This window comes from Rattus rattus, chromosome 1, assembly GCF_011064425.1.
Source record: "Rattus rattus isolate New Zealand chromosome 1, Rrattus_CSIRO_v1, whole genome shotgun sequence".
NCBI lineage: Eukaryota > Metazoa > Chordata > Mammalia > Rodentia > Muridae > Rattus > Rattus rattus.
Genome location: NC_046154.1, coordinates 100,166,577 through 100,238,267, shown reverse-complemented (window position 1 = coordinate 100,238,267; position 71,691 = coordinate 100,166,577). Strand labels below are relative to the sequence as shown.

Sequence of the window (71,691 nt, the reverse complement as noted above, 5' to 3'; positions counted from 1 at the left end):
CAACAAAATGAGGGTATCTCCGTGTTCAGATAAAATAAAATAAAATCCTTACTTAGGCTCAGGTTCCCTTCTCCACTCTCACACAGCTCAAAACCCCCCACCTAGAGAATGGGGCTACCCACTGTGGTCAGGTCTTCCTCCTCCAGCTAATGAAGCCCAGATACTCCCTTACAGATGAACCCACAGGTCAGCACAATCCAGACAATCCCTCATAGAGACCCTCTTCCTCGGTGATGATTCTCTAAATAATGTCAAGTAGATATTAAAACAAACCATCACAGACATTAACTGTCCCCCCTTTTAGCCATCAGGAGCTTGTATCAGACCTGACAGTGTAGCAGTGAACAGAAACAGACATGATCCCACACAGCATTGTTGGTCACTTAGGAACTCAAGTGAGCAGACATTCCCAAAGGGGTGGTGAAGCCTGGGGAAATGGAAGGTAAAGACGTGGGAAGGTCTCTTTGTAGCTAGAAGTAAATACAGCATGCGTCCTAGGTACAGCTTCTGAGAAATACAAGAAGGGACAAGCCTCCAAGGTTGCAGAAGGAAGAGAAGAAGGTTATACAAGCATGTGGCCTCCTAGAAAGACTGTCCCCAGGTGCAGTTAGGCCCAGATCAAAAAACTGCAGAGTTCTGTGTGACCCTGCCTGTCCCCGGGAATCCTTGGCCCAGGTGGTCTGTGAGGGCAATGAGAGCAGAGACGATGGATGGGATGTGGGGAGGGGGTTCTGGAAGCCCCGTGAGTGACAACACCAGGACCAGCTCTGGGGAGACGGATCAACTTCACTTGGGGTGATTCAAGGCTTATATAATTTGGGAGACAGGGTTTAGAATATATCGGATGGGCAAAGGTCATTGGCTGAAGGCTTAAGGTATGGAAGTGCCTCATTAGCATTTCAGGAATCTCAGGTGCTGGTTGACCAGGTTCTTATCTACAGAGTAGAAAGGAAGTTGAACCTGTAATCTAACTGAGCCTGTGTGACATCCTGCAGGTATATATGGAGGGGGTAGGGGTTGAACTCCTCAGATAAAGTCAGAGGAGAAGCCGCCCTTCCCTTATGCACTGAAAGTTTCTGAAGGCTGTCTAATGATAGAATGTGACCTTAATTAACAGAGTTTCCCCACATCTCCCCCTGGTTTATTTTATAATGGTGAGGTATCATCGGACCCCTATGCTGGGGAAGGCTTGTACTGAACCAGACCTCAATTAGCAGTGATTTTTTTTGCAATACTGTCTATCTGTAGTTTTAAAAATTGTATGAGGCAGGGTGTCAGGAGGAGCAGGCCAATACAGGGCCAAGAAGGGGCAGGATGAGTCAAGCCACCAAAGGGTTTGAGTAGCAGGGATTTGGAATATTAGGTGAATAGCGTGCTTTGAGATCCCTTTGGGTATCTTTGAGCATACATATATCCTGTTCCACCAGTCCAGATTCGTTAACACAGAAACAACATCCCTCCCCCAACAAAATGAAAGTCTTCCCCTGTTCGGCAGCAGTTAAGCCCAGAACCTTCTGGTTCTGGAGCACAATCCCGCTAAGGAGGTTACCTGCCTTTGAAGAGACTTGAGACTGTTGCTGGTGGAGGCCATCACTTGGTCAAGCTTGTCCTGGAAGTCGCTGGCCAGATGCTATGTTTGGGCCAGGGCTGGACCTGACCCTGTAAGTAGAGGGATGAAGATCTCTCGTTTTCCTTGGTCGCGTCCCAGCTGTAAATCAATTTCCTTAGGCTTATAGAATAAACCTGGGGAACAATTATCAAGGGGGTGCAGCAACCTTGAAAAGGGGGTTTAATGCAAGAACCGGTAATGTTTGCACACCAAAGAAGTGAGGGGGTGGGGTGGGTGAGTAGCACATATTGGCTTAGTGACAATGATGTTACAGAAACATGTAGGGTGGGATCTTGACAAGGACCCTACAAGGCAAAGGGGGAAGGGGAGGTTGAAGAGAGAAATGTTTTTGTAACTTCTGTGTAGGTAATGACCCATGGGGTTCATGAAGAGAGACACTAATGACAATAATGGCTGGGAGCACAGAAGAAGCATTGGAGGAGTTAGGGTGGGTGGTCAGAGAAAGGAGGAGGGCTGGATATCGCTCATCCAGGGATCATTGGTGAAAAGCTGAGAGTGAGTTCTAAGGTTGGCAAACATGGTGCCACCGAGCCTAGTGGATTCAATTCTGCAACTCCGACATCTGCAGCCTCCATAGCGGAGACCTCCTGGAGGCACTCACCTGGTCAGGAAGGAAAGCAGAGGAAAGGACTGGGCTGCAGTGGTGATAGATTCGGAGCGTAGGGGAATTTCGATCCTGGTCTGACATCTTCCCAGTGGGCAGTCCTGGGTTCCTATAATTTTGTTGTGTTCTTTGTAGGTCTCCCTAGCAAAGACTCTCCAGAGGTAGGTACTGGGAGAGGCTGAACAGCAGGAGAGTTAGAATGAAGGATTACAAAGACAGCCATAAGAACAGAGGAAAGAGAAGCCTGTGTGGGGCACACCTCCTGGGCAGCTGCCACTAGGTAATGGACATCCTTCCAGGAGATCTTGTTTGGTCTGGGGTCCGTCTCTTCTGTGTTTTCCTGTCCTTGATCCATTAGCTAATGTCGGGTCATCTTCTTGGTCGGTATGGTGTTTGACATTCCTGACAGGGACCCAAATAGGCCCAGGCTGATCCTGTGGAAAAGTACAGGCAAAGCCCCTTCCCATTGTTAGGAGGGGATCAGGCCCATCCAACACCCATCTAGTGGGATCTTGCACCTGACCAAGATAGGTGGTATATGTGTTAGTCGACTCCAGTGACACACAACGGGAGGTTCATCCTGGGTAGTAGAGACATTTAATATACTGAGTGTGAATTATGCCAGATGTAATTGTGTATTTGGTTATAGGGAGCCTTGTGCTTGTTTGATTAATTGTTTTTTCGAGTGTTCTTTCAATGACGGCTTGACCCTGGGGACTTGGGGAGATACCAATATAGTGGACCATCTTCCAAGTTTCCCAGAAACTTTGGCAACTGGTGCAACTTTTGAAAGCTGGCCCATTATCAGTTTTGATTTGGAGAGGGACCCCCATGATGGTGAAAGTGAAGAGCTTACAGGCAAATGGGGAGGTGGAGCAGCTGTGAACCCAGCTGAGACAGCCATTGGTTGCAAGATGCTTTTAGAGCTGAGGTCAGGGCTCCCTAATGAGGTGGACTCCCCAATGTGGGGACTGAGAGTATCAGCAGCTGACACTGTTGTGACTGGACATGGGGCAAAAGCCAGATAAGGGAACCCTAGAGATGACAGGACACAAGGAGGAGGTGTATCCTAGGACATGACAAAGGAATGGAAGACAGTGGCCGAGCTGTGCAGGGAGCAGAGGCAGGATGGGTATCTATTCAACAGAGGTTTGTGGGGCTTGGAGAACGGACGAGAGGGGAGCAAGTCCAGGTCTCTCTTGGATGTCACAAACAACCCCCTACAGTGACAAGTCTCCCTGAGCAGCTCAAGTGGCCCTGAGATACCCTGCGGTATAGAAATTGGTCAAAATCTGCTCAGATCCACACTGACCAAGAACTGAGAGGTGAAAAAGAACAGAAATGAGCATCACAGCCAGAGGAGGAGTCAACTCAGGGACAGATGGAGAGGCCTGGAGGTCAGGGGTCCAGGACCGCAGACAAGTGGGTGTGTTGAAGCACACTCAGGGTTTAGGACTCACTGGGTTTAGGACTCACTGGTTTACTGGAAGATTGGCGGTGGAGTGGGAGGAAAATGTAGAAGGACTTGGTCTGAGGTCGGATGGAAGGTCATGGGAAGAACCACGCATGTGGAAATGTGCTGCTACGCCACTCTTTTTCTGTCTTGTTGTTTACTGAGATAGGGTCTCATAGCTCAAGTTAGCCTTGAGTTCATTACACAGTCAAGGAAGACCCTGAACCCCTGATCTACTTCTTCCACCTCCCAAGTGGTGGTACTGCAGAAGTGTGCTGTGACCAGCTTCCTTCATATTCAAATTAATAAATGACAGCAAACACAGAGCCAGAGAATGGATCCTGAGCTAAGGACGTGGACTCTCCGGTGACTCACAGGTCTGAGATGGTTCCAATGTTATATGTGCACACAATACATTTTGATAATATCTAATCTACTCTTCCTTCCTCTCTCCTAGCCCCTCCATCCCCCTCCTTCCTCCTGGAACCTGTCTCACACCCTCTGCTCCTACATTCAGGTCTTTCTATTTCAGTTTTAAATAACCTACTGTGTGTAACCAGGGCTGCTTAAGTGGATGAACCTGGGCATGGGTTGTTATTTACTGAATGAGCATGGGCCCCTTACCAGTGGCTACACCCTTAAAGGAGAATGACTCCCCGACCCCGTCAGCCATGAAGCCCCTCACCCAGCCATGCTGGACTGCTCTCTGGCTTGATGCTGTGCAGGGATCCACAGCCTCTGTGGGTTCAGGAGTGCAACAGGCACATCAGGGCCAGCGGCAGTTTCTCAGCATCTCCCTCTCCCCCATCTTCTAATTCCCTGGCTTTCATCCGACAATTAAGAACTCTGGTTTCTATCAGTTTATTTTATTAAAATGTCAGTGGTGCATGGTATTTAGACTAGAACTTACAACCCCATTTTTAGGTGAAGAAACTAAGGCACAGCATCAAGCCAGTGAGCATGGCTGGGTGAGGGGCTTCATGGCTGACGGGGTGGGGGAGTCATTCTCCTTTAAGGGTGTAGCCACTGGTAAGGGGCCCATGTTCATTCAGTAAATAATAACCCATGCCCATGTTCATCCACTCAAGCAGCCCTGATTACACACAGTAGGGTATTTAAAACTGAAATTGAAAGACCTGAATGTAGGAGCAGAGGGTGTGAGACAGGTTCCAGGAGGAAGGAGGGGGAGGGGATAAGAGGGAGGAATGAAGAGTAGATTCGATATTGTCAAAATGTATTATGTGCGCACATAACATTGTCCAATATAGATTATTTATCCTATGAAATGCTTGCATTCTGTCTGAGCCTCTTGTATGGAAAGAGAGAGAGAGAGAGAGAGAGAGAGAGAGAGAGAGAGAGAGAGAGAGAGAGAGAGAGAGATTATTACCACAAGAATCAAGAAGCATGGGAACGGAATGGGGAGGGCCCCTTAGGCATAGCTTCCCAAGGGACCAGTCAAATCCAGACAGGAAGGAAACAGACCCAGAGACACAAATTTAGAGGGCGCCTGTGCTGTGAAACTAATTGCCACCCACAGATGCACTTGCAAGGATCCCAACCATACATTTTTCAAGCAGGACATTTATATTTTTGTCATTAATATGTCCCCATCTTCCCTCCCATCCTTAGTCAGTCTCGACAGTCACCTGGGGCCACTCCACCCCATCAGAGATGGTTTGCAAGAGAAGGGTCCAACAGGGTAGGTGCCCTTGCCTCTCTTCGGCTGAGGTCTCCCGGACAGGTCAGAGCCCAGGGAAGGTGCTCAAAGCAGCAAGCCTGTCACCAAAGAATGAATGCCAAAGGTTCCCCTCACCACCAGACCCAAGATACAGAGAGCAGAACAGACTGTTGGAGGGACCGAACAGGGAGCTGCTATCTGGTGAGTTCAAAGTTTCGATCTTACAAGATTACTACGAGTTCTGGAGATGAAAGTCAATGATGTTGGTACAACCTAGGCATGCCTGGATGCTTAGCGCTGCCCAACTGTCCAATTAGAAGTGATCAAGAATGGATTGAACAGGTAGCTTAGTCAGTGACGTGCTGGCCGTGCAAACACAGGGAGCCAAGTATTCTCCCCAGAACCTATGTAAGGGAACACAGAACAACAGCAACAACAACAATGACAACAACAACAAGAAGAAGAAGAGGCCAGCACTGGCATGTGCTTGTCTCCCAGGGCTGGGGACACAGCGAGGATCAGATCCATGGGACTCACTGGCCAGCCAGCCTCGCCTATTTCGTGGGCTCCAGGCCAATAAGAGACTATCACATAGAATGCAGATGGCTCCTGAAGAACAATACCTAAGGTTGTCTCTGGCCTCCATAGAGCACACTCATGCAGTGCACCAGCACACATGAAAACGCATACACAGACCAGCACACATGAGCACACACACAGAGACCACACACATGAGAGACACACACAGAGACAGAGAAAGTCAAGAAGGCAAATCCTTCATGCGTTTCACATGTTAGTAACAATAAAAACTGCAGCCAGTACTAAGGAGGCTCAACTCAGGGGCTTTAACCTGGTGCCTTGGAAATCCCTCATGGACGGCGTCTGCTATGCACATACACACAGACACACACACACAGACATACAGACACACACACAGAGAGACATACAGACACCAGCCTTCTCCATCAGTTTCCCAAGCATAGCTGAGCCCTGTCATCTGGGCCAATCTGGGGTTTATCCCGGAGCTTTAGATACTCAAAGGCACCTTTGTTTCCCGGCAAAGCCGTTTCTCATTCATTTTGCTGTTACATAAGCCACAGCTTTGGTTCTGATATATAAGGAAAAACCCACTACCCATTTTATTCACTGTGAATAAACTAAAAATGAATAAGATGCTTTCCATTTCATGCAGCCAGTAAAGTCTTCAGGAAGAACAAAGGGAAGAATAGGATGGGAACAGAGCCCTGGGCTGGACACACAGGAGCCTGAGTTCTAGAATGACTGCTTCATTGGCTGTGTGACCTGGGGGGAGTCCCTCCCTCCTGGGGCCTCAGGCACCTCATCCAGTGAAAGAGAGAAGTGTGTCAGAATCCCCTCAGCTCTGACATCCTACTTCCCAGTGACCAGCAAGACAAGGAACTGACAGTCTTATAAATGAATTGGTTTTTATTATTCGGAAAGATTTCCAAATTAATCTTGATGTGATCCCGCTCTGGCAGACACAGCTACCGCCATCCCTCCTCTCAGATGCCTTCAGAAGCACCACTAGACTCGCAGGCACCACCTCCTGCACTCCCGTCCACTCCCCTGCAGCATGGTCTCTTCCCCATATCCAGGCCTTTGAAATGGTTCTGTCAAGGTCACCATAACTTCCCGAGACAGAGAGCAACACACACTTCCGTCCTTCTCTTTCTTGGCCTCTCAAACAGTTCTGCCACGGAGTGTGCTCTTTTGAAGACGCTATTCTAGCCTTCGGGGTGTGAGGTGGAACCTAGGGGAAATGCCTTGAGTGTCTGGAGGGACCTGGACCCCCACAATACTGGCCAGAGCCTCTGTGCACCACACATGCCTTGTGGTGACTCCTCTTCCTGTTGTGATCCTTTTGCTTCCAAATTCTAGATTCCCAGGTGAGACATTCATTTAAAGACTCAACAATTATTTGTTGAGAGCCAACAAATTCCCAAGCTTGGTGCCAGAGAACAGAAATGTGGCCGGGATGAGCAGGGCTTCTGCACTGCTCCCATTCATAGCTCACTGCCTACGTCGGATGTCCGTGAAATGGTGGGCGAACAAGATGCAGATACAAACCAAGGAGCCGGAAGCTGTCCATTCACAGAGCAGCAGGACCCTGATGCTCACAGAGGCCTGGCTATGAAAGTGAGGAGAGCCAGGGGAGGGCTGGGGAGCGTGCTCCTGAGTCGGGGAACTGCCTCTAGGCAGAACTGCAGGATGGGGGACCTCTCCAAAGGGGCGCCCGGTAACCTAGCACCGTCCTTTCTCTAGAGAGAGAACCTGGGCAATCCAGACAGGAATCCTGCCTATACCTCCCACCCCTCCACATCAGCCCTCCTGGGGTAGAGGGTGGAGCTTATGTGTGGGGGGCTGGCCGAGTCCTACAGTGGTGCACACTAGCGGTCACACCAGTCAGTCATCAGTCATGCTCTAGAGGTATTCTGTGACTTCCATAGACTCAGCCAGGGTCTGCTCAGGGCCATGACACAGCAGGTGGTGAGACCTTTGTGCTAACTTAGTTCTTAAATGGATAGATAGATAGATAGATAGATAGATAGATAGATTTAAGGCTGTTTTGTCCCAGGGAAGAAAAGGAGCACCTGGGGAGGACTTGTCTGTATGACTTCAGTGTTCACAGCTCGCCCCTGCAACACCTCAGAGACCCACTGGGGCTGTATTTCAGCAGGTGAAGAGAGGTTCAGAAAGAGGGAGATCCCCAGAGACCCGCTCCCTTTATCAGCTCTATGCTATGCCGTTCCCTGAGTCACGGAAGAGAAAGTGACCCCCCCATCCCCCCCACCCCGAGCAAATAAGTTGGTTGTGCAGCTGCAAACTAATGAGAGTGGGCTGAGACCAGTGTCTCAGGACTGTGTGAGGAAAGCAGCCTCGGCTGGGGCAGCTGCTGGAATACTAAAGCACTTGCTGACCACGCCCTCTGGAAGAACATGACCCTCAGCAGCACTGCAGAGCTGGGCAGGACCCACGGGAACAAGCCCTCACTAGCTCCCTCCCCCACCCGCTGCTGGTCTCCCTCCTGGGGAAGCCCTTCTGAACATCTGTATCCTGCCAAGAGCTGGCATGGGGACGCTGCCGTCACCTAGGGTCAATCAGCATAAGTCCACTGATCCTGAGACTGTCACCTCTGACCTCACAGAGACCCTCCTTCTCTGACCCTGGAAATCTGGAGTGAGTTTGGGGGGAATTTAGACGGATGTTGCTCTTGCCAGTTTTCCTGTGGAAATTAAGTGAAGCCAGGCGGGAGACTCATTCAGAAGAGAGGCAAGAGACTCAAGGACAGCAGGGAACAAGAAGGCAGGAGGTGTGTGTCTGCAAAGTTGTTGGTCCTGCTTTACTGAGTCCTTTTCGGGAGGAAGAAGACCACTAGCAAGGCTTGTCAAGTAAAGCAAGTCCCTGTCCAGCCAGGCTTCCATTCCTCAGCCCCACCCTGGACTCTCCCAGTGCCCATGGCTCTGAGCCCACAGATCTCTGCACTAGCGGCTCTTACAGGCTTCTGAGCCCAACACAAGCTGCTTCCTCTGCTTGGAAGAGCCTTCCTTGCATCTGTGTTTGGAAAACCTCTACGCGACTCTCAGTGTGTCTCCTCTATCCTTGCTAGATCTGTAATCACCTCGATATCCACCATGCCAGAAGCTGGGGAAAACAAGAGGAAGGATCTGGGTTGGACATTATCCTGATGCCCAGTATGAAACTGTCAAAGAACTTTAAAAAAAAAAAAGGCATTCAAAAAGATAAAGGAAGAAATAAAGTCAATAACTGAAAGAAGGGAAGGGAAAAAAACAAAGGAAAGAGGAGGTATGGTGTGTCTGAGAACTCGCAGATACTGCTTGTCACTGTTGATGTACCCCCCTCTCTGAATGGAAGCCTACAGATTGAACTGCTACAGGGGTGAACTGAGCAGCACATATAATTTCAGTGGAAACACCGGAAGCCATACTGAACTAGGAGAGGTTGCCCCAAGTCAGTCAAGAGGCCACCAGCTCCTTCTGGCGTGTTGCTCTGCCATCCAGCAGGGCTATGTTCATCCTGTGCCCCAGTGCGTCATCCATATTGCTGTGTCTATACTGCAGCCACAGGCAGGCACAGGGGAAGAGAGGGAATATTGTTCCCCTCATGGATACAACTGGAACTTGGGATCAGATGGCTTTGTCTTGCTGCCTGGCCACGGCTCCTAGACGAAACGCTGACAAGTGTGCCACCCTTGCCTCTTTCCTGTCTTCTTCCCCATGCCTTGATGACAAGGTACCAGCCCCCTCTACAGCTAAGGGGTCCCAGGACCCAGGGCTGAGCACTTTGTAAGATTTGTGACATAAATAAATATGCATGAGCCCCCTCTTCCTCAGGACAGATGTGTGTAGGCAGAGTGAAAAAGAGCAAGGCCTTGTGCACACATCCTGGATATAGTTGTACTTGAAGCTCTTGGAAGTACTTGAAGATGTACCCTGTTCCTCGTAGGTATGAGCTTGAATTTGAGCGCCTTGAAGAAAGCCACCCACGGGCCTTGTTCCCTGCCTCTCGGGATTGTGGGACTTGAAGCTGAATGCACTTGTTACTGGGTAACACGGTGACAGCTCATCTCAAGTCACACTTGGGATGAGCTAGGACCTAAAGGTCCGAAGAGGGTCCAATGGGATCCTGGGAAATGAGACTGAAGAATAAAGGTAGGATTCCCGTACAACTGATGGGGAGGAAACCTTGGGCAACAGGGTCTCCATGGCAGCTGTGAGGAAAAGGAACTAAAGCAGAGAGGCGACAAAGCCATACAGAGCAACGGGGTGTGGGAACAGGAGGAAGAAAAGTTTTCAAGGGCTCCAGCCAATGAAAGGCCCGTGACCTTGGTGGGAAGGTCGAGTGCAGGGTTGGGGACAGAAGCCAAGCCACACAGTATGATCAAATCCCAGCTTTGTGCAGCTCTCTGAGGGAGGACTGGGACACACATGCTCAGGGAAGGATGACGCAATGCAGAAAGAGCTCTGCAACCAGCTGTGGCCGTGCTCCCTTGCAAGTGCTCCTCCCCACCCCTGGTGAACTTTCAGCTCATCTGGCACAAGGCATGGCCCTGACACAGATGTGGCTTCCTCAGTAGTCTATCCCATGATTCAGAAGCTCACTGTACGTTACGGCCTATCCACAGGCCTTTCCTGGTAGCCCAGTACATCCTAATCTGGCAAGAGCCAGACCATACCTTCCTCCAGTCTCCTCTTTTAACTATGCCGCATCACCCAGTGACCCAATGCCATCCTGTGTCTATACTGCAGTCACAGGGCAAGGGAGGGACACCTCTCGCCTCAAGGAAACAACTGGAACTTGGGATCAGATGGCCTTGACTTGCTCCTCAGCCACGGCTCCTAGACAAAATGCTGCCTCGGTGTGCCACCCTCGCCTGGAATTACGGTCTGGAATCATAATTGGCGGGGTCCCCAGGATGGGATCAGTGTTAGCACTTGTGTTCCCATGGGGCAGAGCTCTGGTACATTTAAGAGTGTCAAAAGCCGTGGTGAGGGGTTGGGGATTTAGCTCAGTGGTAGAGCACTTGCCTAGCAAGCGCAAGGCCCTGGGTTCGGTCCCCAGCTCCGAAAAAAAAAATAAAAAAAAAAGCCGTGGTGAGTTCCTGGGAGACTGCGCGGACCTCTCCTGGGTTCTGCCAGGCCCTTTCGTTCCTCAGAGTTGGCCTCAGATGTTCAGGGAGGAAGCAGAAGGCTGAGTAGCCTGTGGTGCACCATCCCCACCCTGCTTGCTGCAAGGCCTCCCCTGAAGACAGCTGCTCCCTTTCACTCTTTTTTAGAACCAGAAGACACAGTTATGACCAAATTTAGCAAACAGCCGAAAATGAAAATCCAACCCATATTTTAAAGTGTGCTTCTGCAACTCCACCCTCCGGAAGGGAAGTCTCCTCTGAGCCATGTGGGGGAAGAGGCAGAGCCATGCTGTGTCATGATTCTGAGGGCAGTGGGCATGGGAGGGGACTCCTCGCCAACCACAGACAGCTGGCACGAGAAGGGCCAGATGGGGGTCTGAGGGGCCTATAAGAAACCATCTCTTGACTACGGCTGGGGAGAAAAGACACGTACCATGGCAGGATGCCCCCTCAGATGGGCTCTACTTTTAGCACACTGCTCTACAGTGCTTACTGAGCAGCACAGGGAAAGCCAGGCACCCGTGTAGCCTCCCTATACTATCCTAGCAGCCAGGCATTAGGGGCTGCACACAACAGGCACAGTGGACAGGAGGATGAAAACTATTATTTCCAGGAATTCCAAATGAGTCCAGCTGTCTCTGAGAGATTTTTTCATAAGGGGAAGAGGTGCCTGGAAGCTACAATGAGTGAGGCAGGTACGCTGGACACAGGTGCCAAGGCTTGCTCCTCAGAGTACAGCATTCGAGAGCTAGGCCTGACGAGGCTATACCTTGAGAGACACTGTGTCTTCTGGCTAAATTAATAGACCATCGTAGATGAGGCTATGATCTCACTGGACTCAGTACCCCTCAGTCCAGGTGGGACCCAATATCACACAGACTCTGTTTCTCCTCCTAAAATTTACAGCTAGAAAAACACCACAGGACCGGCAAGATGGCTCTGTAGGTAAAGGGTACCAAGCTTGATGGCATGGCTTTCATTCTCAAGACCTGCATGGTAGAAGGAAAGAACTCCTGCAAGTTGTCCTATGGCCTATATACATTTTTCTCTCTCTCTGTCTCTCTCTCTCTCTCTCTCTCTCTCTCTCTCTCTCTCTCTGTGTCTCAAATTAAATGATGAAAGCAGACATCTATAATGTAAAACACTTCTGTTGTGAGGTGGTCATGAAAATTCAACAAGCTCATGTATGAAAATCAGTCATCCTGGTGTCTCACATGCAGTACACACAGTAAACGGTGTTCATCATTCTAATTGTGAGAGCCTTTGGCATGTTGAGCAAATGTTGACAGCCGAGTGTAGTGACACCCCTGTAATCACAACCCTCAGAAGATAGAAGCCAGAGGATCAGGAATTTGTAGCTGGGGTTACTTGAGACCGTATCTCAAGAACAAAACAAAAACAAAGAACAACAACAAAAGCAAAAAAAAAAAAAAAAAAAAGTAAAAAGCAAGCGGGCAAGCAAGAGAGGAATAAGATCAAAGCAAAGTTGAGGGTTTCTCCCAGGAAGGGGCAGGATGACTTGATGCACATAAACCCAGGATCCTAATTCTACATTTCGAGGGATGGACTGTTTACTGGGCAGGAGGGTTTTCTTTGTTTTGCTTGATTTGGGTTTGTTTTTTGTTTGTTTGTTTGTTTGTTTGTTTGTTTGTTTGTTTGTTTTGAGACTGGGTCTTTCTACATAGTCCTCACTCCTAGAACTCACTATGTAGACCAGGCTGGCCTTGAATTCACAGAAATCTACCTACCTCTGCGTCTGGAGTGCTCGGATCACCCAGACGGGCAGCCAAATGAAAGGAGCCGTGGTCAAGAAAAGACTGGTAGGATCCACTCTGATTTGGCCTCAGCACACTTGGGCACACATACCTGAAAGTCTCCGGTCCTCACCACAGATGCTTGCACATCCATGACTACTGCAGCACCATTGACTGCAGTCAAAGTATGGAACCAGTCTAGATTGCCTGCAACAGATACATGTCTAAAGAAACTGTGGACATATTCAGGATGGCATTTTACTCAGCTGTGAAGAAGAATGGCATTTTCATCTGCAGGAAAATGAGTGAGTTGAAGAGTATCAGGTCAAACAAAACCAATCAGAGTCAGAAAGACGAATGTTTCTCTCACATAGAATCTAGATTATGTACACAATCTATCTATCTATCTATCTATCCATAATCTATTATCTATTTAATCTATCATTTATGTATTATTGTATGTATTATCTATCTATAATCTATCATCTATCTGTAATCTACCTATTGTCTATCTATAATCTATTTTATCAATCATCTATTATCTAATCTATCTATCTATCTATCTATCTATCTATGAATATGACATAAAATTAGAAAGGCAGTACTTGAAGGCAAGAAAAAGACCAGTGAGGCATGAGAAGAGAATAAGGGTACTGTTTAAGTTAAGACATATTTATTCTCTCTGTCTCTTTTTCCTTTGTGTCTCTGTCTGTCTGTGTGTGTCTCTGTCTCTCTCTCGTCCATGTATACACGTGTGAGCACAAACACACACACACACACACACACACACTAAATGGAATGGCTTTAGCTCAATGGCTCCTTCAACAATTAAGCAGAAAATAGAAATAAACAGAAGACTAGAGGGAAATATTTCAGTGGTGCTGTCTCTGGTCACAGAATGAGTGGTTTCTTGATAATATGTTTTTGTAGTTTCGTATTTTTCAGCAATGAGCTTACATTTTTTACTCTTATTATTTTTTATTTTATTGTTTAAAAAACTTGGAAATAAAAACATCACACACTAAAATTAACTAAATTCAAAGATTATGCAGCTTAATGAAATTACGTTCTGTTAGAATTGGCTTATTTTTCATAATAATATGGAGAAAATAAAGTGTTAAAGACAGCCTTGTATGAGACTCCATCAGGTGTTGGTTTTAGTTCCCAAGCTCCCAAGCCAAAATCTATTTCTATCAGAGATTCACGGCAAGTGTTCTGACCCCAGTATCAGAGCTGCTCCCTTTGTCCTTGGAAGAGCAACCAGACACCCTGAACGAGAACCCGTGAGGACAGTTCCAGGGGAATGGGGTTACTGAGGGCCTAGGAGCTCACGTGGCATGGTGGAGATGGGGTTGCTTCACTTAGCTCTAGGGACAGCAAGGCTCCAGGTCAACAGCAGGATGGCTCTTTACAACAGGACTAGCCTTCCCTCATCCCCACCCCCATCTGCAATGGTTGGTGTTTATTACCAACGTGACTCAATTTACATCACCCAGGAGCTAAGCCTTGTCTGTGGGGGATGATCTTAAGTTCACTGATGTAGGCACCCATCTTACATGGGGGTGGAGCCACTCCCTGGGCAGGGCCATCTGGATTGTGTAAAACAAAGGAAGACAGAGGACTGATAAACATTCACCCCTGTAGTGACAACTTTGGCATTTTGGTTGGTTCCTTTGAAAGAGACAGAAACATTCTAAGAATGTGTTTTCATTTTCAATACCCAGCTGCTTCAGATGGTCCACAGCAGCTGACTATGATTTGCCTCCTGCTCTAGTAGGGGCGTGATTTTTCGAGCAGCAGGTAGCTTCTGTGATTGTGTGATTCTGTGATTGGAATCCTGGAGACTTTTCAGAGGGCCCCGAGAGATTTGGGGGGGGGGGTTGTTGGTTATTTGCTGTTGGTTGTTGGTGGTCAAGGTTTATGCAGTCATGCACAAAGAAAGAATAAACTAGATATCCTGACGGCAAAGATCAAGCTTGCCCAAGAAACTCAACACCCCTGATCAACAGAACTAGTCTAATGGCAGTGTCACCCCCTTTCCCCTCTATCTAGTGTTGGGGGTTGAAAGGGTGGAAACAAAGGGATGGAACAGGGTGGAAGAAAGAACCCACAAAGTCGCCAAAGACTTGCTGCACGCCCCTCTCCGTTTCTTGGCTGTGCATACTACTTCAGTTTCTTCCCCCTCGACTCCTCCCACAACGGACTGTGCGCTAAAATGAACCCTTTCTCCCTTAAGTTGTTTTTGTCAGAGTATTGTTAACACAGCGACAGGATAAGAACCGATGGTGCCATCAGAGTCAAGCCTGCTCTACTTTTAATCAAAGACAAAATAGAACTGGGACAGACCCTGGGCCGGCATCAGAGAATGAGAGTTCTGGTGCTGCGTGACACTGGCCGGATACCTTCCCTCTCTGGGCCTCTGGTTCTCCATCTGTAGCTGGTGGAGTCGGACAGAGTGAGTTCTCACTGGCTTGCAGGCTTGAAGACAGCGGCTGACAGCATAGACCCCTGCCCACCCTGTCTTCGTGACCCAATAGCTGGAGGACGCCTTTGGGCCCCATTGTTTTAGTCCTGCCTTTAATGAGGCCACATCTGGAGTGTATCTCCGCTGGGCCCTGTTGTGTGCCGTTCCTCACAGCTGGGTCCCCATAAATCAATTTGTTCTATGGACAAGTTCCCAGAACCATCCAGATTCTGACCCAGTTTTTATTTCCCTGCAGTTTCTGGCTCCAGGGGCTGTGAAATGAACCCCACTTACATTGGGACAAGCGCTCAGCTCCTCCGAATTCCAGCCCAGAGGATTTCAGAGGAGCCACGTGTCTTCTGGCAGGAAGCGTGAACCAACCCCTTCCGGTTCCTTTGGGGGGCAGGAGTGGCGTCCCAACTTCACAGTGAAAAGACTGGGCAGAAATGACCCCACCAAATGCCTATGCCTCTCAGGTACTTATTCTCCACAGAGATCTTAGTTATGGAGAAGAGGAGTCAAAAACTTCACCTCTGTGGAGGGAGGGACGCCTGTGCCTCTTAGCTCAGCAAGGCAGTCTCCTGGCTGCTCCCGACACTGTTCTGTGCCCAGCTCTCCCTAGGTCTAAAACTTTGAAGTCGGCCTGTGAAGACTCTGCACCCCGCCCGCAGTGCATGCTCCCTGAACACCACCAAACTGGCCTGGGGGTTGGGAGGAGCAGCATTTTCCCCTAACTCACATAAAACTCTGTGCTCCCTCCTACCCCGGACCCTACTCTTACTATACTTGGGGGTGAGTGGCTCATCAGGAAGGTGGTTTGCCCAGAGTCCAAGCAGCCAAACGAACGTAGCACCAGTCCCAGCCACGGCAACTCCTGACTTTACCTCCTGCTGACCCAAGTCCAACCTTGGTTCTTGGTTGTCTCTCTAGTGATAGGGTTTGGAATCTGACCCCACTTAGAGGTGTTCTTTAAAAAATTGTTTTCTGCCTAGCAAGCGCAAGGCCCTGGGTTTGGTCCCCAGCTCCGAAAAAAAAAAAAAGAAAAAAATTGTATTCTTTGTTTTGTCTATTTGTACATTTGCTTATGTTATTTGTTATTCTTATGTATTGAACTTACTCTACAGACAAGGCTGGCCTCAAACTCGTGGCATCGTGGCAATCCTCCCGCCCCAGCCTCCCAAATGCTTTGATTACAGGTATGCACCGCCACACCTGGCTGAAAGAGTTTTCATCAGCAGGAATCCAAATGTGAAGGCAAAGAGCTCAGGAGGCTTCCGAGAAACAGCAGCCCCCAGTCTGACCACTCCTTGCCCCTGGACTGAAATGACCCCAGACTTCTTGAAACTCTTGGATTCTAGTTTTTTTTTCCCAGAGAACTAAAGTAATTATGGGTGAGAAAAGCTGAAAAATGAAAATCCCCGTGGAGTAGTACAGTTGAGGCTTGGCCAGCTCTGAAGATCTGTGCTTTTGTGTTCTGCCCGTAGTAGACATCACAGGACACCGGTGGAGAGCAACAGGGATTCTCTTCTCTGGCACACCGTCCCTGGCTATCTCTGGGAATAAGCCAGAGCAAGAGTCCCTTTGCTTGCTCTATGCTCCCTGCACACACACACACCACACACACCCGCCCCCAGTGAATGCTCTCACTCCAGACTAAGAACCCACCCTCAATGCTTTCATACTTCTTCCTGGATTTGTGTCCATATGTCAAATAACATACTGCCCAGCTTTTTCATGATGCTTTATTATTATTATTATTATTATTATTATTATTATTGTTGTTGTTGTTGTTGTTGTTGTTGTTGTTGTTGTTATTGACTTTCTGGATCTTTCCACCTTTGTCGGTGCAGTTTCTTGTATAGCCCAGGCTAGCCCTTCATCCTCCCATCTCCACCTCCTGAGTGCTGGGACTCCAGGTAGGTCCCACCGTGACCAGCAGGCCTTTCCTTCTTGTTCCCTGTCCACTCCACAGCCTCGCAACATCACTTGCATCACTTCTGAGGTATCTGAGGTCGGCCTGGCCTAGTCAGCTGTGGATCAGAAGGGAGCCCAAACCGCCAATTAAAATGTAGATTTAATGCTGGTACTTGCTTCTCTCCTTCCTGCAAACCCATGAAAACCACACCCCAGCAGGATGGTGGAGGCACCAGGCTGGCGGGCTATCCTGGGGTTAGAGGAGACTCCAGGACATCTGCTCTCTTAAGGACCTTCCAGGGGCTAAGAGCAAACACACTGGGTGGCCTCTGGGGAGATCTAGAGCAAGAATGGAAGCTCCAGGGAGACCCATGTCAGCACCACCAGGATGTGTCATGTGAGGACTCCTGCTCAGAGGCAGGAGATAGACTAAGGCGGGCCACGTGTGCTGGAGACACAGATGAGCGATTTCTGCAAGGCCGGAGAGGCAAGCATTTGACTCCCGTTGTCCCTGCAGGGCCCACAACAGTCACTTGCTTCCTCAGTTCAGTTGTCTGTGAGAATCCAGTGGTGATCTGCAGTCCTTCTTGATTGACTACACCAGAGCTGTACCAACGGGCACACACATCTGGTAAAACCCTTCTCGGGTGCTAAAATCTCTCTTACGGCTCCCATGAGCAATCTCTCTCGCTGACCCCTGCCTTATAAAAAGTTCAAGATGATTCAGACATTTCATGACTCAGCAGTCGGGGCAGAAGCCTCCGTTCCGCAGGGACTGAGTACTGGAAGGTGGTGAAGGGCAGATGGAGCAATCCCAGCTGATGTGGGCTCTGGCTGTGGCCTCTCCAGCAGGGCAGCAGGGATCTAACGAGGCAAGACTGAGGAAATGCCTCCCCAGCCCCTGCCCTGTGAGGGTGGAGGGTGAAGTCACAGATGGAATTCTACCTGCTAAGTGCATCCCCACAAAGGAGTGGCAGTCTGGCCCCTAAGTGGCTCCACTGTGGGGCACGGTCCCTGGCTTCTTCTTGACTTGGAACTGTCTACGAAAATGTAAATCAGCCACAAATCTCCTGTGCTCTCCAAGGGGACAGACTCATTCATTCAAGCTGTCAGTAGCCATTGTGTAAGTGGGCTAAGAGTTGAAGGGATGGCCCTACATCAGGATGTGGGAGCTGTGAGACCCTTGGGGACCTGTGAGTCACCTCTCCTCCCCTCTGAGAAGCAAGAGAGCAGCAACCGCTGAACTCTGGAGTAAGTCCAGGGTGCGTTGTGACCTAAGACCATCTCTGCCCTCTCCAGTGTTTCTATCTAAAACAGGGCCGGCCAGGGTTTGTGTGGACTAGCACCTTGGCAGGTATTTTGAGAATCCAACGAGCTCACTAGTAGGACGTGCTTAGAGCAGTGCTTTCGTTGAGGTAATTATCACCATCCTGAATAAAAGCTGCACATGGGAAGCCACAGTGCCCCCCCCAGCCCACCTGACAAGATCAGACAGTGTAACCTACGAAGAGAGCAAGTCCCTAGAGCCACTATAAAGATATTGAGGATATAGCTCGTTCTTTTAGTTGTATCTAATGTGTATGAATGTTTTATCTGCATGTATGTCTGTGATGTGTATCTGTGTGTGCTGCATTCATGCCTGGTGGCTGAGGGGTCTAGAAGAAAGAGATGGAGCTCTTGGAACCAGAGTGAGCTGCCATGTAGGTTCTGGGAGTCAAATTCAGGTCCTCCGGAAGAGCAGTTAGTGCTCTTAACCATTGAGCTGTCTCCCCAGCCCACTAGGAAACAGGCCAGTATTCCCAGTCATGCTTACCGAGTAAATACTGCAGCTGTGACATGCCAGCCCCGATGGTAGAGCCTTCAAAACTCTTTCTCGAGACTGGAACTTAATACAGTCTAATGCGGCACAGCCAGTCTGTGAAGGATCAATCTTAAAAAGAGATCCACTGACACTTTGAGAACTTCAGCCAGGCCATATTCAGAAGACAGTTATAAAACAGAGTGTGAAGCACCAACGTGAGAATTCAGCTCTGGTTGCTTTGTCTGCAAACACACCCTTTCCTCGACAGCCCCATTTCCCCCAACAACCACACTTGGCACGGGGTGGCCTCTGGGTGCCTCCCAGGTATCCACCCATCCCAAGGATCTCAGATTAACAGGAGTTTCGAAACCATTGCCTTGTCTACCGCAGAAGCTCTGCCCTATTTCCGAGCTGACACCACCACCTAGTGTGTCACTCAGGAAGGCACGCCTGTCGGGGTGGGGGCTGGCTGGAGCCTCCTTCTGCCTCTTTCTCTTCATGCAGGATCTCACCGAAGCCCTGCTTCCTTCTTCTTACTCTCACTTGTTAAGGTCGTGCCGTTGGATATGCAGCCCATTCACCACACAGTGGCACATACCTGTAAATCCAGCACCTGGGAGACTGAGGCAGCCTGGACTACAGAGAGGATTCATGGCCAGACTGGGGGACATCATGAGATGAAAGAGAGTGGAAGGGGGCAGAGGGGGATTGCTGGTTGTGAGGAAAAGGGAAAGAGATGAGGAAACTGGGAAGAATGAAGAAAAAGAAATGCAAGAAGAAAATGGGAGGTGCCGGAAACTTACACCCCAGAAGTAACGGCATCCCCTAAGACTTAGTAAGGCACACAGACCCTCGGCCCCGCCCTAGAACTGCTAAGCACAAATGCAGCCGTTCTCTAAGTGGCAGGGGACTCCCTCAGTGCAGGGGAACGTGTGAAGAGCTGTTCTAACAGGAGGGGAGAGGGAAGCTGCTAGGACAGAACACTTCAGCCAAGCAAACACCTCAGTCCGTAAACAATACACACGATATTATATATAATTATATATAAAATAGAACACAGTAAAATCTTATAAGTAAAACAAATCTTTCCTGAGCAATAAGATATTTGTCACGTGAGGACATTTTATTTCGTGAGAATTTTTAATCAGTCTAAAACAATGGAACCTTCTAGAATGACCCGTAGGAGTAATAGGCAGAGGGTCCCTGGTACTCCAATCCTACTGTACATACAGTATCTGTGTTCCTATGGATCGACGAAAACCACTGATGCGTCTCTGATCCTAGACACTCAATCTGAACTTGGCTCCTAAAGGCCATCTTGGGATCTAGCCACACTACAACATGGCGGCTTGCTTCTTCAAAGCCAGCAGCAGGTTCTCAGCAGTGACCTCCAAGAGCTGAGCTTCGGTCCAACCACTGCAGAGTCTGATTCCTGCTACCAGTGAGCTGGGGTGCACAGCTCATGTCTCAGAGAACGCAGCAGTAGGACACAGCTCCCTTCCATTCGAGACCCAGAGCTGAAAGGCAAGTAAAGGTGAGCACACCCTGCCCTTTGACCTACAAGGGACGATGAGGAAGGGGGTGATTGCTAACTTTGCCTGCTAACTTCTCGGCTGCAGTAGGAAAACCCACGGACACCCTGAACAAAGCACGGAGGAAATCTTGAGAAGCCTAATAGAGAACGTCTGTGGTTCCTTAAATAGATGCTCGGCGAGGACAAGTATGCTGGAGCTGCTGGCGGCAAGAGCACAGAAGGGAGGGCTGCAGAGTGGAAACCGGAGAACGCGCAGCTTCCTCAGAGCAGAAAGTTCTGCAAAACTGATTGTGAAGTTATGCAGGCCTCAGTCCCGGAATAAACAACCAGACACGCTAAGGACAGTCCTATACCCAGCTGAACTACCTCACGAATATGGAAGGAAAGCTTGAAAAATTCCCAAATAAGTGAAACCATCCTGATGCAAATGAATCCACCCTTCAGAGAAGCACCAATGTCCTTACAATTCAGCAAACACTATGTGGAACCTCAAAGCATAAAGTACAGGAAACTGAAGGACCATGTGAGTGTGTGTGTGTGTGTGTGTGAGGGTGTGTGTGTGTGTGTGTGTGTGTGTGTGTGTGTGTGTGTGTGTGTACAGTCTTCTTTTACTGTTTAAAGCAACCACTATGCTATTCCACCGTTGGGTCTATAAGGTATGGCATGCCTATAACAGAAAAGGGAGGTGAAACAGGACTGGATTGATACAGCTAAAATTTTACTAGAAGTAACTCAGCAATAAGCTGAAGGCTGTGAAAAATGTATGAAGTCTATTGTAATCTCTGAGACACATGCTAGACAGGTGACTAAAGAACAGGGCTGAAAAGGCTCGGGGGGCCTTGTGGTAGAGTATGTGCCTAGCAAGTTCAAGACAAGTGGGCTTGATCTTCAACACGGAGAAACTGTGTGTGTGTGTGTGTGTGTGTGTGTGTGTGTGTGTGTGTGTGTGTGTGTGTGTGTGAGAGAGAGAGAGAGAGAGAGAGAGAGAGAGAGAGAGAGAGAGAGAGAGATCACCAGAAGACATACTGAGGCCATCATGAAGATGGGCGATAGATCCATAGTGGATCTCATCATTTCTTGAGAACCATTATTCAAGTTAGGCGATGACTTATGTGCACTGTCAGTCTCCAGTGGCCATAGGGCTCACTTGCTCACAGCAGAGATAGGTGAGGACGTCCTTAGCATCACTTCCAGCTCTCCTCCCCATCTCTAGTTCCTCAGTGTGAATTATACACCCATCTCCTGGTGACCACTCTCCTACAAGTCTCACCCCACTGATCCCCACACCCAGTGTAGACAGAGGATCTGCCTTGAGGACCATCTGTCTCACTGTGGACCACCTGTCTCGGTGTGGCTTTGCAGGAGAGGCTCAACTCTGAACATACCTGTTCAAACCCTGCAGGGATAGTGCTAAGATAGCACCCTGAGCAAAGGGTTTGGTCACCTGTGCCCCAACACCACAATTGTTTTCTTGGTTGACTGTTCATATCCCAGAGAGCTCACTCTTCCTGCTGGTCTCTTGGGGCCTATGGTGGCTGAGAGACCAGATCCACCCCATCGTGGCTTCAGGTTCTGTCTTAGGAGAACCTGACCTAAGGTTGACCCACCAAGCCTGCACCTAGCACTAGTCTCAGGTCACTCCCTAACAACCGCCAATCACGAGGAAAGCAGAAGTTAAGAGTTGTACCTAAAGATATTTACCTATAAGAGTTTATGGTATGGCTCCCAGCACCAGCCAATCCTTCTAAAGGGCAACAAATTCCATAAATAGCCCCCCATCCAGATGTGTGCCAAGCTGGATGCCCCCTTGCTTGTTTGCTTGGCGCTATAAATGCTTGCTTGAAACTGGGTCAGGGGTTCACACTCCCACCCTGCTGTATCAGTGACAATGGTACAGCCAGGGCTCGAGCTTGAATAAAGACCCTAGTGCGACTGCATCGAATCAGCTCCTTGGTAGCCCTTTGGGATTCGCAAAATGGGCACAGCAGTGGCTATTCTTAGTTGTCACCTGATTACATCTGGAAGTAACAAGTACCTGGGCACACCTGTGAGGGGGTTTTGCTTAATTTAATAATTTGAAGGTGGAAGACCCACTTTTAATCCAGATCTTTTGTGGAAAGATCCATCCTTACCCTGGGCCATGGTGTTGGCTGATGGTCTATCTAAGGACATGGAAGACATGAGTCTGCTCTCTCTGCCCGCTCTCACTCTCACTGGCAGGCCAACCCCTTCACTTGCACTAGAGCCCACTTCTTAGAGATCCCAGTGCATAATGAAACCCAGTGGAGACATCCACCCTCATGGACTGAGCAGCTGCTGTGTTCTTGGACCTTCCAGTTGTGCACAGCCATTGTTGGACTAGCTGGACCACAGCCTGTAAGCCATTCTTATAGATCCCCTTTCCGTATCTACCTACCTATCTATCTATCTATCTATCTATCTATCTATCTATCTATCTATCTATCTATCTATCTATCTATTATCCATCCACCTATCATAAATCCCTTCTCTCTATATCCATCTATCTACCCATCATTTATTTATCTATCATCTGTCCATCATCTATCACCTATCTATGTAAGCCATTCTAATATATCCCCCTTCTCTTTCTGTCTGTCTTTCTGTCTGTCTATCTATCTACCTATCATCTATCCATCATTAATTTATCTATCATCTATCTGCCCATCATCTACCTATCACCTATAATCTATGTAATTCTAATAAATCCCCATTCTCTATCATCTATCCATCCATCCATCCATCCATCCATCCATCCATCACTTATTCACTTATCAGTTCTGTTCCCCTAACATAAGCCTTGTCTCACTCTTCTCTGGATCTGTGATACACTGCTTCTTGCTTTCATGTGATTTTCTTTCCCATGGCATACTTGCTAACACTCCTAATCCTAACTTGTTTCTTTCCAGGTCAGGGCTCTCCAGAGAATGGTGATCCTGACAGGTTCTATTAGACCTAAGGAAGAGCGACAGCCACCTGCCAGTATAAACAAATCCTGTGAGAGGAACACATATCTACAAGTCGGACACTTGGGTCTCAGGCTCTCCAGGATATAGAAGTCAACCATGTAAAACATACAATAACATCTACCATCAAACACCCAGGTCCCCTGCATGGCAGACTAGGACGGATGCTCTCCTGAGAGCCCCAACAGTAAAGCAGAACGGAACCCTGGGAACCAAAGCCATCTGCCTCAGGCACTTTGCACACGAGCGCTGCATCCACACCCTGGAGACAGGGGAACACACAGGCCGGACAGCTGGAGGCACCTTCTCACACCCATGTGGCCCTTTTACACCCTTCACCCATCACGGAAGGGAAAGCCGCCTCAAATATAACATTTCCAATACTAAAAGAATATTGTTTTCATGATCTTCCCACACCCTGAAGTTTACTGCGCCTGGTGGAAGAAATCAGTGAAGAGTTCTCGAGCTGAGCCAATTGGCTGCCACGCCTCTGAGGCGCACAGACACAGGTGCAGCCTCCCACACTCCGGGTGCAGTCTGGGACATCGACTGCATGTCTGGCCCACCCAGGCTGTTTTCCTCTGTTTGGGGAGGGGCTCTCTGCCACACCAGGCCCACCTAACCCTGCAGTACAGAAGGCAGGGGGAAGCAGAACAGCGGTCCTTCCCCTGACCCACAAGTCTCCCCAGCAGGACAAGGGGAAGGGCCAGATCCATCCTGCCTCAGCAAGAGAGCGGAGTCTGGCAGAAACTGCCCCACCCCTCAGTCCCACCTCCTGAAGAGCAGCCTAATTTCAGCGTGAGAGCTGAGCTGTGCAGAAGCTGCCCCACCCCACCACACACTGACCTGAGGAGGGGCTGCCTATTTCACAGAGAGAAATGCATTATTTTGTATTTGCTTCTGGATAAACACCTGCTGACATTCATCGTGCTATGCACTTTACACAGGGGTTTTATGAGAATGTAAACGGGTGGGATGGCTCAGTGGATAAGGTGCTTGCCTTCAATGAGTAAGGATCGGAGGATGGGTTCCCAGCACCCATGGAAAACCTGGCAGACATGGAGGTCTGCAGAGAAGGATCAAGGAAGACATCTTAATTAACACTCTCACCTCAACACACATGTGCTTCAGATATGTAAGCAGGTATACACACGCTACATACACATAAAAGAAAGGTGGCAGGAGATGATATCAAAGGTAACAACTCATTCCTCACATGCCCCAAACCAGGCTAAGCCCTACCTGCTCCTGCCCTCAAACTCGGTTTCACCGTCTCCGTCTCATGCACACAAACTACAGTACCAGCCTGTGGATCCAGGCAGAGCAGACCTGTTTCTGAGGAGCTGTTCGCATCACTCCAGAGGGACAGATGCCCTCAGGATACAGTGTCGGAGAGAAGAGCTGGAGAAATGCAGTGACGCTTTTAATCAATCACTTGTGTTTTCACAATTGACCGGGACAAAAGTAAGATCCGCAGTCTACCTTCTGACTGATGTCTTCCCGAGACAGGGTCTCATGTAGCCCAGCCTAACCTCAAACTCTCTGTGTAGCCAGTGATAACCCAGTGATTCTCGTGCCTCCACTTCCCCAGTGCAGGCAGGGATTAGGGGTGTGCCGACAAGTTGATTTTTGTAAATGGGGTTCTGGGAACTTAACCAGGGCTCCATGCGTGGTGGGCAGGCACTCTAGCCACGGACCCACGGCCTCAGTTCACTGTAGCTCTTGGAGCTGATCTGGAGCCACTCAGACATCAGGATTATCCAGCAATGTCCACAGCGGCTGCTTCATCACAAACTCTCAATAATCAAACACTATTATAAATAATAATATTAAATAATCAAACACTATTATAAATAGTAATATTAAATAATCAAATACTATTTAAGGAAAAACTTAAAAGTTGAGTTTCATATAGAACATTCCATTTCTCCCTGGAACTGTCCTGTGATAAAAACTAGAAGGGATATAAATGCGTTTTACAGTCACAGTAGTCAAGTCCTCCTAAGTCACCAGACACCCTCCCACTAGACACTGCTGGAAATGCACACTCTCAAGTCTGTAGGACCTTGGCAAACCATATTTTTTCTTTGAGCTTTCAGATTTGGTTAGCCTGTTTGGGTCAGTATGAACATTATGATAGAGTTTTGATGATCGGCACATAAGCAAAAAGCATTCTTTATTGTATAAATCTAGACTATCCCACCCACTCACACCAAATGAAATCAAGACAGGATTTCTAGTGTCCGTCTCACCCCCCTGAGAGAACTCTAACTTGATGACATTGAGGTATTACCAGTCGACATCTGAGGTATTACCAGTTTGTGTAAAGTATACTAAACACCTGGGAAGCTTTGTAAGTAACAAAATAAAATATTTACCCTTTCTGCGAATGAGAGTAAAAGGCACCATGGGTAAAATGCACATCGTGCATTAAGTTTCCCAAATACCAAAGGCAGCATCTTAGGATTGCCCTTAGAAAACGGGACACTGGGAGACATTTTTAAAGTTTTCCAAATCTGTACAAAGATGATTCACATTGCTGTGGAGTCCAACACATTCACAGGTGACAACCACGTGCTTTGTCCATCTCGCTGGGCACACAGCCCATGGCCGCGGTGGGCTCCTTCCCTGGCGAGGCGGTGTGCTATGACAGGCGCTCCTTGAAGAGCCACCTCTGCTTGTCTGAGCTGCTACAATCCCGCAAGTGCGGAGCAAAGGAAGTGTCGAGCTCCTTCTCTGTGGCCTCCACACATTTCCCGCTCTGCTTGTGGACTAACGTGCCATCCTACAAATGACAACAGACACTGTGTGTTCAAGACGATTTCAGTGACTTCTCAGAAAAGCCCAGTTCCCTTCAGGCAGGTTCTGAAGACCCCAGGGAGGGACTGTTAGCATTTCAGAAATGGGAGCTGTGCAAAACAGCGCCACCTGCTGGCTACTCAAGAGGACGGGTCAGAGCCTCTAGCTCTCTGTTCTCTCTAGCCACGCTGTTCTCCTTCAGGGAAGTCACAGCCAAGATCCTTTATTTACCTTCCCCTCATGTCTCTTCATCATCTAACTCCAACCCTATGACTTCCTCCTCCTGAGCAGTTTAACAGAGTCACGTGACCTGGCCATACTCCTAAATGTGGCAGCAGCACACCCAGGTGAGGGACCTGAGTTCCCAGGTCACCTGTTCTCAGCCTGGATGAAAGCCCACTACTGGGGTCTCTGGTTCCAGTCTCAGACCCCAGGGTATGGTAATCTTTAACGGGGCCCGCTTGCTTCCCCAACACTTGCTGAGGGCATGGAGAGTCTCTCTTTGCTGTGTATCTTGTCCCTCTCTCCTCTGTTAGCTGTACTTATTCTGAGGAACTTATCAAGGGGCCAGCAGCCAACAGTGAGAATGCATAGCCTTTTGATTCTGAGGGAGAGGCCTTGCAAGCAGCTAGATGTTGTTAACCCTGACCCTTCCATGGCCCTACAAGTTTCCTCCTGAGGAAGCTAAAAGTGGGTGACTGGCTGCAGTATCTCTCCGCCCAGCCATCTTCTACATATGCTCACTTCTCCAAAGTGATCCCTGAATTTTAAGATAAAATCTGTGTGTGTGGGTTCACACACATATGCGTGTACACATACGTGTATGTGAGTGCAGAGACCAGAAGATGACACAGTATTCCCTCCACCTTCTTTGCTTGAGACAGGGTCTTTTCTGACTCTCAAGTTTACCAATTTATCTGGCCAGCTTGTCCCGGGGATCCCTCTCTGTTTGCTAAGCCCTGCCTCCCAGGCGCCTTGTCAGGTCTTTATGAGGGTGCTGGAACTGCGAGTTCCCTTCCTCCTGCCTATACGCCAACAGCTTCATCCACTGAGGCATCCCTCCAGCCCTGCAGCAGAATTCTTAACGCAGCACGTAACCACTCTTGTTTCTAGATCGTACTAGTGATCTCTGGGGGGTTAGAAGACAAATGCAAAATGGGCAACAGGCTGTGGGGTGTGCGGACTACTTTTCCTAAACTATTTTAATTTTAAGACAGGTCTTGCTGCCCTGGAACTCACAATCTTCCTGCCTCAGGCTCCTGAGTGTTGGGATTAGAGGCGTGCACTACCATGCCCAGCTCTTACTCTCTTCTCTCAAGCAGGCAACACTCTGGGGCTCAGCTCTTCCAGGGAGCCTGCAAACTCCACTGTTTTTATTATTACACTCTTCTACAGGAAAATATATTCCAACTCTGAATGTGATTTCGGACTAACCCATCTGTGAGCAGTGCAGGAGAATCTCTGCCCATCCGGGATGCTAGCACCGAGTGATGAGTGAAAGAGAACTCATTTTCCTTTGGAGTCACTTCCTCCAGAGCTTTATGAAGTCTTGTGACAGGCCTGCTGCAAGTGGGCCAGGGGCCTGTGCCTTCTAGGTGTGCCACGACATCAAATTGTCCATCAAAAGTGAGTCTAGAGGGCCTCACGACTTCCATGGGAAGTCCTGGGAATCTCTAAGTCCTTCCTGGAGCAGAACAAGGCTGCTAGTAACAAGCCTGATTCAGAGCAAGGGCAAAGTGAGGCTCAGAGAAGCAGAGTGGTTTATGCTTGGGTCTAACCTCATGCTTTGGCACTCGGATAGCCCATCTCACCCCTATACATCAGCGGCAAACTCTACTTTCTATTACAACCCACAGCAGCTCATAGTGTAAAGGACTGAGAGAGAAGAAAGCCCCACTGTCACCAGGAGCCACAGACTCTGACCCTACAGTCCCCTCCCAGGGTCGAAGTGAAGTTTCCAGTGTCTGAGACCCACTGGGAGAAGGCTAAGAGTAAACCTGGCTTCCATAGTCATACAGAAAGCTGCAGATTCACTGACCTCCTGTAGGATGAACTCCTGATTCTCCGGAACGGTATCTTTGCAGAGATCCATGATAAGGACGTCCTTCCCTTCCTCCACTGCTATGCAGGCCTCGGGCTGCCGGGTGTTATATCGTATTTCTTGCCGGGATGTATACTCGAAAAACTAACAACAGCGTGACCAACACGTGTCAGATTATCTAGGGCAACAATTTCCCAGCTTGCATCTCAGACATCCACATCACAGGAGCAAAATCAGTTACAAAGTAGTTATAAAGCAATGATTGCAATATTACGGTTGGAGGTCCCCACCACGTGAGCGACTGTATTAAAAGGTCACAGCATTAGGAAGGTTGAGAACTATTTCTCTAGGGGAAATAAGTGGAGGTGGGATGGAGCAACACACCACCCCACCCCACCCCACCCTACCGCTGCCATGACCCTGTGTGAGGGATCCAGGTATCTTGGGGCACTAAGCTGGCCTCTTATTTTGAGCCCAGATAAGTCCTTACTCTCCTGGATTTTTCTGTCTTGCCTAAGTAACAGACACCGTGAACCCCACATGCTGGGCTAGGGCTCTGCCGCTGAGTCCCACTCATGTGCAGAGGGCTGGTGAGATGGGTCGACAGGTAAAGGCTCTGGTGACCTGACCTGAGTTCTGTCCCTGGGACCCATGTGGTGGGAGGAGAGAACTGACCCCTGCTGTCCTGACTTACACACGCACATTTGCGCTTGCGCTTGCGTGTACACACACACACACACACACACACACACACACACACACACACGGGCATACATACGTACACAGGCAAATAAGTAAATACAATAAAAAGTATTTTAAAAAGAAGAGCAACAAAGCCTACCCCCTCCCCATCCAAGCCCACACCTACCTGGTTCTGACCCATCCCGTGGCAGAGGTACAAAAGGACCTGGTGGCCTTCCACATTGTTTTCACTGGGAGGGTTATAGTCCAGGCAGTACCCCCTTAGTCCTCTGTTCTCGAGCTAAACAAGACACAGAGGTGTCACCTCAGTCTAGATTTCTACACACCCATGGAACTCCACACAATGTTCGGTGGGGAGAACACAATGAGGACGAGGCCCCAGGGTCCACCCCTGAGAGAGGAGCCCTGCCCCTTGTCCAGCCCTCTCTAGTCATATAATATTATCCTATGCTAATGACAGGTGGGAACTTGGACCCACTTTAAGATGACAAACCTGGCCTAAAAGCTTGCACCTCTATCTCTCCGTCACAGCCTTACTGCTGCCCTGGCTCAACATCTCGGTTGTGGCCTCACTTTCATAGTTAAGAAATACAGAGGAGAGAGGTGGAGCTTACAGACAGAGCCACGAGTGACATAGTTCCCACACAACCAATCTGCATTTCTTCTCAACATGGTAAAAACAGTCATGGAAGAGGAAATGTGGAGGCATGGCTCAGGCTAAAAGTCCCTTCCAAAGCAAGCTGCGACAGACACAGTGTGTGGATCCCCACTAGAATCTGCAACCATCCACAGAGCAACCTGAAAAAAGGGGGAGTGTGCCCCGAATGGTACAGTGAACAGCAACAAGGCTTTGTGGTTATGTGGATGGCTTCATAGTTATGTGGAGGGCTTCATGGTTATGTGGAGGGCTTCATGGTTATATGGAGGGCTTAGTGGTTATGTGGATGGCTTCGTGGTTATCCGGTGGGCTTCATGGTTATGTAGAGGGCTTCGTGGTTATATGGTGGGCTTAGTGGTTATGTGGTGGGCTTCATGGTTATGTGGAGGGCTTCAGGGTTATATGGTGGGCTTCGTGGTTATGTGGTAGGCTTAGTGGTTATGTGGTGGGTATTGAGTATTTAGAAGGAAATCACAGGACACCAACAGCACCAAGGTAGGGCAGGGAAGAAGGAATTAGAGGAAAAAGAATCTTGACTATTTTAGAGTCACAGACACAGGACTCAGTACACTATCCCCTGTGTTTCTGTGCATTTGGCCACTTTCACCTTGAAAACATGATTTGACACTGATCCCTGGCTTTGTAGTTATCCAAAATGGGACAGCAGCAGCACCTCAGAGAGGCAACAGTTAGCCCACGGGGAGATGGTCTATCTCCCAGCAAAAGCAAGCCTCTGGTCTCGTTGGCCTCTTTATTTTTAAGGTTTTCTGGATGACCAGAAGTGAGTCTTGACTTCGGTGCGCTTCTGTTGTTTCTAAGTGCGAGAATCACTAACTGGTCAGGCCAGTAAGGCCAAAGTAATCGGAAAATACTAGCAAAAACTAAGACACGGGAACAGCACCTAAGCCCCACTCTCCACAATTAATTGACTGGTGAGATGCTCGATGGGTGTAAGCACGTCCACACAGGTCTAATGACCCGAGTTTGATCTCCAGGTCCCACAGAGTGACAGAGAGAATCCGCTCCTGAGAACGGTTCTCTGATCTCCACATGCACCGTGACACCCCAGTTAACTAAACAGCCAACGGTAGCTCACCCTTGACAATTTCCAGGTGCCTTCCTGTCCGGACACCATGGACCCAGGGCCCAGATGCCCAGGAGAGAGGAGAGGACAGTAAGGACACGATCAGACCAGAGGGGTGAAAATGGGCGATGTCTGAGGTGCTCAGAAACGGGGGCTTTCCTCCCCAGGACTGTTGTTCAGACCAAGGCAACATCTGTTCCTCATGGCCCACCGCTTACCATCCCGAAGAAACCAGGCCTGTCCTCCGGCACATGCAGTTCTGGGTACACTGTATCCAGGAACCACTTGAAGTCTTTACACTGGAGCTTGGCCCGAAGCTTCTTTCTCTCTGTCACGTCCCCAAAGGGTTCCTGAGAAAACAACAGAATGCTGAGTCCCTACAGGCTGCCTGCCCACACCTGCCCTCGATGACGTCACGCTACTGTGCAATCCACGCTCGTACAGAGGACAATTCCAACTGTCCTCTGACCTCCATATGCACCTCACTGACACAATCACACAGTCGCATAAAACAAATCAAATGGGATTTAGTTTTAAAAGGGAAAACTGGAGAATAGAAATCTAAAGTGGGGCTGGAGAGATGGCTCAGAGGTTAAGAGCACCGACTGCTCTTCCAGAGGTCCTGAGTTCAAATCCCAGCAACCACATGGTGGCTCACAACTATCTTTAATGAGATCTGATGCCTTCTTCTGGTGTTTCTGAAGACAACTACAGTGTATTTACATATAATAAATAAATGAATCTTAAAAAAAAAAAAGAAACCTAAAGTGACCAGATACTTACTTACTTGTCCTTTTTAGGGGGTTACTTCTCAGTCTTCAACAGAGCAACACATTAGAGTGGGGACGGTCACATCATAGGCAATAAACGAGACTGTGACACTGGCAGAGCTAGGGGTTAGGAGACAAGGCATCTGCAGACAGAGCCTGGGAGACAAACTCAAAACCCCGCATCAGCTTCCTGGACCTGCATGCCCTTGTGGACTCTGTGTCCACAGGCCATTCTTGAGTCTAACCAGAGGAATGGGATGACTTGGGCTGTACCCTTCTTACTATACTCACTCTCAAACACAGGCAAGTGTCCTAGACATTATCATGGGTGACCAGCATGTTCAATAGTGAAGTACAAGTGTATGTTGAATGTTTAACTCATTAATGTGAGCTCAAGGCTGCGGTAAGCAAGCTTCTGGAAGTTTGACTTCACAGGCAAACACTCCTCCACGCCTCCCCAACGAGGACGTCTGAGTAAGGAAACAGCCTGCTACCAGACAGCACAGCAAACGCTCACCCGAGGACTAGGCTATGATGTGCTCTGCTGCTGAAGAGTGAGGAGGAACACCAAGAGACGGCCATACCTAAATGTCTGGGTGTCACTTCTATCGCAATGCTAAGTGCGGCCCTCAAGACCTGGAGTCAGTGCATCCTATGTGGCCTCGCCTCCAAATTCTTTCTGATTGGTAGATAAAGATGCTGACAGCCAAGAGCCAGGCAGAAGGGACATAGGTGGGGTTTAGGATTCCCAGGCCTGGGGTCAGAAGAGAACCATGAGAAGAAGATGGAGGAGGAAGGAAGAAGACACCATGGGTTAGGAGTCAAGAAAGCACAGCTCTAAGGGCTGGGCAGCTGGAGCCCGGGTGAGATACGTAAGTGGTAACTCAGGGTTACTGAGAGGAAAGTAGATCCTAACAGCACGGAGGGTAGATATCTGCCCAGCTCTCGTGCTGTTTGAAGCTTCCTGTAAATAAGTTGTGTCTTTTCTCCAGGAATTGACAAGGCGGGGTAGAAAACCCCGGGTCAGGATTAAAAAACTTCTACAACGTTCCCCAGTACTTTTCTTTAATAACATTATTTTTTTGTCAACGTGTGTACACATGGGGAAACTAGATGACAAGTTGTGATACTTGGTTCACTCCTTCTATCATGTGGATCCTCAGGATGGAACTCCGGTCTTCTGACTTGGTGGCAAGTCCCTTCATGAGCCACCTCACTGGCCCCACAAGTCCTTTCTTTAACAAGTCACTGTGGCCAGCTTTGACCAAAGCCCATCTTCAAACAAAGCCAACAAGCACTGAGCATGCAGGTGCGTTCAACACCCTGCTCACATGTTCTGGGGGGGAGGGGTGCACTTTGAGAATAGCAGCCCAGAGTTCCAGGCTGGGTGGCAGTGAGGAGCAGGTATTTTAGTCTGCTGCTCTAGGCAAGATAGAAAAAGCCGAGGCAGATGACGTGGAGCCTCTAAGATACAAGGCCATGCAGCAGATCAGGTTGACAGCTCCTGGGTTCAGCCGAACTGAGAAAAGCACCCTGGCACGAAGGCCCCAGGCCTGCTGCTACCTCCCCTGAGCTACCGGGCCTTAGGGAGGCTCCTTCAGTTCCTCAGTCTTCTTACCTCCTCCTCCCCCTCCCCTCCCCCTCTCCCCTCCTCCTCTTCCTCCTCTGCCCTCTTGTACGTCAGGCTTCGAATCTATAAAATGAGTATTTGGTAGCTACCCTGAAGGGCTACTAGGAAGGCCTTGGGAGACTTTTCCATCCAGGGCCAGGGCAGATGTCTTGAGGACCTCCTGTGTCAGCAAGTAGCCCTCAGGTATGCAGAGCTGGCTTCCAATGTACAAAGATTGGTGGTATATAGAGGCCATGGGCCCAAAGCCTTGTGGTAGGGGCTGAGGTTGGGCAGATCCATAGGTCCCTACGGCAGGGACAGAATGAGGTCTGAGGCATAAGCAGACCCTGAGCTATGGTCCTGAGGAGAGATGGTCGCTTGCTCTCATAGGGCCTCATTCCCCACATGGTTTATGCGCTCAGTTCCATGTATGGCTGGATTCCAAGGACATAGGGATCTAGCTGTTCAAGGATAAGGCTGCAGGTTCGTGAACCATTCCGGAGAGCGTAGGATGAAGCCTCTGAAAGGACACAAGCAGGCTAAGAAGGCCGGTGTGCTCTGAGCGGTAACTTCAGATAACAAACTGTGTTAAACCTCCACCCTGAGCACGTGGACTCGACCAAGCTCATTACAAAGAGAGAAGCTGAGACCCCTGCCCCAGTGCCAACACTGACACTCAACAGCCCAGAGTGACTGTGCCGGCACAGACTAACCCGGCTGTTCTCTAGTTCTGTACCTCCATGTTGAGTCGCACTGTCATGGACGTCCACAAACAATACCTGCAAATTATTCAACACACATGCTCCCAGGAAGGACTAACGAGGTCACGCCCTGCCCTCCTGATTTGCACTCACACCGTAAGTGTGTCTTTTACACAAACCTATGAGGGCCTTGGATTTCACATCGTGCTTCTGACTTTACCAGCTTGGTGGTGTGAATTTGCTTGGCCCAGAAAGTGGCATTATTCGGGGGCATGGCCTTGCTAGAGGAAGCGTGTCACTGTGGGCGTGGGCTTTGAGACCTTACCTCTAGTTTCCTGGAAATTAATCTTTTCCTAGCTGCCTTTGGAACAAGAGGTAGAATTTTCAGCTCCTCCTGCACCAGGCCTGCCTGGATGCTGCCCTGTTCCTGCCTTGATGATAATGGACTGAACCTCTGAACCTGTAAGCCAGCCCCAATTAAATGTTGTCCTTATAAGAGTTGCCTTGGTCATGGTGTCTGTTCACAGCAAAAAAAAAAAAAAAAAAACCCTAACTGAGACACAAACCATCTAAAGTGACCGCCAGTCAGTGCTTCTCGAGTTCCTAAATGTTAGAAAGTGACACAGGGCCAACGAGATGGTTCAGCTGGTAAAGTCACTTTGCCACAAAGCCTGACAACATGAGTTTGATTCCTGGAACCTTTGTGGAAGTAAGAGAGAAACAATTTCCCCAAAGTTGCCCTCTGACCACAACACATGTGCCACAACATAAATATTATGTTGTACCTAAGCGTGAAAACACACGCGCACCGATAAATAAATGAAAGAAACAGAAGGCTGTGATGTGCCTCACAGAGAAAACACCTGTAGGTAAGAACTGTTCAGACATAGGTTACACTGCCTTTGGCCATGAGGTCAGCGCTGATGGGCCAACAATAAATAAATAAAGAATGCATGTATGTCCTGATACACATAACAACAGCCCCGACTGGCTGTCCGAGCCTCACGGGAAGCTAATAATGCGAGAAGCAACGGCGTGACAATCACTCACTCAGTATTTGCAGTGGCTTTGTAAACGTGGCTCTGCAGAGAGTGAGAATCACCTAGTACTCATACCCATGCGTGGAAGAACAGGCTTTCCCAGGCTGTGTCAGAAAGACCCAGTTTGCTCCCTGTTCTTAGAACCGGATCTACTTTGCTGGGGAAGCCAGACTTCGGGGCTTGGTTCCCATGAGGCTGACAGTGTACACGTTGGGTGAGACTCACCAGGCGGGCCTGGGGATTTCTGTGGTAGTAGAGTTCTTTAAAGTCATCCATCCACACTTCTGCAGCACGGACACTGTTGGCTAGAGCCTTGCTGCGAGAATAGGGAGCTTGCTTAGGGAAGACGTGGCCCACGTGGGAGCAAGGGTGTGTTTCCAGAGTGCCACCACACTGCCAGATCTGCAATGGAGGAAGAGAGGAGAGGCCACACGGTGAGCAAGGAACGGCTGCTGGTCCATGGGGAGTGCAGTCAGGAGGTGGTACCCGCTGAGGCTCTCATCCTCCGCTGTGGGGATAGAGGCCACTTACCAGCATGCACCTAGCACAAAGGTGAGAAAGCAGCCCTGAGACGGACACGACACAGGAGCCAGGAAGCCCAAGCCCAAGCGATACAGATAGCTCATGCACTTGACTGGGGTGGGCCTAGAGGCCTCTCCAGCAACCCACTTCCTCAGCGGCCAGACCGGCCTTCATTACCTGATGCCACAGAAGGGAAGAAAGCAGCAAGGAAGAAGAGAGGTTTGAAAGGAAGAGAGGAAGCTTCTAGAAGAGGCAGAGTATCCTGACACCTAGAGAAGAGGCAGAAACACTGTTAGAATCACACCCAAAACTCAGGTCACTGGGGGCCTCATTTTCCCCGCATCTGGTGTTTATAACGCAGGGGTGTGAATGCTTTGGGGCAGGGGGGAGGTCAGATTCTTCTCAGTTAACTGTTTTTAAGAGGATAGGAAAACAGACAAAACATTGCTAAAAAATTTAAGTTTTGATTCTTAAACACGTAAGATTTGGAAATCACCGAGGCGCTAAGGCTTTGCGGAGGGGCTCCCAGGGCAGCAGCAAGGCCTGCCACAGAGGGCAAGTTCCGGACCACAGGCTAAATCGGTAACGTCTGACTTTGTACAGTGAACCCCACAGTTATCAGCTGTGCTGCATGCAGAGGCCCCTCCTAAGCAGGTGGTCAGAAAGCAGACCTAAGAGGTGGGCCCAGGACTCTGGTCTGAGTGAGTCACATCCCCACTCCTAGCCTCATTTCCTCCAGCGTTAGAGCAAGAGAGAAATCAGGAGACTTGCCATGCTGTTTCCAGCCCAAGTCTGACGTAAATGTAAAAGCAACAACCCCTTCCCCACCTAGACATCAAGCCTGTTGATAAGAGGTGCTTGTCACTGTCTTACAGGGTAACTGGATATACCTCAATGCTGAAGAGGAGGACGGCAGGAGAGAGAGGGGGGGATATGAGAGAGAGAGAGAGAGAGAGAGAGAGAGAGAGAGAGAGAGAGAGAATGAATATAGAAAACACAGAATGAGTCAAAACAGAAGACTACTCACCCTAAAGGAGAATTCAAGGTTTTCTCCTCCCCAGACTTCCATTCCTGTATCATAAGACCCCAGATATTCAAAATATCTCTTACTCACAGCAAACAGTCCCCCAGCCATAGTTGGAGACCTAGAAAAAAGTGGTACCTATACTTCAATGGAAGAGGCAAACGCCTTCCTGAACAGCCGAACTACTCGCCCCCTGGAGTCTCTGTCCCTGAAGGCCATTCATCCAGCCAGAAGCACACCTGAGCTGACACTCTGTGCCGTGCAACAGGAGAGCCCACCCCACAGTCAGAGGGAGCTGAGCAGGCCAGTCCTCTACGTGTGACACATGTCAACAAAGGCCACCCAGAACCTTTTAAGGCAGGGGTGAGGGTGGGGAGGGACAAACCAGGCTTCCTGAGGAGGCCAGGTCTGTGGGAAGAAGTGAGCTGAAGCAGAGGAAGGGAATGCCCGCTCCCCCTCCCCCCACAACATGAACAAGGGCCAGGAGCAGGAGAAACCCATGTGCTTTTTAGAACATTAGAAGTCAGAGGCTGAGAAGCCAGCCCTTGCCTGCAGAATTGACCTACAGCACAACCAGGGGGAAATGCAAATTTTAGCTGGTGCATGTTTCCCCCCCTATTAAAACTTTTAATTAGTTAGTTGAAACATACCAATATAAAGTCTATCTGTGCAGCAAAGATATCTGATAAGATAAACGCTCTGGGGAAACACCGAGGTAGAGAATGGAAGTTGACAGCCAGCCATCCCTCCCTTAGGACAGGCTCTGAGGTGAGGGGCCAGGAAGGCTAGCCTGACCTGATAACGTCAATAGGAGACCGCATCAACTTCCGCTCTCGCTGGGGGACCACATGCCACGTGAATACCAGCCGCCAGTCAAAGCCTCCAATCTGGGGCTCTCCGGAGTTGCCCAGGTACTCAAAGGTGTTCCAGTCAATGACATCAATAACGGGGCACACCACGGCCGACTCCTTCTCGTGGATCCTGCAAATACCCAGCACATCCATCTCACCTGTCTGCTCCAGGCTGTAAGGGGGGCAGCAGGAGTTCCAGAGTGACTGTCCCTCTTCCAGCAGAAAAGAAGCACTCCTGGGTGAGAAGACTCGTCTCCCTCACTCAGGGTTCTGGGTCGTATTTGGGGGACCACCACAGAGCATGGCGAGAAGGGGGAGAAGAGTTCAAACAGGAGCATCCCACAACTCTATCTTCTCTAATCCTGTCTGTGGACATTCTGGCTAAATCTGACTCCCTTTCAAAGAGTCAAGGTATGTGAATATCAAAGGTGATTTTTTTTAAAAAAAAAACAAAGCACGTGCCCAATTTCTTGGGAGTGCAAAAAGTTCCATTATAATGAAACATCTTAACCTCAAGAAATAATTATCTCTGGCCAGCAAGATGGCTCAGTGGATAAAGGAGCTTGCAGCCAAGACTGATGGCCAGAGTTCAATCCCTGGGACCCACATGGTGGAAAAAGAGACTAACTCCTCCAAAGTGTCCTCTGACTACCACACATTCAGCGTGAGGTGCCCACGCATGCTCCCTCTCACGCTTTCTCAAAAGGTGATGTAATTAATTTCTTTTTAATAAAAAGAATTATCTTAAGAACAGAAGATGTACCAGGCATGCCTTTAATCTCAACACTAGGGAGACAAGATGGATCTTTGAGAGTATGAAGTCAGCCTGGTCTACACGGTGAAATCCAGGACAGCTAGAGAGAGGAACTGTGTCCAAAAAAAAAGGAAGAAGAGAAGGAGGAAGAGGAGGAAGACTAGAAGGAGGAGGAGGAGGAAGAGAAGGAGGAAGAAGAGGAAAAAGAAGAGGAGGAAGAAAAGAGAAGGAAGAAGAAGAGAAGAAGAGGAGGAGGGGGTAGCCTGAGGTCAGGCTTATAGTTAGACCTCATGTCTAAGGACTTGAACCCTGCTCTTTATTTGCTATATCGTTATCAGCCAAGTCACCTGATGTCTCAGAAGCATTGCCTCTATGATAACAAGATGGAGCTCTGTCCTCAGAGGACTAAAATGAGGATTTGTAAGCTCAGGGGCTGAGAACCTGGAACCACTGCTTTTCTCTTCTGTTACTGGGAAGTGTGGGGTGAAACAAAACGTGCTAACGTGTGTCTGCACACATTGGCCTGTGTGTGTGTTGGCTTCGCTATCCACAAACACCATCCAAACCCAACTTTTCACCAGCATGTCCCTCCTCAGTGACGCCATTGCCTCTGACAACCACACAAATGAAGGGAAAGGGAACTTCCTCTGGGGGAAGTAGGGCGCTCATTTCCTTGGCTTACGGTGGGGAGGGAGGCTATCTCGAATGTTTCTAACTTAAAAGTTGCAGCATGGGGGACAACTGAAACAGAGAAGCAGACCTGAGCCATTCCTGCCCTTGACCAATGGGAGAAAGTCAGAGAGACGCCAGACTGAGGTGGGACCAGCAAAGGTCAGGCCGGCCAGGTTAGATACAGGATCAAACCTGGGAGCTGACTAAAATGAAGAGTCTGCAGATGGTGCGTCTGTCAACACCACCTCTTCAAACAGAGGAACTGTTGGTTAGAAAGGTGGTGCAGACCAAGGGCAGACCTGCTTGGCTGTTGGCCTTTGCCAAGGCCCAAGTCCCACAGGAACTCATGACTTGTCATTCAGCCGTCAGAAACCACAGAGAGCCCAACTTCAGACAAAGGGGAACCCGAGGAAATGCCGTACTGATACGTGGGTGCAGACTCTGCCTTGGGGGGCTAGAAGCTGCGTTCGTGGGGAAGTTTCCAGCATTAGGAGCAGAACCCTCAATTTGCACAACATTGATTACTCAGCACACCTGCAGCACACCAAGAACAGTCTTTGACACGACAACCCAGACACCTATTTCCAGAGGCGCCTGGAAGGAAAGGGCAATGATACAGCTAAGACTGCCAGGCACAGTCTGCAGTCGTCTGCAGCCTTATGGGTCTAATTCCAGTGTGTGCCCAAGTCCTAGTGAACTTTTGATACATCCAGAAGCCCAGGGAAACCCTAAGAGTCAGATGCAAATGTCCCCTGGGTATTTCCAATGGACTTGCAGGGTGGAGAGCTCCTCACTGAGAGTGGCCTTGCTGACAGGAAGGAGTTGCCCTGATATTTTAAGATTCTGTCATTCTGATATTGTTAGCTTACTAGCTCAGGAGGAAGGATGGCGTGCTCAGACTTCACACTAGCCAAGGGTAGCCATCTATGAGCACATTGCCGGAGAGAGACAGGAGAGCCTGTTGGCAAGATTCCAGATAGCACACTATACACCCCAACCTCAGCCTCTAGCTCAGCCCTAGAGAAACCACAAGGCTGGCTAATGACACCTCTGACCTTTTGTCGGACTACAGAGGGGACCCTGGACAGAGCTCCATCTGGTGGAACTCCTGGTTTGCTAGCCAACTCCTATTTTCTACAGTAGACACTGGGGAGACTGGGAGAGACACAGAAAACCACAGCCAGATCCACAGTGTAGACACACCTGGAAGATTGTGTGTGTGTGTGTGTGTGTGTGTGTGTGTGTGTGTGTGTGTGTGTGTTTATGTGTTACTAAAAAATTTACTTTACAACTAAGCTAGCATAAAGGTGAAAATACAGGCTAGGTTCTTTCTGCTCATGTGTACTTGCATGACATTTAAAAAAATTAGTATTTTTTAAAAATTGCAGGCTTTAGGGATATGCCTCACATACATAAACCTCTTAGCTCAACTTCTAGTACTATACACAAATACTTTTAAACACACACACACACACACACACACACCCACACACCCCTCTTTTAGGGTCTCTGAGTTTCAAGGACCCCAAGTGTTGTCCTTAATGAATGCTGGGTAACTCCAGTATCCACAGCTAAGTGAGCCCTGCTTGAAACAGAGTCCAAGGGCTTATCCCCATGAAGTGTTAGTCCACAACGACGTTGTAAGCCTGGGGCTGATGACACTCCAAAGGTCTGCTCTGAGAAGCTGGCAGTGTAGCAGACCCCCACAAGCTGCCATATCCAAGCACCTCTCACATGCCACCTCCTTTACCCCAGCACAGAGACCTCGCTGAAGGGCACTGGACACCCCCAGCAGCCAAGATGAATCCGTCCCCGCTCCCACCCAGGCACCCCTACCCCCATGGGTGTCCCACACACCTCTGCAGCAGAGGCTCCAGCCACCCCTCATGACATTCACAGTGACAGTCCAGAAACGTCAGCACTTCGCCCCTGGCCGCAGAGGCTCCCAGGAGCCGGGCTCGCACCAGGCCCTCTCTCTTGCTAGCACGGATCAGGCGCACCTTGGGCAACTGTGACAGCTCGTTGGCCAGGGGCTCCTTCAGGTGCTCTGTGGACACAAACAGAACAGAGGTCATTGCCCCACATCTTTGGCAGAGCACGCATCCCTGCCCCCACCACCCAGTGCCTCCCCGATCCCCTCAGACGGCAAGGATAGAAGTCTCCTTTTCTTTGTCACCCAGGACGCCCAGAGCGAAAGTCAGGCTGGAAGAGACCTGACTGCAGATACACTCAATCATGCGCTTCAGGTGAGTGAGTGCTATGGTACCTGAATATGTCTCAATAAAACGGATGCAAAATTCTTTCATTAGGGACTGCAGGAAGGGCTCAGTTGTTAAAAATACGAGGTCCCCTTCCTGAGGACAGGATCTGAGTTCCCAGTACCCGTGTCAGGCCGCTCATAACCGTCTGTAACTCCCAATCCCAGGGGATCTAGCACTCGTCCAAGAGCATCACACACATGATGCACATACACTCACACGCACATGCACAAACACTGATTTGTACTGCTATGTGCATGGATGTCTGGCCTACCTGTATATTCATGCATCATGTGCATGTTTGTTGCCTGCAGAGGCCAAAATAGGGGGTCAGATCCCCTGGAACTGTAGTGACAGACCATTGTGAGCCGTCAGATAGGTGCTGGGAACCGAACCCAGGTTCTCTGGTAGAACACAAGTGACTGGTATTAACCACTGAGCCCACTCTCCAGTTACCAAATAAACCTTTACTTAAAAGTCCTTGGGGTTGGGGATTTAGCTCAGTGGTAGAGCGCTTGCCTAGCAAGCGCAAGGCCCTGGGTTCAGTCCGCAGCTCCGAAAAAAAGGAAAAAAAAAAAAGTCCTTCATAGGCTGACTTGTGCACATTTAAAACTGAAACCCACTGACTATGGTGCCTTGCCTCTATGGACGCACTGAGATTAAGTTTCATCATCGGGACAGTGCTTATTGGGAGCTGGTGGAAAATTTGGAGGTGGGGCTTATGGGGAGGCCCTGAGGCTGCTGTGAGAATGCACTCCAGGGGGACACAGGACTCCTGTCACCCCCTCTGCTCCCAGCCTCAGGCTTCTGTGTAACTTCCCACCAACAGCTTTCCACCATAATGCTGAGAAACTGAACTCCCCAAACTGTAAGCCAAAGAAACCTCTTTTCCCTCCTAAGTGGCCTGCATCAGCTATCTTGTCACAGTGACAGAAAGCTGCCTAAGACATAATTACGGCAGTAGACATTTTCTTTATTTGGAATCAGCACTCTTTAGGGTAGCAGCGACCACAGCTTGTCAAGGGGGATGTGCACAACTTGGTCTGCAGAAGAGGTTATATATGGAGATGACAGGACACAACTAGCCTCCGGGTCTCCTAATTCCAGGACAAGGAGTCACACCCTAGAGGGCCGGGGGAGGGGGATGGGAATCCACTTGGGCCACAGAAAGGGAAGAAAGACCGTTTCCCTCTCCACCCAAAGTTCTCCCCCATCAGAGAATGTTCTACTTCACTTCGGAATTAATGAAAACATTTCTTTAAATGTGCTCAATGCTTATAAACATTTCTCACTGGCTTTCTCTTTAAGCTCTAAATGACTGCCTGTGAGCTGAGAGCAGAAATGAAGAGGGTGCCCTTACAAGCCACGCCATGCCAGTTAACCACAGGGGTGATGCTCACACACTGAGACACAGGTGCAGCTGCCTAAGCTCGGGTGGGTTTTCCAGAACTGACGTTGGGTGGACCTACGCTGCCTCCTGGGCTGAGGAGCCAACCCCCAACACCCTGCCCCTACCCTACAATCACTTCTGGTAAGCAAAGAGAATGCAAGCAGGGCTGCCAACAGCCTCCCAGGCCTTTCGGCTCTTCCCCTGCTCTCTGTGTAGCCATGATGAGAAGGGCAGTGGTGGCTCAACGCTCCCCACTGTGAAGGAGGGCACACTGTACTTCTATCGGCTCGGGAATGGTCTAATTCCAAACAGGTTAATGTAAGCAATCTGATATTTGCCTTTTGGTCCTGATGTTGGTGTTGGTCCATCTGGTCAATAAACGGTGCTGGTGTGGTGGACAAGAGCGAAGTTTACAATTCAGACATTTCATACAAACAAACAAAAGTTACCATCTAACGAGGAGGCTTGAGTATTCTCCAGGCACTAACACCACACATATCCCTAGCCTCGTCTCATTTAATCCTCACAGTGAGTGATCTTACACTGTAGGAATTATTATTACTTCCTTTATAGAGGCTAGGTTGGGGTGGGATCCAAGCCCTCAGTGTGATATATGAACGGGCTGCACATGACCTCATTTATTTTTCAATGTCATTCCCTGAGAGAGGTGTGGATAAATCCATTCTCAGGTAAGAAACTGAGGCTTGGAGAATATGAGTGACTTCCCAAGGCACCGTGATGGTGTGGTCAGTCTATGGTAGAGCTTGCCTCAGACCCAGGGCTCCTCCACCTGGAGTTCAGGGGTCCCAGGCTGCCCTCAGCACCAAACTCCAGCCTGACTTGCAAGGACACCATTGCTTGTTCCTCAGTCTCCTTCCTGCAGGAAATTCTAGCTGAACTTACCACCACCAAGATAAAGACTATAATTTCTAGTTTTCCTAGCAGCTAGGCGTGGCTGTTGTCTGATGTTCTGCCTGATGGAAGAAGGTTGGAAACTTGCATCCTTTTAACTTTTCTGGCAGACCAGAATGAGTGGGATGTGAGATGCTAGCCCGAGCCAGGCAGACTGGAGCTGTAGAATCCCCCAGAGGGAAGACATGAATTAGATGAGGACAAGTCCAGCCATCATCTTGACCTACTATACCAAACTCCTGTCACCCCGGGTGAAACTCTATGATTCAGAATGTCTGTGAGAATAGCCCAACACACACGCAGGTCTGAGCACGCTCTCTGTCCTGCAGTCAGACAGCCCACAGGGAGCAGCTGCTGAGTGCACAATGGCCCAGTATGATAACACGGTTTTACACTGCAATGCCCCTTAGTTATCTCTGTGGCTGCATTCTTGACACTTCTTCTCAGTTAAGTCCAACAGTCCCCACTTTAGCCAGTCATCCAAGATCACTCCATGGATACACTAATCCCAGCTAAGCCAAGGCTGTCCTGTGATTGCCCTCCCCTTCCCTTCCCCATTCTTGGCCATTCCTCACATAACACACTGACCTCTTGATGACCCACCTGTCCCCATAAAGCTCTCTGGGTGGCTCTTACCAGACTTTTAAAATCTCAATACCTTATGGCGACCTCCGAGGCCCTCCCTAACTTGGCTGAGCTCCCCATACAGTCTCCCCTCCACTGGCCAACAGCTGACCCTAGAGTATGCCCCAAATACCACTGGGCATATCTAGCCCATCTTCTGTCACCCTTTCATCCTGATACAGGGCTTACCTCTGTCGCTGTAGTCATCTACCAGAATGACCTCCTCCAGCAGGATGTCAGGGGAAGTCTCGAGAACACTGTAAACTGTCCGAAGGAGTGTGGACCAGGCTTCATTATAAAATGCTATGACAACAGATGTCTTGGGCAGGTTATCATAATCATATTTCACCTCTCTGCACCTGTAAACAGAATGAAACTTCAACAACAGAAAAGCCAGAGGGGTTATAGCACTGGGCACGGAGTGACGATGGGGACACGGGTCCTGGTCTTTAGGCTTCTCCTGGGAAATAATCTACCAGAGGATCTTCCACAAGAAAGGCTGTAACCATAACAACGTGTGCTTATGGGAGGGTGGTTTTAAATTGTAAAGCAATATCAAGCCTTGGGCAACACAAACTAGTCAGGATTCAAGGGAGGGAGACCATCAGTCACTCAGGCCTTAGCAATCCTATCTGTCTCCCCATTCTAATCCCCATCTGACTCAGAATGCTCCCTCCTCCTGGCAGTTCCTGCTTCTTCCTCCCATCTCTACTTGGAAAACTCCCCATGCTCTCTAAGAGCAGCTCAGCCCTGATCTCCTCTAGGAAGGTAAACCTCCAGCATCAGGTCTCCTCCATTTGAACAGGTGCAGTTCACACGATTCCTGTCACCCAGGGACTGTGCCCACCCTCCCCAGCATCCAGAGGTCACGGCACCTCATAAAGGTGGGAAGCTGAGCACGTAAGTTAGATACACGACTACGATATTAGGGAACAGCTTCTGGGGGTGAAACTGAGCCCACCTAGCCCTAGGAGTGGGGCTTGACTAGGGCTCCTGGGAGTCAGTGATCTCCCTGCTTCTTCAGGAGTTTGTGTCACCGAGCACCGAAGACTCCTGGTCCAAACAACAATCTATCCTCAGAGCCACCTCAGGGCCGTGGCACTCACTACGGGGCAATGCCTAGAAATTACTAGGAAGTGATGATGGCAAGACGGAGTGATGTCATAAGCACAGATTTTAGACCCTGGGACCGTGCCACGGGATGAGCTGGCTACACGGGAGAAGATAAGCCATGATACCAGTTTCCCAGCCTCCAAGAGAAGGCCTCAAAGGACAGGTAAGCGACAGACTGGAGAGACACAGAGCTACTCAGAGCAGCAGAGCTCACAGCTGCCCACCGACTAGCAATGTTTGGGTGGCCCACCTCAGGCAGTCACCAAGTACTTCCTGATTGCCTGCCATGCGCCAAATAGGTCAGGGCTTTTATCCATGGACCTTACATTCCAGGGGAGTGATCATGCAAGCAAATCAATCATGACAAAAATGACCCACGTAATAAAGAAAATCAAGGAGGGTAGCGGATGAGAATCCTCCTTGGTGAGATGGGCAGAGGAGAGGTGACCAGAGTTAGTGAGGTAGTGGGCCCTCTGCAGAGGTGACCTTCATGATGAAGTTCAAGGCTGGGGTGCTTGTCTAACACGCACAAACCCCTGGGTTTGACCCCAATACCACATAACCAGGACGGGCGATACAGGCTTATGGTCTTGGGACATAAAGAGAGGCAGATCAGAAGTTCAAGGTCATCTTCACCGGCTTGGTTTACATGAAACCCTGACTCAGGAAAAAACAAAATAAAAAATAAACAAACAAACAAACAAACAAAAACCCAGGTAGACACCTACGCCCCTCAAAACAAAGTGGGGGCACTTCGCAGGTGTGACTGGTCTCTGGCATTGTTCCCATTTTACTCCACTTTGAAGTTTTTCAAACATAAAAAGCAGAAGGATCAGATGATTCCACTGACTCAGGCCCAGCATCAACAGTTGTCAGCACACAGGCAGCGTCAGCCCACGGTCACTACCCATCTCCCACCATCCTCGTCTCAGGCTGTTTTAAAAGAAAATCCTGCATACCACAGCATCCATAGCTACTTTGATATGTATCCCTACAAGATAAAGATTTGTTCCTTAATAAATCTGTTTCTGCCATACCCTAGAAATGGAATGACTGCTGGGGGCTACCCTAGCTCCAGGCTGCAGTAATTCATCAAAGCTAAGCAGATTGGTAACAGAGTTTCATGAACCAGAAAGGTAAACGTTGCCAACTGAATGGTACAGAACATGTTCATTTCAGAGATGTCAAAATGGGGTTCCAGGGTGGAAAGAATGTGGGACGCTCTTACATAAAATTCAGCATTGAATCTTTACCTTTGAGACCACTTCCTGGGCAGAAGAGATAGTTCTGTGGTTAAAGGTGCTGTTTGCTCTTGCAGATGACCCAGTTTGATTCCCAGCACCCATAATAGAAGGCTCACAACTCCTGAATTCTAACTCCAGGGGATCCAACATCTCTGGGCCTGCCAGCACACACATATATACAATTAAAAATAAAAAACATGTATCCCATGCCAGCTTCACGGGTTTGGTTTCAAAGACGAGACTCAGAGATGCCAAACAGCAGGCTCAGCTCACAGAGAACAAGGCTGGGAATACACCGGATGTCTACATCCAATGGTCTTCTTGGGAGGCCCTGGCTCATTCCTTGTATACAATAGGAGGCATCCTATACGGCACTCCTTCCTACCAAACAACAATGTTCCCTTCTCCTTCCCAGGGTCTTCTAGTAGATTCCAAGTCCCCAGGAAACTGTAATGCCAAAACCGCTTCTGCAGTGAGCCCTGAGACTCCATGGCCATGGCCTGGCTCTAGAATCACTGTAGAGGCTAAAGAATCACAATGGCCTCTTGAGAGACTCTGTGGGGCAGGGGGCTGCTCTTCTCAGCCGGCTCCACATTATCATCCCGCTGCATCCCAGGGTCCTGTTCAGGTACTCAAGGAAAATTCAGCTGCAGCAGCATGGACACTCGGCTGTCGGGAAGCCAGGCTGGAGCGGTACCCTCAGACCCCAGGCTATAATTCATAGACACAAGAGCACCAACATCAGGAAAATCTAGTAAGCCATACAGGGGTCTGGCCGATATTCAAGGCGAGAATCCAATCCAGCCTCAGAGGGAATAACATCAGAGAATTTGTGGATATATTTCAAACTGCCACACAAGAAGAGAAGACATGAGGTGGAGGAGGAGGAGGGAGGGAGGGGGAGGAAGGGGAGGAAGGGGAGGAGGGGGAGGATGGAGAGGGAGAGAAAGAGGAGGAGGAGGAAAGAGAAGGTGGTGACATTTCCTCCACATTACAGTGTAATGCAGCAGAGGAAAGGCAGCTGCCATGTTGTGAGAATACTCAAGCAGCCGCATGGAGAGAGGCTGCTAACAGCCAGGTAAGTACGCCATCTCGGGGTCACAATCTCTAGCCCCGTCATGTGTTCAGATGACCAAGACCCAGGCATCATGTGGCTTTCTGAGACTCTGAGGCAGACCCACCCATCTACAGTATTGCTAAACCCCTAACCACAGAAATGTGAAATAATAGAACGGCCATTGTTATTTAAACTGTGACATTTTGTAGCAATCCATCCTTCAAAATAAACCACCAGGAAGACCAAGCTGAGAGATCCTTAAACCAACATCACTGTTTTCAGCAAAAACGTCAGTGACTTGAGACAGGCAGAGGCTGAGACAGGACACCTAGTGAGTGCTGGTCTGTGATCCAAACACTGGAGAAGTAGAGGCATGGGGACCAGGAGTTCAATGCCATCGTCAGCCATACAGGATGCTCCAGGCCACCCAGACCTACCCCGTCTCAAAAAACAAAAGAACAAAAATATTGTAACAAGCCAGGTGTGGTGTGTCACACCTGTAATCCCAGCATTTGAGAGGCCAAGGTAGGGGGACAGTGAGTTCCAGGGCAGCCTGAGATACAGAGAAACCCTGTGTTGTAAAATTAAAACAAATGAGCAAGTAACAAAAAGACAAGAACATAACAGATAGAAAATAGAACATAAAATGGCATAATCGAATCCAAAGGTATCAGTGAGTGCAATAAATATAAATGGTACAAGAATTTGCTTAAAAGTTAGTGACTGTGTGTGTGTGTGTGTGTGTGTGTATGTGTGTGTGTGTGTGTGTCCTCGAATATGAGAGATGGGGGGGTGAGAATATATCAGGACCTTGCTATGTCACCTAGGCCAGTCTTGAACTGGAGATTCTCCTTGTCCCATATACCCCCTCCTTATTGGGCACTACAAACAGACCAAAGTTTGATTTCATCAAAGTCCAACTTGTTGAACATTAAATTAGTTGGGTTTACTTACAGAACATAGGTGAGGGATGACTTAAGGAGCCACACCACCAGAGAGTCTCACCAAAGCATAAAGGATGACTTCCCCATAGCTGCCCAGTTGGAGTCTCCCCTTAAGTCAACCTTCCCTGTACCAAACGCTCTAGCACCTCTGGAGACCAAGCAGCCACATGCTACCAGGGCAGAATTATATACAGTCTGGAAGGTGCATAGAATCTCAGGTGAGGGTCCATTGATCCTGCTTACCCCCTCCTCTCCTTTGAGGGAATGCCATCAATTAACAGCCCTTAGCTTAAGGGTCTCTTACAAGTTCCCAGATATCTACGGTTAGAGTCAGTCGACACAGCTCTCTACTCCACAGGCATGCATCAGTGGTGGTTTTAGCCCCCATAGGCTTATATTTGAATGCTTAGTCCTGCGTTGGTGGAAATGTTTGGGAGAGGATTAGAGGGTGTGGCCTTGATGGAGGGAGGAGGCTTTGAGGTTTCAAAAGTCCACTCCAGGCCCAGTCTTTCACACACACACACACACACACACACACACACACACACACACACACACACACCCTCTGCCCCCGATTTTCAGATATGAGGTCTCAGCTACTGCTCCAGTGCCCGGCCTGCCTGCCAGCCCCTACGCTCCCCACAATGATGGTCATGGACTCACCCTCTGAAACGGTAAGCAATCCCCATGCAAATGCTTTCTTTTATAAGTGTCTTGGCCATGCCGCGACTTCACAGCAACAGGACAGTAACTAAGACACAAGAGGATGCCTAACATTTGTTTATGTGAATGTTCAAACTCAGATCCTTATCTTGTATGGCAAGCACTTTATTAACTGAGCCATATTCCCAGCCCCATTTTTTTAATAACACAAAATGCTAATTGGCGACACGGTAAAACACACAGTTCTAGAATGAGTGGGGGAAAAAAAAAAAAAGAGCAGGAAGATGAATCCAGAGCTAAGGAGGTTCTGTGGATCTGAACTGCTGGCTAAAGGCCACGATCTAGGACTGACAAGAAAATATTCTACACTTTACAGTCCTTTTTGGAAAGCAAAAGAAATACTAGTTTAATATCCCCTTGATATGGGACACTTTACAAAGGTAATTTTGCAAGAGCAGATAAGCTCTCTCTCTCTTGCAAGAGCAGATAAGCTCTCTACAAAAGAGAGATCTCACCAGCTTCCTGCTGCCAGCTCAGCAGGGCACTTTTGGTCTTGGGGATAACCACCTGGAGTTATTCTGAGACTCTGAGACCCTTTGACATCCCTGATCCCTGAGCCTAGACACACACCTAGCGATAAGCAGTCAAGAAACACAAACAAGGTCTCACTCCTCTAGCCAGCAGCAGATATCTCCAGATATGGGTCAGGGAACCACCACACAGTCACTCCACTTTCTCTCCTGCTAACTAGGTCAGAATGTGAGCGACAATCACGTTTCAGTAATCAACTTGTTACCATATTCAATGAACACTTTGTGTGTGTGTGTGTGTGTGTGTGTGTGTAATGTTAGCAACTCTCAGCCTGTGACATACATCCTTGCTAGTTTCGATGCATTCATCATTAACTACTTCCTCTAATTTCCGCCATACCATGACTCCTCTGAGCCAGCAGTCCACAGCAACTAGGACAGCAGTTTCCAGCATGGTCACACCTCAAAGCCACAGAAACTCTGATTTCATTGTTCTAGAGGAAGTCCCTGGCACTGAGAGTTTTTAAGAACTCCCTAGGACTGCAGAACCCAGCTCTAGGGCTCCCCACTTTGGCCTGCTCTCTAGGAGTAAAATCTAGTGGTCCTCACTATCATCAGATAGGGATGGTGAACTGTGCTACTATCCAGAGCCTCGCTCACTCGCTATCCAAGGGCACCCGTGTCCTCAAGTCAGCGCTCTCAAAGCAAAGCTGTGCCTGCAGCTCTCAGAACCCCCACCATGTCTGCAAACCAACGCCCCAAAAGTCCCTTTACTCATTTGACCTTGCCAGACCCTGCACTTGCCAGCAAGAGCCAAAGCAGACGTCCCTGGATTGGCCCGTGCTTTGCGTCCTGTGGTATGTATACGAAGGGCAACTGGAAGACAGCAGAAACGTGGGCATTTACATGTGCACTCATGCTCTCTCTCACCCACACGTCTGTGTGTATATTTTCTGAAGTCTGTTTCTATACTTGGAAAAAGTCTAGACAGATACACAGCAAAATGTTAATAACAGCTTTCCCGGGGTTGTAAGCTGACTTTTTTTTTTCTTTTACTCTTTTGAGTCTTGCTATGTAGCTCTGTCTGGGCTGGTAGCGGACAAGCACCACCACGCCCGGTTTAACGCTCTCTTGTTGGCATTTTTGAGTTTTGGGGGGCTTTTGTTTTCCCTATGGTAACATTTCTAAAGCCCAAGTATCTTCTTTTATAGTAAAAACAAACAGGTAAACAACAGTCGCCACCTAAAAAGGAAAATAGAACATTTCTATCTACCCAGTCCTTCCGGGTAACCTGGTACATGGTTTGTCTTTGGTTTGTCTGGAAGTTCTCTTATAGGCTCTCCTTCCTTGACAGTTAAGGACCTTGAGTATCTCTCTGCTGATTAACTGGACTCCTGAGGACCCTACATTGTGAGCACAGAATAATATCAAGATTCTGATGAACTCATGACTGCTGCAGAAACCCCATCTTGTGTGTGGGTTCACATTCTAGTAGCTTTGGTTATTCAATCAATCTTATTCCAAAACTATTAAGTGGAAAATTCCAGAAACAAATAAATTACAAAGGTTAAGACTGTATACCTCCTCAAATACAGCAATAAACGCTTGCCCTTTCTACGACATGAATCCTCCACGCAGTGAGAATTCAGACATCTATTAGGATCTGGAAGCTTCTCCCTGAGAATCGAGAGGGCAGACTATGCAAGGCCGGGGCACTACTGACCATATATATGGAGGCTGTGTCTCAGAGACTATCCTGGCCCAGACTGACACAGTCCAGCTCACCTTTCTCTCAGGCTAGTCAAAAATAATGGGGGCAGGCTCTGTGGCCAGAGTCAGAGGCTAGGCCCGCCCTGCTGGGTTGGATTAATTCCCAGGGTCAATGGCACAGCAGGATCTAGTCTCAAATCCCGATAGGACACAAGGCAGCTGCATCACCATGGAGACAGGAAACTATAAGCCCCACAGGTCATCTAAAGCGTTTCAAAGAGATATTCACGACTTCTAACAATAAAGGAAATTGGATCCGGAGAAGAAAAAACTTTATGACCAAATGCAGAGGGCACGAAGAGCAGCAGCAGAGTATACCCAGGGCAGCAGAGGAAGAGGAAATAAGCAGCTCGGCGCTCCCAGGTGTGCCTGGATTATTCAGTCTGAGGCTGCATTCTTTCTGCCACTCACACAGAGTGTACGGGCTAACCCTCGCCATCGTTTGCAAACGAGGAAACTGAGGCTAAATCAACTAAAGGCTGAACCCACTCACTGCCTGAGATCGCAGACTCGGGAGTTTTAGAACAACTTTGGGCTTTCAAAAAGCTAAACCGCCCTGAGGCATTTGGTAGAAGTGGAGAATCCTTGCCAATCCCAGCAAATTTTATTCAGAAAAGATAGTGAAAAAGGGCCTCGGGCAGAGAGTCAGCGGTAGGCGTGAGCAAATCCAGGTACCGCGTGAATGAAGTCAAGTCTGTTAAACTCTCCCTGAGATGGAGGAGGGGGCACAGCAGATCGCCAATTTCATCTTCTGGAAGCTTCGTGTTACCTATGCCCTCTGAGTCCGTATCCAAACTGAAAAAAAGCTGACATGGCATGGGGCGTAGGTGACAAGTGCCTGACGGTCACAGCAGGCTAGCCCTGTGGCTCTAACCAGGACCCCTTTCTGAGTTCTGTTTCCCAGGAAATCTACCGAGCTCGTGTGGGAACTAAAAATTCACTTAACAAATTTAAAGGGTGGAGGAGTCTGGGAGGCCCAGGGTCAAAGGTGGCAACAGCTGCAGCGGCTGTTTGTTTCCGTGTCCCTCACCTGTTGAAAAGCCAGCAGCTCCAACAGGAACTAGGCTCTGACTACACGGAATCTGCCCTGCACCACCTACAAGAATGAGCTGGGCTGGGCTACAAAGCCACAAAGCGCCCTTCCCACCAACCTCTCCTTCCCACCGCCCTCCACCCAAAAGCTAGGATCCAACAGCCAGAGAGAAAGGAAGGCGGCTCCGGGCCTCGGACACGGCCATTGGGCATCTCTATGGCTCTGCTCTATCCCTGGGCAACAGCACACCCACACCAATGAATGGAGCCAGTCCTATGCTAGTCGCCGTCAGCTCCCCGGGAGTCACTGCCACACCCGCACAGTCCTAACTGACCCACAGGCACGGACCGGGGAGGGGGATCTCTTCGGTCTGCTTAACTCGAATCTCACCCTCTCCAGACAGAGTGGCAACTTTGAGGTGTCAGATTCAAGGGACCACCCAGTTACCAGCTCGACTTTCTTAGGTTCCTTCTGATTTTTTTTTTAACCTTCCCGCCTCCTCGCCCTCTAGATAACCCCCCTCCCTCTGCACCGCCTCCTCCCGAGGACGATGCAGCGTCCCACGCGCCGGGGCTCCGCGACCACTCACAGAGGGTTCCAGCGCTCGGGCAAGCGGCGGTGCAGCGAGATTCGGTCGCTCAGATAGATGTTGATCTGGTGCCGCTGCACGCTCTCCTCCTGCAGCCGCAGCTCCTCGCCCTGCAGCTGCAGCCGCACCGCCTCCCCCTTCGCTCCCAGAGCATCGGCGGGCAGCGGAGGCCTGGGCAGCACCGGCTCGTGACGCCCGGGGTGAGGAGTCCGAGTGGGTACCGGGTCCACCGTCTCCGACCTGCTTCGAGCCCGCAGCACCGCGCCCAGCCCAGCCAGGGCCAGCAGTGCCAGCAACGCCTCCCGGCCGCGCCGCAGCCCCCGCGGGCAGCGCCTCCTCACCGCACGCCCCCACATGCACCCTCTAGCAGCGCCCCGCGGCCTCGGGCCGAGGCTGGACCCGGATCCCGGAACCGCGCTCGCCCCGCCCCCGGTCCGCCTCGCCCCACCTGCGTCCCGCCCCCTTCCTGGCTGCAGCCTCCCGCGCCCACCTGCTAGAGCCCACGTGGGCGAGCCCTGAGCGTGGCGACCCCCGCGGCGCGAGTGTGGGCTGAGCACTCCGCTGTGGGCGCTGTGGAGCCACTTCCTTGAACTTACGCGACCCTAGCACTGTCGCAGATAGATGGTTCCCTAACCTTAGCCACTGCGTGCGTGTTCAGGATGTGCTGGCCGAGGCGCATGAATGCTGCAAGCGGCCCTGTGCCGGTATTCAGTGGCGCCTAGAATAACTTTCTTCTGGAGTCCATGGTTTTCCAAGCTGTTTTTCAGTCTTACTTTTGGGGACATCTACACTCTGCAGGCCCATCACACACACACACACACACACACACACACACACACACACACACACACACACACACACACCTTTCCTGTGATATATCTCAGGTCTTGACTTGGGGCTTTCTTATAGGAGAAAAAGGACCCCTGCTTCGAAGCTTGAAGGACAAGAGTTCCATCCATCATCTCCATTCAGTCAAAGAACGACTCCCTCCAACCTCCATGTGTGATACAGACAATTGTGCATACATACATCCATGTAAAAATTTAAAACGGGGACAAGTAGCAGAAATAAGGGTACCACTAGAATGTTAGAAATAATTTGTTGATGCGTTAGAGTCAGAGTTAGAGTCAGAGTCTCAAGTTACCCAGGCTGTTCTCCAACTCCTGATCCTCCTGCCTGTGGCGCCAAGACTCCCTAAATGGTGTCTCCATCCCCACCCCCTACCCCAGCCCCTGATGTTTACTGAAATGAAGTCTCACTCTGTCCTAGTTGACTCTGAATTTTAACGTAGCCAGGCTGGCTTCTAACTGTAGGAATAAAATATTACATAAACTGCAACCTTTACCTTCAGCTGTAGAGGAGGAAGGAGCCAGGCTAGGCTACTGCCAGGTTGGTGCCTTTGCAAATGCTGTTCCTATCCTCCACCTCCCCTGCCTCACCTTACCAACTCTTTCTGAATCCTCCAGCAACTGCAGCGTTTTCAGGAGGGCTTCTTGATGATGATGATGATGATGATGATGATGATGATGATGATGATGATGATGATGATGATGATGCCGCCACCAATGATGCCTTTTCACTGGAGAAGTTTCTGAATGTGTATGTATATAAATCAAATATTTACTCATGGTAACTCACTTTAAAACAAACTTTAAAAATACATATAATTTTACTGTTTATTCGAGAAGAAAGCAGTTTACACTCTGAGATGGATGGGATTGCTTATTTTAAATTAGGGCTAAACATTTAATACTACAGGGCACAAAGCATCTTATAATTTTCAGAGTTGACTGATAATTTCATTTTAAAATCCCCAGTGCTGAGAGTGCCATTTCACATAAAGAGGTGGTGCCAGGTGGAAGAATGATATTTTAGATCGATTTTTGAAATTCTGTCCCAGTCCCAAGAAAATTTGTTTTTAAGGATTTATGTGGCCGCTGAAGAGGTAACTCGGCCATTAAGAGTACTGGCTGCTATTCCAGAGGACCCAGGTTCAATTCCCAGCACCTACTTGGCAGCTCACAACTGTCTGTAACTCCAGTCCCTGGACATCTGACACCATCTTCTGGGTTCCCCAGGCAGTGTATACACATATGTGTGTATGTGTGTGTATGTATGTATGTATGTATGTATGTATGTATGTATGTATGTATACATACATATATATGGCATATGTATGTCTCATATATGTGTGTCTTATATATGACAGACACGCATACACATAAAATAGAAAAATAAAATCTCCAATTTTTAAAAAATGTATGTGTGTGAGTGTGTATGTGAGTGTGTATTTGAGTTTATGTGTGAGTGTGTGTGTGTGTGTGTGTGTGTGTGTGTGTGTGTACACATATGTGGAAGTGCCAGTGCAGGCCAGAAGAGAGCATTGGATCGGCTGGAACTGGAGTTGCAGATGGTTGTGTGTGTGAGTGTGTATGTGAGTGTATGTGTGTGTGTGTATGTGTGTGGAGTGTGTACACATGTGTAGGAGTGTCAGTGCAGGCCAGAAGAGAGCATTGGATCAGCTGGAACTGGAGTTGCAGATGGTTGTGTATGTGAGTGTGTGTCCACGTGGTGCTGGGAACTCTGACCCTCTAGGAGTGCCAGTGCAGGCCAGAAGAGAGCATTGGATCGGCTGGAACTGGAGTTGCAGATGGTTGTGTGTGTGAGTGTGAGTGTGTGTGAGTGAGTGTGTGTGTGTGTGTGTGTGTGTGTGTGTGTGTGGAGTGTGTACACATATGTAGGAGTGTCAGTGCAGGCCAGAAGAGAGCATTGGATCGGCTGGAACTGGAGTTGCAGATGGTTGTGACCTGCCCCACGCAGGTGCTGGGAGCCCAGCTGTTGTCCTCTGCAAGAGCAACAACTACTGTGGGCTACTGAGCCATCTCTCCAGTCTCCCAAGCCAACATCTATGTAATGATCTTTTTTTTTCTATGAGTCAAACTCAAACAGCTATTTTTAAAATCAAACACCTAACACAGCACAATCCACTTAATACTTCCATACTGAGGGACAGAGGTAAGGGACTTTGTTTCCCATAGAAACTTTTTTTTTCTATACAGTTTACAGCTGTAAAAGTGAAAAGTATGTGTTCAGCAAAACAAAAAACCAACAAACAAATAAACAAAAGAACACTGTAGCTCGCATCATACAGTAGCCTCAGATCTGAGCTGAGGTGGTTCAGTCAGCACCACCAGCATTGCAAGTTACAACGGCTCACAGCACAGAGCGCGCACAAGGAGTGTTCAGAGCAGAGGCTGCAGTGAAGTCACTTGATATAACTCGTGGGATTCCTTACCCTTTATTTTGAATGCATGTTTGGTTTTTGCTTTTTACCATTGCTAAATTTTTCTTGGTTCCCTACACAGTTAGGCACCCCGTATGGGATGCAGATCCACACTTTGGGAGCTGAGTTTTAGGCAGTTGTATTTCATAGCAGCATGAAACAGGCAGGAAGAGAGAGATTAAGTCATTGACTATAAGAAAGGACAGACTGTGGTAGGTGCTGGCTGGTCAATCTGAAATCCACAAGGTGAGCCCTCCAGGTAGACTGGACTGTTGGCAAGTTCTGACTGGTTCAGGCTCACCCAGATGACCTCCACACATCTTGGCAGTTTTACCAGAACAGTTGTACAGAGAGACAGGTTGCAGAGAGAAAACAAGCTAGACACAGGTGAAGACAGAACAAGCCAGAGAGTGAGAAGGAGCCAGAAGACTAGAACAGTTTGCCAAAGTTAGTGTGAGGCCAAACAGAGTACATCCAGGCATTTAAAGAAGCCAGTTTGAATCAGCATGGAGAGGAGTTTTGAGCCAGAACAGTTGAGTTGACCTGCCAGCCAGAGTTCAGAAAGCACTAGAAAGGGTGAGCTTATCCAGTCATAAGTCTCAGAGTCTGAAAACATTTTAGGTCTAGTAAGAGTGTATGGGGGTTAGACGCTTCCAAGACCAGGCCTTGATTACTAGAAGATGAAGGCAGTAAGCCTCAGAGACAACAGTTACATCAGACAAATAAAAGATACTTTTACAGTTGGCCAGAGCCATTCTTCCCCCTCATCTCTCTCTTCCTTCTTATCAATAGGTCCTTTAAAAATTTTTTGGGGCTGGGGATTTAGCTCAGCGGTAGAGCGCTTACCTAGGAAGCGCAAGGCCCTGGGTTCGGTCCCCAGCTCCGAAAAAAAGAACCAAAAAAAAAAAATTTTTTTTAAAAATATATTGTTTCACTCTTTGACCTAAGCTGGCCTCAGACTTGAGGCCCACCTCCAGAGTTATGATTATTGGCATGTGACCTCATGTCCTTCAGAACCTTTCCTTGCTAATTTGTTTCTCTGAAAAGACTAGAGAGTAAGTTTTCCCGCTTCTCTTGCAGCTAGGTCTATCCATGTGGCCATCCATGCAATCCAGGGGCAACAAGAGTTAGTGTCTATGCAACTCCTGAATACAGTAAGCCAACCTCCAGGTCTTGTTTCTCCTGTGGTTTCGGTTATCAACAGTTTGGAAATATTAAATGAATTTTCCAGACAGAGATAAACAATTCAAAATTTTCAAACTGCAAACCTTTTGTTGGGATCTAGGAATTGCCTCACAGACCTCCCCCGAGCACTGATCTCAGTCAGACAGGGACAGTTTATTGAGCATATGTATGCCCCAGGACTGGTCAACCAGTGCCAGATTCCAGAACTGAACCTTAGTTAATTAAGATCCTACAGGGTTTTAAAGTCCAAAATACACAAACATCTGTGCCAAGTTATTTCACTATCAAGATTTAGGTATAGGGGATTTCCTTGAGAACATGTCTTTGTTGTACATTTAGCCTGCTCCCATTGGTTGGGGTATTCAACTGTGGCAGGGGACTTGCCTTGTCTAATATTCATGTTCTAACTTGTCTCCCAGGATAGGACTTATCTAACATTCATGTCTTAACTTGCCAACCAGGATGTCAGTTACTCACATACATGTCTCTTTCTGCTGAGCAGGATGTCAGTTCCCAGGGAGGTCTTAGGAACTTAAACTTTACTAGACCACTACTCAAAATGCAAGTCTTATTCCAAATAGTTTCTTATATTGGTGTTAAGTGTCTCTCTTATGTTGGGGTCCACCCCAGGGGCAGCTTATAAAGGCAAATACCATAAAAGCTTATACATGGGTGCAGGAAGTGCTGTTGGGCGATTGGTTCAGATCCAAGCTTATTGTGGGTAACTATACAAAACAGGTCTACTGACTTCTATCGTGATTGGTTTCCAAGGCACAGAATATAACAGAATATGTAATCAATCTTGGCACTAAAAAGTTTCCTATCGGGGCTGGAGAGATGGCTCAGAAGTTAAGAGCACTAACTGCTCTTCCAGAGGTCCTGAGTTCAACTCCCAGCAACCACATGGTGGCTCACAACCATCTGTAATGGGATCTGATGCCCTCTTCTGGTGTGGCTGAAGACAGCTACAATGTACTAATATTAAATAAATAAATATTTTTTTTAAAAAAAAGTTTCCTAGGAACAGGAGAAACATATGGGAAAGTTTCCTTATAATGTTAGGCTAGTCAAGTAATAGTCACCTAGGCCTTAACATTCCATTTAGGCCTCAACATTTCACCTAGGCCTTAACAGTCCAGCTAGGCCTCAACATTTTACCTAGGCCTTAACATTCCATTTAGGCCTTAATATTTTACCTAGGTCCTAACACCTTTCTGAGTAAAATGGAAACCTTGACTGTTTTCCTCTGTTCTGCCTGGAACATGAATCATCTTCTTGTCTAGAGAGTTCCACATGTAACTAATCTGTACCTGTCTTGCTTACTGGATCAATAGCTCCGGTACTGAGTGCTGCTGCTGGTGATTGGGTCATTCTAGTGCACTTAATGATGGCGCCAAGCACAGAGTCGGTGGTGCTGCAGTTCGGGGAGATCCAGGAGACATCTTAGAGTGCTTCTTACATTTCAGCTCTCAACTAAATCCACAAAAGAATAAGAGATAAGGTTGCTGTGAAATACAACGGAATAAAATATTTTGAAAGACAGAGACCACGCGTATTTAACGTATGCTCATATAATTGTTCTACTTGCTAGTATTTATTTTGACTACTGCTAGTCTTAAGTTAAACTCTATCATAAATAATAGACACGAAAAATATAGCATATACATATACTATTCACTACTGTGGTGGTGACTCTTCACGGTCAACGTGACTGGCTCTAGAGTCACTTGGGGACATGCTTCTGGATGTGTCGGTGAGCATGTCTGTGAGAGAAGTCTGAGTGAGGGGGAAAGACCTGCCCTGAATGTGGGTGGCAGCATCCCACAGGCTGTGGTCCTAGACTGAGTGTAAAGGCATGAGGGAGAAAGCTAGCTGAGTGCTGCCTGTCTGCTGCCCACCTAGGGGTGCAGTGTGATCTGCTGAGTCACATTGTACTGCTATGCCTTCCTGCCATGGTGCACTGTGAATTGTGAGCCAAAAGAAACCCTTACTCCCTTGCTTTGCTTTCTCACAGCTATGAGAATGGTAACTAAAATTATTACTAGCGAAGGTTTCCAGAATCCACCGGAGATCGCCGACTGTATACAGCTAATAATGCGGTAACGGCAGTGCCCTTTCTTCAAAATAGTAACTATGATTTACTTCATGTTCGTGATCACAGACCATATAGCTCAGTATCGATAAGCAAAGTCAGCAAGTGCCTTTCCTTCATTTAACCAGATGCAGCCCAGATGCAGATTGATTTAATCAGCTGACTTGAGCTGGAAGCTGGCCACAGAGACTCTTTTAGTCTTCCTCACATTCTTCCACGAGGATCTTCACTGTCTGCCAGGAGCCCCAAAGTGGCGCCAGTCAACCCTTGAAGCTTGTTAATCCAGTCACTCTCCTTTAGGGCTGTCTTCTTTTTTTGCAGACCCAGCCACTAGCAATCAAAGGTGTTAGATAAAGATAGAACTGTCCCCCAAACAGTAACTGAAACCCTTCACCCTGCATCCCTTTTCAGAGCATAGACTCCTTGAGGCAGCAGAGAAAGGTAGGGAAAGATGAAAAAGGGAAAGGAACCCTGTGGTAGTTTAAATGAGAATGGCCCCCACAGGTTCATCTATTTGAATGTTTGGTCTGTAGTTGGTGGAATTGTTTTGAGAAGGATTTGGTGGGTGTGGCTTCATTGGAGAAAGTGTCACTTAGAATGGGCTTCAAGGTTTCAAAAGTCCACACCAGGCCTAGTCTCACACACACTCTCTCCCTCCAACTTTCAGATAAGATGTAAAGCTCTCAGTTACTGCTCCAGTGCCATGCCTGCCTGCCTGCCTGCCTGCCTGCCATGATGATCATGGATTAACACTTTTAAATTGTAAGCCAGCCCTTGATTAAATGCTTTCCTAAGTTGCCTTGATTTTTTTTTTTTTTTTGTGTCTCTTATAGCAATAGGACAGTAGCTGAGACAGAAGTTGGTACCAGGGACTGGGATATATCTCTGTCGGACCTGACAGTGCTGTTTGTTGGAGAAATATAGAATCTCTTGGGACTTTGGACAAGAAAATCGATTGAACATTGCAAGCGGGTTTGACCAGCCATCCAGGTAGGAGCTTGGGAGACAGCAGTGTTCAGAGCCATGTGGACTGCAGAGGACCAGTTAGAAAGGTTTCAGAGGGAACAGTATTGACAAGGCTAGAAGCCATTCTTGTAATATTTTGGCAAATAATGAGATCGTTTTCTGCTCTTGACCTAAAGGCCTGCCCTAGGCTAAATCGAAGAGTTCGAGACGAATGTCTTTGGCAGAGATTTCAAGGCAGCCCAGTACTGACCCTGTCAGTGGTCATCAGTGATCACTCTTATGCAGATCTACAATGACGAAACACAGTAGAGAAAAATGAAATACAAAGTGTACAATTGGAGGAGAAAATCAGCACCGAGGAAAGTAATGTCAGACTCAAGATTTGAGCTCAAAGAGATGAGAAGTTTAAAGAAAGGCCTGATGAGAAATGAAATAAAGGGGTGGTTACCCTCAGGGCAAGACCACGCTTACCCAGCTAGGCTTCCAACTTAAGAAATGAAAATGTCTGAGGACTTTCCTCCTACAGTAAAGGGAAGCTTATTCAACAACAGCAACAACAAAGCATCAAGCCAACGCTTATGAAAATAGAATTCAAGGAGGGATCCAGCTTCCAGACCAAGCTAGCAGAACTTGACTTCTTTAGCTATGTGGTTCTGGCTCAAGAGTCAAAAAGGATACAGGACAAGGGGGTTGACAAATCTTCCTCTATGGCTAAGAAAAGCTGCCAGTGTGGGTCATGTGGCAGAGGTGTCTCTACATGGAGGCTTGGAGAGGCCGTTTCATGAAGATGGAGCCTGGATCGTACTGGATGGTCCAAGATGTTGGAGATGTCAGAGCCATGGGATGTTTGCCAGGGCAAGTGCACACAGAGAGTAGAACCGGCCCGAGAAAAAGGAGTGTGTTTCAATCAACAGTGCTGGAAGGAGTGAAAGATCTAAAGAACCATTTAAGTCCTTTGATATCAGACATAGAATTACAGGACTTGGAGTTTTGCCCTTACTTTGGTCCAGCATTTCCTCCCTATGCTCCTAATCCTCCTTTTTGAAATGGTCGTGTGTGTGTGTGTGTGTGTGTGTGTGTGTGTGTGTGTGTGTGTGTGTGTGTGTGTGTGTTGTGTGTTTTGTTTTGTTTTTTTTTTTTTTGTCATTGTATCTTGAAAGTATGTAGTTTTCTTGTTCGTTTTGATTTTACAGAAAGTTACAGTTAAGTCTCTGAAGAGACTTTGGACTTTAAACAGCCTTGAGGCTGTAAAGGGCTCTAGGGACTTTCGAAATTGAATTAAATTAATTTTGCACTGTGATGTGGCTACAAATCCTTGGGGGCAGGGAATAGAATGCAGTGGTTAGAATGAGAATGCTCCAGAGGCTCGTATTACTGGTGCCTAGTTGGTGGAACTGTTTTGGGAAGGATTAAGAGGTGTGGTTTGTTGGAGGAGGCATGTTACTTGGGATGGATGGGCCGTGAGGTTTCAAAAGCCTTTCCTAGTCTCAGTCTTTGTTTCTGTCTCCAACTTCAGATAAAATGAAAGCACTCAGATACTGCTCAGTGCCATGTCAGCCATTCTCTTACTATGCTGGTCAGGGACTCACCCCCCGAAACTGAAAGCAAGCCCACAATTAAAGCTTCCTTCCTTCCTTCCTTCCTTCCTTCCTTCCTTCCTTCCTTCCTTCCTTCCTTTCTTTCTTTTCTTCTTCTTTCTTTATTTTTCTTTTTTGATTTTTGATTTTTTGTTTCTCTTGAGGTGGGGTTTTCTGTGTAGCCCTCCCTAGCTTATCGTCTTAGAACTAACTTCACTCTGTAGACCAAGCCGGCCTCAAACTCAGAGATTGGCCTGCTTTTGCTTCCCAAGTGCTGGTATTAAATGCATGCGCCACCATCACTTGGTTAAATGGTCATGATGTCTTGCCACAGCAATAGAACAGTAACTAAAACAAAACTCTTAAATCCAGTTGACTGCCCTCTACAGAGAAGAAACTCGAATCCCAACATAGCTTCTGCTGCCCATGGCTTTTCTCCCTCCCCAGCTGTAAGCCTGCCATTCTCTAGGGCTTTCACCAAAAACCTCATTACAGAGAAAAGACAGGCCTTAAACCCTTTGGGCAACCCTAGTGGCTGCTGGTTTTACCTTATGAGTGTTAGAGTTGGGCTGAGGGCTAACAGATCACATTTGCCTGCAGTCTTGCAGACACTAGCAGGCGCCTATGTGGAGGAAGTCTGTGACAGGCTCCCAGCTTATGGAAGAAAATGCTAAAGTCCAGAAGTGAGGCAACTGTCTATCAGCCAGTCCACATAGTTCACTCTGGGTTCCCTGATGCTACAGGGGAAAGGAAACAGCCTGTCTGAATTTGTAGGGCAAACTCCCTACAGGGTACCAGGACTGGAAGTGAAGGCAGGCACATTGTGAATTACAGACCTCAAGTATCAAAGGGCCAAGACAGGCCCCACCCACCCCATGAAGACACCTAGAATGTCATTCCTCCACTTCTCCCTCATTTTCTCTAGACTCCTTTCTCTCTTCCCCACAGATCAAGGCCCCCTCTCCCAGCCTCTCCTAACCTTTAAAGTATGTTTTCTAGTCAGACCCTGCCATGTTCTGTTACTAGACTAACCTGGGGGTGGGGTGGGGAGGAGCCAACCTCGTCTGTGTCCTCCAACAGATTTTGATTCTACCCATCTGGAGTCAGCCTCTTATCTCACCAATAGAAAAAAGGAAGGGGGCACATCAGAATGGCATGTATGACTAATGTTAACACATTTAATTGTGACTCTCTTTTGGTTTGCCCATACCTATGATTGGAAATATGTCTGATTCTTTCCCTGGGAGCCATTTTGCTCACAAGTCCCATGTTTCAGATATGTGCCAAAAAATCGTTTGACAAATTATAAACCCATTCTTGTTCCTGCTGCCAAGAATACTTCTATATTTTTCTTTGAATGTCTTTCTTTCCATTTTTAATAAAATCACAGCTTTGGCCTGCAGAGTGGTACACACCTTCATTCCCAGAATTTGGGAGGCAGAGACAGGTGGATTTCTGTGAGTTTGGGGACAGCCTGTCTACACAGCAAATTCCAGGCTAGCCAGGGCTACATAGTGAGACCCTGTCTCAAAGAAACAAAACAAAAAAAACTCTGCTTCATCTGGGTTCATCATCGGGAAACTTTTTCAGCATTGAAGACAAGGATCTGGGTTTGACATGCATCCAGGTCCCTAAAAGATTAAGGGACCTCCTGGCTGCTGAGGGTGACAAGAGTGTTTCTATCTTCTCATCTCTCACAGTTCTACTTGACAGTTCTTGTGACCTGCAACCCCTGTACATGGAACCTAATGTCTGTCACAAAAACTGGAAGGCCAGGCAGCCCATACCCTCCTGAGTAATACATTTATATAACATATGATTACAAATAATGAAATAAATATTATTTATCGGCAAGGTGTAGTCAGTGCTGATTCTATTTCAAGTGTCACAAATGCAACCCCAATAAATTGTTCCAGCTTTGCACACTGAGTTTCTGTAGCATACAGAGCCAGGGAGAAAGCCTCTTATAGCAGCCCTGGTGGGTCCTCTCCATTACACGGAGATGAGAAAACCAACAATGGAAACAGATTCCTCCCCACCCAAGCTCCTCCAGCCCCAGGGCTCTCTCTCCTCATGGCTAGGCTGAAGAGCTTTCCTGAGGTAAGGTGACTCTTAAGCTTTCCTGTGTGAAGGCCCAAGACAAAGAGCCTGCCTTTCATTGGGGGTCTCTTTTCTGAACACACCACTGGTAGCATTTGAAGAGATTGGTGTGGGGATCCACACAGCCACACACTTTGAGGAACTTCTGGGTTAAAACGGGCTAGTCGTACTTCCCCAAGACTCTTCAGAGAGATGGCCTGCAATGTTCGTTGACTGCTTTCCTCCTGCTGGAAAAGGCTGGAGAACGGGAGCTCAAGGAACTACCTTGAATCATCCCTGAGACTGGTGAACCAGTTCCGACTTTCTTCTCCAGGCCTCCATTAAGTGGTGGAGAAGAGAATGCCCAGTTTGTTTGAGTCACTGTGAATCTGTTGTCTGTCCCATGCAGATACATCAGGTTGTTGCTGAAACAGCTGTGATGGGATCCTCCCCCTCCCCCCAAATCTGGCTCTGACAGTGTGGTGGCTTAGAAAGAAAGTTTCAGATTCTCGACCACTTCCTCCTTTGAGCCAGCGGACTCCTCGTTCCTTCGGTCAATAGAATGTTGTAGACGACAATGACGCTAAGCTCTGCATATTCCAAGGCTGCTCATGAAAGGCAGGGAACCCAGGCAAACCTTCCAACTGCACAGACTCTACCATGCTGGAGAGGCTGAGCCAGGCCTACAGGCCCCAGAAGGAGACCCCAGGCCTTCAGGCACCAGGCAAGCATGTGAAGCATCTTTCGTAGGCATGGTTCCTCCCTTCTCTTAGCTCCGAAGTCTCTCCAGCTTCCAAGTCATCTCAGCTATAGCCAGGAGTCAGGAGTTCCAACAGAACACCAGCAGGTCCCAAGCAAGGGAGGAGTGGTGGAGAAACAGGAAAGGAACTGATTTCAGTGAAGCCAGTGCCAAAGCCCTCTGTGTGGGCTCCTGTGTGTGTGTGTGTGTGTGTGTGTGTGTGTGTGTGTGTGTGTGTGTAACACTGTTTCTTTCTCAGTTTCTCACCACCTTAGTTTTTGAGATAGGATCTCTCATTGAATCTGAAGATTACCAATTAGCTAGGTTGAGTTTGGCCCATAGGCCCCACAACCCCCAGGGCTGGGGTAATAGACTTGTACTACTCTTGTCCAGTTTTAAATTTTTAAATTACTTTTGTTATAGGGAGCCCACTGGGGATAGCTACCCAAACAAATTCCCCACTGGTTTTATTGGCATGAATCAAAACATTGGCTCATCCTGTTCTGGGGGGATAATTGGTTCTAAGCACAAGTAGTTTAGTTGGCCATGTAGTTGAGGATACAGATTCTCACTGTCAGCCCAATTAGATTAAGAACCGATGATCTGGTTAATGCTAACAGTAAGATGACCATGGAGACCAGGCAAACTGACCCTGATACAGAGACTGATAACCGTTATCTGATGAGTCTCCTTTCTTTCTTTCCTTTAGCTTTTCTATGGTCAAGGCAATGCTTTCCCTAATTAGCACTGATTGATTGGCATAGAAACAGCAAGTTTCTCTGAAGGCCATGCAAAGTCCTCCCTGTTTCTCAGAGCGGTCCAGCCTCCTTCAGTTGCGTAGGACTACCTCTGCGAAGGATCCTACAGCCTGCAACTTGAAGGATTTTTCCAAATAGCCCAGGCCTGTGTCTATCTGAGAACTGAGTTCTTTAAAGTTTCGGTTCCCAGCAATCAAGGCTGAGGTGCTTATGACAGCTGCACCAGCCACTAGGATTGGGACCAGAATAGCATCCTGCTTGACCTTCATTGAGTCAAGGTCAACTCTCTTCTCCATTCTGGGCATATTCCTAGGGGAGAACATAGACCAGTATACAAAGAGTGGGGGATGAGCTTCCAATAAGTTGGAGGAGCCACATTAATTCAAGCAAGCCAGGTAATTTGACAATACAAGGACAGGTAGGTACCTTGTCCTTGGCAGGATGACCCACCATTGGCAAGGAGTGCATAAAATTGTGATCCCTTTAGGCCTTTTTCTAGCCAGTCCTCTCCACAACCTGATTTACTGACCCTCATCTCTCCCCTAGACCCATATTGTTCTACCCTTGAAAGGGACATGGAGCAGAGAGCAGAGGTCCACTCGAAAGATAGTTTCCCAAGCCCTGGTTTTTCTAAATTCCCATGACCAGGTTTGGGGCTCATGAGGATCGTGTATCTCGGGTTAGTCAACTCTGGACAGTCCTATCTCTAAGGGGTCTGAGGTCCAAGTGACAGTCCATCAGCTGCATTGACAGCAGTTGTGGAGGTGAGGAGAACTGGGTAGAGTTCCTTCCAGACAGGTTGCAGAGTCCAAGCAGGGATCCTCTTTATCCAAACCCAGTCTCCTGGCTAGAACTGGTGGCCGGGTCCAGAGGTTGAGAGAAGGTAGGATTCACTTCTCAGGCTGACTAATGGTCTGGGGAGCTTCCATCAAAGCCTGCAGGGACTTGAGAAGACAGCGATTAGACCATGATTCTGAACCTGAGTTGTGATCCCTTTTGGGTGTTGAGCAACCCTTTCACAGAGGCTGCCTAAGATTATCAGGAAACACGGATATTTATATTACAGTTCATAACACTATCAAAATTACAGTTATGAAGTGGCAACAAAATAATTTTATGGTTGGGGTCGCAACAACGTGAGGAACTGTATTAAAGGGTCACAGCACTGGGAAGGTTGAGAACCACTAGATTAGACAGTTCTGCCTGGACAATATCTTAAAGTTTGGGAAGGATGGGAGGTGGTCTCCCAAACATAACTTTAAAATGTGTAAACCCTTTGCAATAAGGACTACATTGGCCCCTGAGCAGGACTGCGGGAAGGGCAAGCTGTCCTTTTTTTTTTTTTTTTCACTAGTTCCTAGAACCTATTTGATCACAGTCTCCCTAAGAGCTCCAGTCATCCTTTCAACCTGGCCCGAGCTCTGTGGTCTATATACACAACACAATTTCCAATGAACATTCAATACCTCTGTCAACTTTTGAGACACGTTGTCCATAAAGGCCAGGCCATTGTTGAGCTCCAAAGTTAGGTGTGGTCCATACCTAGCAATTATTTCCTGAAGAAGTTTTTTTTGTAACTTTTGGAGCAGTCTCTGTTTGGGTGGATTAGGCCTCCACCTACCGAGAAGGTGTCTACAAACACGAGCAGATACTTAGAAAAAAAAAAAGCAGTAGGCATGATTTCAGTAAAGCCCAGTCACAGTGTTCCCCAGGCCTACTTCCTGGAGCCTGGATTCCTTGTGAGATCTTGCTTCCCCTTGGGCATTGACATGAGCCCAGGTAGCATCTGAACGTGGTGTCTTTATCAAGCTTTTCCCGATTTAGAACACAATACCTAGGTCTAGCAGTTTCTGTGACCCCCAGATAAATGGCTTGGTAGAGATCTGAAACCAGTTACCTCCCAAGACTCACAGGAAGGAAGGGTCTGCCTTTTGGCAACATCTACCATCCTTGTTTATTCTGTGTGGCCAGTTGGTGTTTCGCACAGTCAGTCTCACCCGGGGTTTGTTCCAGGTGGTCTTGTAAACTGGGCTTTGGATGGGTCACCAAGATTTGAAAAGACTCCATTGGTTCCAGGGCCACTTCCTGGACAGTCAACTCAGCCATTCTGCTGATCCTGGCTTCTGGGTAATCTCCTTTGTGGTGCCCTTTGCAATGGACAATGGCTACTCTCTTGGGTACCCAGATAGCCTCGAATAGGGCTAAGATTTCTTCTCTGTTTTTGATTTATTTTCCTGGTGATGTTAGTAGTCCTCTTTCCCTGTATAGAGCCCCATGGCACAAGCATGTCAGCTATCAGTGTATATGGTGGTTGCCTTCTCTTTCCCCCAGCAGAATGCTAAGTCAAAGCTGAAAGCTCAGCTTGTTGTTGAGGTTCCCCTGCTCAAAGACTGTTCCCAGATCTTATCTGAGGTCACTACCAGTGCCCCACATACCCAATCACATCTTGGATAAAACCATTCCCATCGGTGAACACCACCATGTCAGTCAGTTCAGACCTGACAGACTGGATGGGGTCAGTCACCTCAAGACAGTCACTCAGGGGATCCACAGAGTTGTCCTCTGGCAGGGTTGACATCTTGTGGAATTGATACAGAAACTGTTTATCGGATCGTCTGAACATTAGACATCCGTCTCTTGGGTTCCCCACCCCCAAGAGGGCCTCAACAGAGTGTGCCGCTGACAGAAACCGTCATGATCTATCTTCTACTAGCAGAATGTGGCAGCTATGACACTTATACATGCTGGTCATCTGGCTGCTCCCAGGTCAAGTCTCTCAGACAGATAAGCCATCTGTCTGTCCCAGGGTCCTGGAGTATGAGGACACCCTAGGTAATGCCTCTGGTTTCATCCACATACAAGGGGAATGGTTTAATAATGTCTGGGAAGCTCAGGGCTGGGGTGGATACCAGGGTCTTTTTCAAGGCTTTGAGGACCCTCTGCTGAGTCTCAGTCTGCTCCAAAGGCTGCATACCCCCAATACTGACACAGAGGGGTTTGGCTATCTCAGCAAATCCAATTAACCATAGCCAGCAATATCCAACCATCCAAAAATTCCCACACTTGTTTTTTCAGCGTGGAAACAGGGATTTGCAGGATGGCTGAGCTGTGGTCGTGAGAAAGCATTTGCTTTCCTTCCTCTAAGTTGTCGCCCAGGCATGTGATCTCAGGGACACTAGCTGAGCCTTGGTGGTGACACTCTGTACTCCAGGACTTGGAGGGCCTCCAAAAGGCCTTCTGTTACCTGTTCACACTCCTCCTCTGTGGTCGGAGCTATGAGCAGGGCGCTTCGTGGTTAGTTTCGTCTGAACTCCAACAGATCTGCTCTCAGACCCCATCAGATGGTGCTGTCCCTGACCCCCTTCACCTGGTCTATTTCCCCCATTTCCTCTCTTGTTTGTTTCACCAAGGGCAGCAATAACAGAGCAAGAGAATTTCTTTTCCTGTCTGTCCGCCACTGAATCTCGGCTGTTGTAAACTTTCTGAGCAATTTCCAGAAGTTGAGACCTGCTCATGCCTTCAAATCCGTCTAATTCCTGGAGCTTTCTTTCTACATCTGGGGCTGACTACTTGACAAAGGCAATATTAGTGGCTCTGTGTTTGGGGAAGACATCTGGGTTTTGGGGAGTCTCACAGTCTTTCTAGAAAGCCGGTGGGAAATTCATTGACCTTGAGTAACCTGACCTACCTTGGGTGAGCTGGTATGTTTTCTGATTGTCACTTTTAATCCTCCCAATATTTGGTGGGAAAGTGCCCAGTGCCCTCTTACCTTAAAGTAGTTCCTAAAGAAAAGAAAGGATTTGGGGGTCTTCCAATTTTACAAGTTACTGGTAGAGAAGGGGACATGAACTAATAAACCATGAACAAGGAAGGAGTTGAATTTTCACACACAGAGGGGGGGGGAGGAGGGAGGAGGAGAGAGAGAGAGAGAGAGAGAGAGAGAGAGAGAGAGAGAGAGAGAGAGAGATCTGTGATATCAAGAGAACTACTTCCCCCTACCCCAGCCCTAACCAGCTGCTAACCAGGCAGGAGAGGAAGAAAGTACAGGTAACTAGTATAACTAGTTGTTCCTCCTCCACGGGGCTGGAACAAGTAGAGGATTCAAGTTTCTCTGGGCACCCTAATCAGGCCGAAAGGATTTGGGTCCCCAAAAAAGAGGCCACAGGTCTTAAGCCTGTGGGAGTTGGGTGGGACCATTGTGTCAGTCGTCTGTCAGCCAAAGGGAGGGACTCGAACTAACCAATCGCACTCCTGCAGCCACTTTCCTGAGGAGTCATCTCCCCAGCCCCACACTCTGATAGCAAGAGGAACTGGGCTGGACAGGCAGTTTGGTCAGAATGGGGGGTGGGAGTGAGGAGTGGGGGATGAGGGCCTGTTGGCCTTTAAGTTCTAAAGCTCTTACTGGTGCCTGAGAATTATTTTCATTTGGGGGCAGTTTTGCTTCTCATTGGGGACAGTCACCCAGCAGGAATCTCTGCTCCAGGAACCCAAGAGAAGTCGGAGAGAAGAAATAGAAACATGGGAGAAAGAAGCCTAAAAGCCTGAGGAGACGGTGGGTGTGAGTTTGGAAATGGTTTGTTACACGATAGCTGATCGGTACAAATGAGATGTTTCAAGCTACGTCTTCACAGCCAGGAGAAACCTCCTATCTGCTATGCTCCTGGCACCAAGCTGCGGTCTCAGCATGGACTAAGAAGCGAACGCCAGAGTCTCAGGAAGGACTGGTGTCACCACAGTGTGTGCTTTGGCAGCAGAAGCAGGGGCTGGTGTGAACTTGTGACTCTAGGTTGTATAGGGGAGGCCTCATGTTGAAAGGGGGGTGGAGTGGGGAGGGTTGTATGGGGCTCAGTAGAGAGTGCATTGTAGAGGGCTGGCGTGATGGAGAAATCTTCCATCTTCCCAGAGGCTGAGAGACAGAGGCCTATGCTGGTGCCTTTCTGAGTCCCTCTCTCTGTCTCTATCTCCCTGTCTCCCTCTCTCCTCTCTCTCTCTCTCTCTCCCCCCTCTCCCTCGCTCTTGCTCTCACTCTCCTCCCCCATCCTGTGCAAGCCTACCTTGAACTTGCAATCCTCCAGCCTCAGCTAGCTGTGAGCCACCACATCCATATTGAATCTGAGACTTTAATTGGGGGGGGGGCAAATACACCTCTCAAAGGGACAGAGGAAGGATCCCAGCCTGTTTTACAGTAAACACTGAGTCCATGTGGCTGCAGTACCACTGCACCCTAGGCAGATTCGTATCGAGGTGGTCCTCGGTCTACCCCAGGGGTTACCTAATGGACACTCTGCTAATGCTGGCTTAAGTCATTTAACTTTGGAGGAAACAGGAAGACAAAGCACTGAGTGTTCCCAGACACAGTGATGCTCAGCCAAGAAGAAGGTGCTGTAGGGTGTGACTGCACCTACTTGTAGCCCCAGCACTTGGGAGGCTGAGGGAAGAGGAACGTGTGTTGGAGGCCAGCTTGGGCGCAGTGTTAACCCAACCTGCCCCCTCTATCCTGGGGAAGGGACTTAAAAAAGAATGATCAGGAAAGCCTGTGAAGAACTGGTCTGAAATACTGTTGCGGGGGAGGGGGGGTCTTCACCCACTTTGCTCCAAAATAACTACCAAGCATTGCCATGCCCTCTCTAGCCTGTTTTAGCTCCTGAACAAATAACAGAGACTATATTTGTAATAAGGAGTGTGCACTAAGCTGGGCAGGTTCTGAGCTCGTCTAACCCTCTAATGCACCCATTTCCCAGCCATGGGCTCCTGCACCTGCCTCTGAATCCTGCCCTGGCTCTCTCTGGTCCCCATATGTCCCCACCGTTGCTCTTCCTGGTGCCTCCACATGGTGTCTCTACATCTTCTTCTCTTCCTCCTCCCTCACCTGGGACCCTTTCCCTGCAATCGGATGTCCCGCCTTCCCCCTTTCCTCTGCCCATTTATGGTTGAATCTGACTTTATTAACCAATCAGAGTCTATGGAAACCACTTTTTATGTGACATTGAGACCGGAGATGGTTGGCCATGCCAACGTGCATCCGGAATGAAACCAGACGCCTGGGCATAGAAATTAGCATCTGAATACACAGTGCACACACAGCCATCCCTCAACACAGGTCTGCCCCCATCTTAGGCTTGGAAGCCATATTGTAGGAAAGACAAAACTAGGCTCATCCCTGTTTTAGATTAA

At 48.5% G+C, this 71,691-nt stretch overlaps 1 protein-coding gene across 1 annotated transcript; it reads right to left on the bottom strand.

The window, feature by feature from the left end:
* Positions 1 to 25,641: 25,641 nt before the first annotated feature.
* Galnt12 (polypeptide N-acetylgalactosaminyltransferase 12) lies at positions 25,642 to 53,250 on the bottom strand. The gene is made up of 10 exons (XM_032904213.1): positions 52,839 to 53,250; positions 44,085 to 44,254; positions 40,569 to 40,758; positions 37,230 to 37,415; positions 36,438 to 36,555; positions 35,114 to 35,290; positions 30,987 to 31,118; positions 29,193 to 29,306; positions 28,322 to 28,468; positions 25,642 to 26,269 (listed from the first exon to the last, which is right to left on the bottom strand). The coding sequence occupies exons 1-10, from the start codon at positions 53,192 to 53,194 to the stop codon at positions 26,129 to 26,131; spliced, it is 1,731 nt and encodes a 576-aa protein (XP_032760104.1). The 5' UTR covers positions 53,195 to 53,250; the 3' UTR covers positions 25,642 to 26,128.
* Positions 53,251 to 71,691: the final 18,441 nt, after the last annotated feature.

Bases quoted from the DNA above. Each gene is read 5' to 3' on its own strand.
- Galnt12 (XM_032904213.1), bottom strand. From the start codon at position 53,194: ATGTGGGGGCGTGCGGTGAGGAGGCGCTGCCCGCGGGGGCTGCGGCGC. The intron at 40,759-44,084 runs GTAAGCCCTGTA...TTGTGTCCACAG, and splicing joins AGATGACTACAGCGACAGAG to AGCACCTGAAGGAGCCCCTG. The intron at 37,416-40,568 runs GTGTGTGGGACA...GGGTATTTGCAG, and splicing joins CTGGAGCCTCTGCTGCAGAG to GATCCACGAGAAGGAGTCGG.